Source organism: Arachis hypogaea, chromosome 8, assembly GCF_003086295.3.
Source record: "Arachis hypogaea cultivar Tifrunner chromosome 8, arahy.Tifrunner.gnm2.J5K5, whole genome shotgun sequence".
Taxonomy (NCBI): Eukaryota; Viridiplantae; Streptophyta; class Magnoliopsida; order Fabales; family Fabaceae; genus Arachis; species Arachis hypogaea.
The window spans coordinates 490,395-556,764 of record NC_092043.1 but is presented as its reverse complement, the minus strand read 5'-3'; the positions used below and the strand labels follow the sequence as shown (position 1 = coordinate 556,764).

The 66,370-nt window shown below is 34.7% G+C and overlaps 2 protein-coding genes, 1 long non-coding RNA gene and 1 other non-coding gene across 5 annotated transcripts; 2 read left to right on the top strand and 2 right to left on the bottom strand.

Moving 5' to 3' along the window:
• Nucleotides 1–13,264: 13,264 nt before the first annotated feature.
• Nucleotides 13,265–17,608, top strand: LOC112705539 (DUF21 domain-containing protein At1g47330). Its single transcript, XM_025756379.3, has 12 exons — nt 13,265–13,755; nt 14,089–14,165; nt 14,283–14,366; nt 14,493–14,606; nt 14,691–14,777; nt 14,971–15,110; nt 15,196–15,283; nt 15,851–15,924; nt 16,054–16,238; nt 16,662–16,855; nt 16,996–17,042; nt 17,195–17,608. Exons 1-12 carry the CDS (start codon nt 13,581–13,583, stop codon nt 17,379–17,381), a joined length of 1,452 nt encoding a protein of 483 aa, XP_025612164.1. The 5' UTR covers nt 13,265–13,580; the 3' UTR covers nt 17,382–17,608.
• Nucleotides 17,609–18,048: 440 nt separating this feature from the next.
• LOC140174769 (uncharacterized) lies at nt 18,049–21,349 on the bottom strand. The gene is made up of 2 exons (XR_011864379.1): nt 20,444–21,349; nt 18,049–18,141 (listed from the first exon to the last, which is right to left on the bottom strand). It is a non-coding gene; the product is annotated as an uncharacterized lncRNA (long non-coding RNA).
• Nucleotides 21,350–42,525: 21,176 nt separating this feature from the next.
• On the bottom strand, nt 42,526–44,675 carry LOC112708295 (uncharacterized). 2 transcript variants are annotated; one of them, XR_011864378.1, is made up of 4 exons: nt 44,322–44,668; nt 43,926–44,138; nt 43,673–43,824; nt 42,526–42,544 (listed from the first exon to the last, which is right to left on the bottom strand). XR_011864378.1 is itself a non-coding variant. In XM_025760482.3 (3 exons), exons 1-3 carry the CDS (start codon nt 44,514–44,516, stop codon nt 43,750–43,752), a joined length of 483 nt encoding a protein of 160 aa, XP_025616267.1. In that variant the 5' UTR covers nt 44,517–44,675; the 3' UTR covers nt 43,546–43,749. The 2 variants fall into 2 exon arrangements, 1 of the variants encoding a protein (XP_025616267.1); XM_025760482.3 differs by lacking the exon at nt 42,526–42,544 and having other exon boundaries at nt 43,546–43,824; nt 44,322–44,675.
• Nucleotides 44,676–66,027: 21,352 nt separating this feature from the next.
• LOC112708637 (small nucleolar RNA R71) lies at nt 66,028–66,135 on the top strand. The gene has a single exon (XR_003156482.1). It is a non-coding gene; the product is annotated as a small nucleolar RNA R71 (small nucleolar RNA).
• The last annotated feature ends 235 nt before the right edge of the window (nt 66,136–66,370 follow it).

Below are 66,370 nucleotides of genomic sequence, written 5' to 3'. Positions count from 1 at the left end.
ATTTTTCATCAGTAGTCATGGATTAAATTTTATACTACCAGGTTTTCTAGGTAAAAATATAAAATTAAATCCCTAATACATCAAATGTATATAAATAAAACTCCTGGTTGTCAGGCCGCTCTTTATAATCAAGAACATTAGAAAAGCTAATGTCTAAAATTGTAGTGTTCAAAACACATCAATCAAATCAAAATTTGATTTTTCATGCACTAAAGTTTAGCATTAAAAATTATCAAATCAAATTTGACCTTTATATATACACTTATATATATAAAAAATGAACAAAAGATATTTTGCATCTTATTCCTTTTATTGTGATCAAAATCACAATAAAATTTAATATATAAATAAAATCAAACAAAATATTTGATTATAAATATAACTTTTATATTAAAAAATAATAATTTAATCACAATTAAATAATTAAAATAAATTAACTATTAAGTTATTAGAAAACCATCTCAATTGAAATAAATACATCACATGCTTAAAAACTATTTGAATCAAACCTATTAATTCACAAACTTTATGAAAATAGGAATAAAATTTAAACACAAAAAGCCAAAGCTCTGATACGACTGAAGGATTACCATGTGTTCATAACACGCAGCGGAAGAAAACAAAGTAATCCTAAAGATCTATTTTTGTGTTTAAACTTTATTCCAATAATAATATATAGATCAGATCTAAATACCTTTAGACGCTTTAGTAAAAATCACTTTCTCCTTCGATGGTACGAAGGCGCTATGCGTATCTACACCGAGACCAATCTTTGCTGTCATTTCCTTGACCATTGGACATCTGATCTAAATTGAGAAACCTCTTGCAACTCTTTGCACGCCATAAAATTCTTCTCTAAGAATTAGGCTCACATACATTTATGTGTATAGAGGTAAAAGAATAAACTCTTCTGTTTTATTCTCGTCACTTTTTTGTACTCTTGACGTACATATATATACTATGATTGTTATTAATTTTAAATTTGAATCTCAATTCAAATTTAAATCATATATTGAAATTCTAAATATGAATCCTTCAAATTTATGAATCATATCATAATTCAATTTGAAAACAGAATCAGTTAGGATCACATCCAAATTTAGAAATAGAATAACTAATTATTCTCAAATCTCATTTAATATTCTCAATTATCATACTATTATTATATTCTTGGTGCTAGCAAAGAATATAATAATATTCCATTTGAATTAATATAATTATTTATTTGATCAAATCAAAATAATAATTAAATAATTCTATAGCAAAGATTAGAACACTCGTTAGTGTGTGACTCCATAGGTTCAATACTAAGCGGGTAGTAAATTAGTCGTACTAAATTTACTAATCAAGGTTGGCATCTAGCAACACTTCTCAACGACCCAATAGTATGAAGTAACATATTTTTACTAAGAACCTTAGAAGAACAAAGTATAATTCCTTCCATCTTTCCAACTGTTGGTTAACCCTTAAAGTATGGTTTAATTGTCAAACTCTAACTTGTTACCATTATTATAATGAACTGTGAATGACTTAAGAAACTCATTTCTTCGTTCATTCAATCCCCTTGGCCAAAGTTTTATTCATCTCATTTATTATAATCATAGAGCTCACTCTTTACCGAGAGTTGACAGATTCCTTATTGACTAATCATTAATTTTACAAGCATTTAAATCATACCCAATATCCATTCAACTAGCACCCTAGGGTATTAGGTGTCCGGAATCAAAGTATAATAAATACATTGTTAATTACTATGACAGTCGCAGGTCAAAGGAAACTCTATTACTATGTTCATCTTGAGAATATCTTATTGACAAATATACGGTAATTATAACCATTAGGAATTCTCAAAGTGAGTCAGTTCAATGATTATATCTCTATATGCACCATCTATATATATAATTTAATAAATGAGATCTATTAATCTTCATCCAATGAAGACCATTATATATATATTGATCTTTTCGGATTATTAATGTCTTTTTTAATAATCCTATGATCAAAAACAATTTAGATTAAATTATAAAAGATTTATCTCTCAATATTATGATCACGGTCGCAATGATAAATCTCCAAATTTAACCAAAAACTTTATTATATTAACATTTTAATATAATAACATAACAAATTATTTGACACATAATTAGTTGGATTGTGGTCATACTACTTATTCTCAATATATAATAAGAGATATTTTAAGAAAGAAAATTTTATACTAATTCTTTTTTATATTTCCATTATATGTATAGTATATGATTAAAATTGTAATTAACGATTAAAACTGTAATTTACGAGACAACAAAAGCATATTTACGGACAAAAATATTATATTCCAATGAATGGGGGAAGCATTTCAGAAGTATAATTAAGAGGATCAAGAGATAATATTCTCTGCAAAATGGACCCGATCTATGCATACATATATATATATTTCTTGGCTTTTGCGTTACTTTGCTTTATGCTGCATTTACAACGCAACAAATTTTGGATTTAGATTCATTTGGATGGCGGTTTTCACATTGTTTGTCGATTTGTGTAATCCGCGGTGTTTAAATATTAATATTAGATTAGGTATAGAGATCATGCTAACCCATTTGATTTGTGCGTGACAAAATATAAATATAAAATATTATTTGGTATATAGTTTTAGGCTGTTTCCCTTTGTTTCTTTTCATTCTTAAAAAAATTACATATTTAGATAGTGGACACTAAAGTCTCTTTTCTAAGTATAACTTGATTCGTATTTTTGTATAACAGAGATTTGCTTAGTCACATAGTATTAATTTTAGTAGGTTAGCTATTAAAAAAAAGATAAGTGAATAGCTTATATCCGTCAAAAAAAAATAAAATAATAAGTGAATAGCTTATAGCAATAGATATTTTAAAGTCGAAATTTGGATGAGTGAATAAACACTACAATCGAAGTGACGCTTTTTTTTTTTAAGGGTAAAGTATATTTTTTGTTCTTGAAGTTTAACAAAAATTTTAAAAATATTTTTAAATTTTATTTTGTTTCAATTTTGTCTCCAAAGTTTTCGATTTACATCAAATATACCCTCGACAGCTAAATTTTCAAAAAATTTAAGACCAATCTAACAATAATACATGAAAATTATGCTTCATTTGCTTATGTTGAGGGTTGTTCTTATGAAATTATTGTTAAATTAGTCTTAAATTTTTTGAAAAATTAGCCGTCAGGGGTATATTTGATGCAAATCGAAAACTTTTGGGATAAAATTGAAATAAAATAAAACTTAGGGTTATTTTTAAAACTTTTATCAAACTTCAGAGATAAAAAGTATACTTTACCCTTTTTAAAAAAATAAAAAATTTCATTATTTACGTAAATAAATCCGACTACAAGAATTTATCAATTTACATTCAATTACATTTTCATAGGCTAAAATTATAAAAATCAAAATTATATCATTTTTGTTGGTATTCATTATAAAAGAGTGAAAAGATAAGATTCTAAATCTTTATTCATAATAGAATTAAAGAAATAGTAGAGAAGTAGTTAATGTGGTTTTATTTGGTGGCATATATATAAGCTACTGTTGTAATTTTAGATATGTCAGTGTATTCGTTCTCTCTCTATTGTTTTTCAATTTTAGCTTCTGCTTTCTATTTTTCTTTTCTCTGTCTTTCTTTCTTTCTTTGGTGTTCTGCTCTCTCTCTAGTTCAAAATTCACAATTCTAAAACTCCTGTATAGTATCTAGAGTCTAGTTTTTCTTTCTTTTTGAAGATCCATGGCCTCACCTTTCGATAATTTTGCTATCTCTAGCAACAAAGATCCAAATGCCGTCAATACAATTTTTAATCAGATTCCATTTCAGATTTTCAATCAAAGGCCCTTTCATCTAATTCAAGATAAGTTGGGAGAAAATAACTACAAGACATGGGAGCAACAAACCCTAACAGCTATTAGAGGACTTGCATTGGAAAGATCATCTGCACCAAGAAAAGATTCTTGCACGTTTTGATAACTCAGAAAATCAACTTGCTAGGATTGAATCTTCTTAATACACACAATAGATCCAAGATGACCAAAAGCTAACGTCCTAGTTATTGGCTTCTATGGACTCAGTTTTCAAGCCAAAAATGGTTGGATGTGTCTATAGCTATCAAATTTGGCATAAGCTTGAGGCTTATTTTGAGGAGTCAACAAAATTTAGGATCAAGCAATTGAAGGCACAACTCAAGATTATCAAGAAGTACAATCACACACCATCAGAGTACATTTCCAAAATCAAAACCATTGCAGATTCTCTCACAGCCTTGAGAATGCCTGTCAAACTAGAAAAACAGGTTAAAGCTATTCTTGAAGGACTTAATGAGGATTATAAAATGATTACAACTATTGTCAATTCAAAACTAAAAATGTTTAGTCTTTGTGAGGTTTAAACTATGCTGCTAACTCATGATGAAATGCTTGATAAGTATCGAAAGCCAGAGAATCTGGTGAAGCAAGCGAACCTCACAGTCCTTTCCATCCATTCCAAATTTCAATCGTGGAGCTGGAGGAAGACGAGGAAGAGGAAGACAAACCACAGGGAGAAGGTCCTTCTATACTTTTCCCAGACCTCAGTGTCAAGTATGTGGCCGTGTTGGTCACATTGCTTGGCACTGCTTCCATCGATTTAACCAAGAACTTCGACCCCCTTCTCAGTCTCAATCATTCAGGCCACACACTTATGGTTTTTACTCTGTATCCCCCTCTTCATCACAAAGCAATTCCACAACTTCCACTCCTCCACCATTAACTCCATCTTTCCATAATCCACAAGCCTTTCTTATTGTACCATCCACCATATCTAATCCAGCATGGTATCCAATTACAGGAGCTTTACATCATGTGACTCCAAATCAATCTAACATGCTTTCTTGCTCATAGTATACTGGCCCTGATAAGGTTCAAGTTGGCAATGATACATGTATCTCTATATCTCATATTGGTAGTTCATTTTTGTATTTTTTTGAATTCTAAACGATGGTTTTCATTACAACAGCTCATACACACACCATACATCACTAAGAATCTAATAAGTGTATCTGAATTTGCTCAAGATAATTTTGTTTATTTTGAATTTCATACAACTTATTGTGTTGTTTGTTGTCAGTTCACCAAGAAAGTTTTTCTACAAGATTTTAGAAGAGGAGGTCTTTATCAGTTTGTGAATGTTGTTGTGCCTCAATCTTCATCAGCCCCTAATACTCCTTATATTTTTTCTATTTTCTATTCTAATTTTGATATGTGGCACAAATGTTTAGGTCATTCTGCCACCAAAACAGTTCAATTAGTTCTCAATCAATGTAATATAGCTTATAATAATTTCAGTTCTGATTCAATTTCTAAGATCTGTAAAAATTGTGCTCAAGCTAAAATGCATAAATTGCCTTTTTCTGATTCTAATACATCTTATGATGCACCTTTACAACTTGTTTATAGTGATGTTTGGGGACCTGCCCCTGTTGTCTCTCATCTTGGTTATCGATACTGTGTGACTTTTATAAATGCATTTAGTAGGTATACTTGTACTTATTTGCTTGTTAACAAATCCCAGGTGTTATATGCTTTTAAGCAATATAAAAATCTCATGGAGAACCTTACTAGTTGTAAAATTAAGGAACTCCAATCTGATAATGGAGGTGAATACAAATCTCTTGCTTTTGCTAATTTCATGGCACACGAAGGCATTTTATATCGTTTTTCATGTCCTTATATTCCTTAACAAAATGGCTATGCAGAGAGGAAGCATAGACATCTCATTGAAATGAGTTTGTCTATGCTATCCACTACGTCTATGCCTTTAATTGATTGGGACGAAGCTATTATTTATTGGCAAATAAATCACCATATGAAGTTTTATTGCATCAGAAACCAGATTATATTTTTTAAAAAATTTTGGTTGTTTTTGTTATCCATTGCTACAGCCTTATTCTAGCAATAAACTTGAATCTAGATCCCACAAATGTTTATTTTTAGGCTATGCCACAAATTATAAAGACTACAAATGTCTAGATTCTACTGGGAGGATTTATGTCTTTAGGCATGTGAAGTTTAGTAAATTTGACTTTTCATATATTGAATTATTTCACAAATCTTTTTCTGAGAATTCTTCACAGGTTCCTAACAGTAATGATCAGGTTTTAAGTACTATTTGTCCTTCAATGGTTCCTGCTTCATTATTACGAGGATTGCTTTAGAATCATGTATGACCCTTAAGCATAGCACACGAAACGTTAGTTTCTTTAGAATACTGTTCATGAACGTGGAAAGGTGAAGTTTTTAAATGTACAGTATCACAGAAAGTTGTAGAGTTTTAGTCTTCACGCGAAAGAGTTTTGCGCATGTTGGATTTGAGATCGGTAGTAAGCGTACGAAGGGAGTGGAGATGTCGAGAACTCTCGAATGAGTTGTTTAATATAGTATGACTAGTAATGGCAGAAATGTGTCTGGATAGAGTGGAATTTGAAGTTCTGAAGTGGGTACATTATATGGGTGCGAACGTTACACCCATCATTTTATGACCAGCCTGCCTTGTACCTTCTACTTGCAGCCACACTTATACCCTTACATCATTATGACATATGAAATTCTTGGTATTTGAAAATTTTATACATATATATTGAGATCTGTTTGATATTTCCTTAAATGTGTTCAAAGATAAGGTGATATGAAATCTCTTTAGTTTTGTATTAATTTTCGAGAACGAAAATTTTTATAAGGTGGGTAGGATGTAAAACCCAAAATTTTTAGAAAAATCCTATTATGAGCTAACTCAATTTATTTATTCATTAAAGATTTTAATCTCAGAACTTATTTTATTAAAGGTAATTAAGAAAAATTTTGGTAAATTGAGCTTAAATTATACTTTATAAAAATGTGATTAATATGCTTATTTTATAATTTAAATTAAAAATAATTAATTTAACTTAGCAATATGTTGATAAATAATGTTCTTAAATATTTTTAAAAGAGTATATTTGATTTTAAAATTCCTCTATCCTCCAATTGTATCAAAATGTCTATTCATATCTATCCATATTCATTTATAAAATCCTAATTTCTAACCCTAAATCCCAAAATTCCCAAATTCATTCAGAAAACCTAATTTCCCTAATTTACAAACCCTAAACCCTTACCACCCCCTTTCTCCCAAAACGCAAACACACACACACACACACAGAGGAGAGGAGAGTTTCTAAGGTAGCGTTTGTTTTCAGGTACTGAGACAGAGACTGAGAGACTGAGACTCAGTATTGTGTTTGTTAGTTCAGAGACTGGTACTAAAATTTCTGTCTCTGTCTCCAAAATTTCAGTATTTCAGTACCTCCAAAAAGTAGGGACACAGAGGACTGAAATTTTTAGAGATGGAGACTGAAACTTTAATAACATTTTATACCTTAAATACTTTCATTTCAATTAATTAATTCCAATTTTATCCTTTGTGCAAATTAAATTAGAGTTTCATTCTTGTTTTAATTTCTGTCTCCCATTTTGCACCAAACAGAATACTGAGATTTGTTTCAATTCCTGTCTCTCAGTCTCAGTCTTTCTGTCTTTGTCTCTCCACCAAACGCTACCTAAGAGAGCTGAGGAAGAAGAGAGAGCTCAGAATCGGAGGGGAAGGAGCCGCACCCTATGCCGTCCAGTTGCGCCGCCACCGCGCCAGCGTCGCACCCAACTCGCCACCGTCCTCCACGCGTTGCCGCCACTGTTTTTAGAGAGGAGAGAAGTCGTGCGTTGAGAGCCATCGCGTCTTGCCGCCAGGGGTTTCATCGCAGCCAACCCATCGCCGCCGTCGGGAACAGAACCACGACGAGGAGAGGAAGAACGATGTTGGGAGGAAACTGAGCTACAAGCTGCTGATCGAGAAGAAGTTCTGTCTTCATCACTGCGTTGGAGTCGTCCCCGCCAACGCCGCGCACCGCCGTCAGCGCTGCCGTCGAAGGGAGCTCGCTGTCACAGTTCAATCACCATCGGGCTTGAAGGGAAGCGCCACTGATATTGCCCGACAGCAGCTTCCCCTGCGTTCCCAATTCCATTCTTGAAACTGTAACACTCTTGCTCGTACTCTGCTTCCCGATTTTATTTCCCTATATTTTGATTCTGGATAAAATAGTGTATGTTCCTGTTTAGTGCTGCCGTCGTCGTCGTCGATCTGGATCCTAGCTCGTTGCTGTTGATGATGGTAAGCCAAATTGTCATCCTTGATGCTGGAGAAGGACACCAAAGTTTCTATTCTAGTTCTGATGCAATTCGTCCCTATCCTGGATCATCGTTGTCTTTTATTTTGCTTTTGCTTCTAGTTGTGCCGGTACTGATGCAGTTGCCGCTCCATCGTTCTATTTTTCCGTAACTGTAGTAAATTCCTAACTAAAATCCTTATTGTTATTGTTGTTATATGCTTGTTTAGGTTTTTGGGTATTCACATTTCAGGGTTGAACCATTGTAACTATAGAGTCGTGTTTGATGGTGTTGTTGCGGAGAGTTTTCAATGTAGCTAATGCCACTGCCGTTGTTTCATTCTCTTAGTACAGTAAGTGTTTCTGTCTCGAAACCCTTGCATCAGTACTCAATTATATGTTTCTGAGTTTTACGCGACTTTAATGTCTCAGGGTCGAGTTTTGTTGTGAATGGTGCTTTTTGGGCTATACGGCTGCGGGAAATAGTCGGAGTCAATGCCGTTCGATTTCAGAATGAGGAAAAAGAAATTCTCCGACACGTTTGGTTAGTGGTTTCGCGAGGTAGGGGCGTTTTTTTTAAAACTCATTTTTATTCTTAAGAGTTGTTATAAATTGATATTTAGGCAAGTAAATATTTTTGGTGATTATGGAGTCTTATGAGTTGAACTGAACTGCCTTGAATGAATGTGATTGTTTACTTGTCTGTGGCTAGTTCTAAATATTGAGTTGATATTGAGATAGTGAATGAAAGATTAATTTGAAAATATGATTCGAATGTTTATCAAGTATAATTTGAGAATTGGAAAATGATTTGATGTTAGAATTAGTTTGACTTCGGAAAATGATTTGAGATTTGTGAATGACTTGGATTTGAAAATGTTGGAAAGTGTTTGAGAAAATGTTAGTTGACTTTGTTGGAAATGAATTGGAATTTGGAAAGGGTTATAATGTTGAAAATGAGCTTGATTTGTAGAAAAATGAATTTAAATTGAAAATGGTTTGAGATATTGAAATTGTTCTGATTTTGAAATTGAATTGAAAGGAGTTCAAGAAATGGTTTTGTTGGGACCCAGAAAGGGTGACAGAGTCCGAGTTTTAGAGGAGATGCTGCCAAAATTTTATAAAAATGGAAGTTTCATTTGAAGTAATTGTTTAAAAAGATTTGTTTTTTTTTAAACATTTTATGTTTTGAGATTGGTTTATAATGAACGGAATGGAAAGAAGGATGATGAGGATTTTCTTTGAAATATGGTTTTTGAATGAATTTGGAAATGACATTTGGATTGATGATTGATTATGATGTTGAGAATGTTGAGATATGGATTGAGAATCTTGAGACATGATTTTTGAATTATTCATGTGGCTTATGAATTTGAATTATCTGAGATACGAGGTTCCCTGGATTAAGTGCCGTGGCTTGCCACCACGTGTACCAGGTTGAAAACTCGATACTCTGTTGACCATACGACGTAAGTGTGACCGGATACTATATAAATTCCCGGGAATATTACCCCCATTGAGTAATATTGATTATTTGAGAAAAATCTATGCATAGACTCTTGGGGATGCACGTCGGGGGACAGTCTAAGGACAATTCAGACTTGTCGGGTTGGCTGGATAATTGACAGATGAGCTTCATCAGCCATAGGACAGGCATGCATCATATGCATTTGTATGCTTTGCTTGGGTTTGAACTTGTTTTGGTTTGCCTAATTACTAAACTGTTCTTAACTGCTACTTAAACTATTTGCTATAACTGCTACTTAAACATGTGCCTTCCTTGTCTGTCTTGCCTGTGTTTGTCCTGGCGTGCTACATTTGAGAATGAACTTTGGTGCTGAATTAATGATTGTGTTGTTTGATTGCGTAGTTGATTTCTGATTTCTTATAAGAAAGGAAAGGTTTCGAATTTCTGAAAGATTAAACATTGTTTCTTCGAAAAGGTTTTGAACGATTACCTAGTGATTTTTAAAAGATTCATAAGGCAATGATAATCACTGAGCTTGAAAACAGTTTTCTTATTAGATATCTTCTTATGACAACTTTGAAACTCCATGATGAGACCATGTGGTTAGGTTCTCACCCCCTACAGCTTTACCTTTTCAGGAACCAGATGAAGAGGCATTAAGAAGAGTTATACTGCGTTTGGTTTATATGCTGTTGTGTTAATTAGTTTATTTTCTTCCCTCGTCTTTGTTATTATAAGTTTGTAAGAAGGATAGGAGTTGTATGTTTTATATGTATATTATATTATGAGATATTATATAAGGAGTCTTGTATATGAATTTATGCCTGCTTGTATTTTTCTTAAGATAAAGTATTTATTTCCAATTTTCAAAAAAACGCAGCGAAACAGAGTCAAGTCACATGCTCCTATTTTAATATTTAGTATGTAAAGTAGTCATAATACTTCTTGCTATTAGAGTAGCACAGCCGGAAACGTGACTTCTGATAGTGAGGGTGTTACAGAAGGTCCTGAATCCCTAGAGCTCCCCAAGCAGCGCTCTTTGTGGGAGCAAGACACTGATGCCAAGCTGTGAAGTCAGTCCCTCTAGGGTTAATCTTTGGATTATTTCTGAAAGGTTTTTTATTGATGAGGAAAGAAATGTCCAGGTTTTGGTTGATCAACAAATCCTCACCTTGAGCGTTGGGAAAGAAAGGCAATTTTTTGTTTGCTTTCTCCAGGGTTTTGATAGACCCAATGAAACAATGAACATCTCTACCTACTGTAAAAGGGATCAGGATTTTGGTATCATTGATTTGAAGTTGTGGGTCGTCAATGACTTCATCAAAGACTTGATTCAATACATGAAGAGCTGGTGGAGCCGGTGGTTCTACTACGGGACCTTTACCTTTGTCTTGAGCGGTGGCGTGAGATGATGAAGCAGCCATTGCAGAACAAAGAAGAGTGAAGTTTGATGAGTGAAAGTGGTAAGAGAAGGATGAATGCAAGAGAAATCGAGAGAATAAAGGTTCGAGAAAACTTGACAAAGATAAAAGTGTCGAATTTAAAGGAAATTTCACTATAGCCGTTATCACAGATGGAATTCAAAAGGAAAGGAGGTAACTTCGCAAAGAAGGCAGAGTGGTGGAGAGAGAAAGCGCAAGTCACGAAAAACGTGTCGAACGGGTCAGTATCAATGGGAAAGTTAAATGGTAATTATTACTGGTTCAAGAGACTGAAATTTGAATTTGGATTAAGTGTTTCATCTTCCAAAATTGATTTTGAAGACAAACACATTAATCCAAAGGGGCAATTTGTTAGTCGAAAAATATTTTCGACTAGGATGAACTAATTCGAAGTATTAAAGAGGCTATTGGGATAGAAGCAGATGTCAAAAAGGTGCATGTGTAAGTATTAATTGGGAGTTACTTTATATAGATTCGATTTTGGACACCTCGTTAATCGAGTGGGCTTAGTCGAATGGACATTCGAATGAGAAATCGATTTGGTTGCTAGAAACATTGAATCGAACAGTTACATAAGTGGGGAACATTAGCAAAAGAGTGGGAACGGTTACCAGGGAGTGCGCGTACAAGACAGCACTGTGTAATTAATAATCGGTTATAGAAGTAGACTATAAGTATTAGAAAGTTTTAGGGGATAAGGGTTGGAACTTTAGTTCAGAAATTACTCATGCACATGCACATTCGAGTTAATTATCTGTAGGATTTCTTCCATGTCTTTATCTTTTCAATTTATCTTTCTGTAAACTTTACTTTTCAAGCAAATTTATGTTTCAAGTAATGATTTAATTTTCGAATGCAATTTACATTCCAGTACCGTTAATGTTTCATGTCAAAAATCCTTTGACCCGGTTGAAGGCACATTTACTGCTTTTTTTTAAATTTTAACGCACTTTTTTCGATTTCAACCAATTTCCTTTTTGAATTCGTTGTTTTTAACTTCTTTTATTCTTTTACAAATTTTCATTTACTTCTTATTTTAATATTGGTCTAATCGAAGACGCTTTGATGCACTTATAGAAAAATGGTACCTGCAAAGAGAAGTAGATTTCGCTCTCATACTATTAGATATCAAACCACCATCGATTTGCAAAAAATCGACAAAACAATATGTGACCTATAAAAAAATATTTTATTAAATTAATTTCAGAATTTAAATTCATAACTTTTTGTTTTAATGTAATATACTCACTATTTTAAGTAAGATCAAATTTGTTTATTATAATTGATATTCTATTAATACTCCAATGATTAAATAAAACAAATCAATCCATGAGCACGTGCTTTACCTGCATGAGCTGTATGTAACCGATCAAGGCCGATAACTGATGATTACAACTGTCTATTCTTATGTTGTTGTTAGTGTGGTTGTTTATAAATTTAATTATTTTCTTAGTTTATATAATTTTATTAAATTTATAATTAAATTTTTATATTTTTTTAGTTTAATTTTTTTATTATTTTTAATTTTATAATTAAATTTTTATTAATATAAAAATATTAAAATTACAGAATATTTTTTAATAAATTAAAAATACTAACAATTAAAGATTTAATTAAATTTTTAATTATATATTTTATAAAAAAATATTTTATTAATTTTAATATTTTTAACATAAAAATAAATTAATTATAAAATAAAAAAAACAAAAATTTAATTAAAAAATATAAAAAATTTAATTATAAATTTAATAAAATTATAGAAACAGAATTATATCATTTTCTAACTAAATTTTTAAATGAGTTGACTGGATAAAATAATTTTATATTAACGACACCTAAGAATTAAATTAATCTTCTAAGTAAAAAAGATTAAAAAAGAAAGAATTACTGAATTAGTTTTGTTCCTCACTTTTCTTAATATATATGTGGCACTAAGTACCTCCTCTACTTGTTTTAATTTGGTGTCAACATATATATAACGTGTAAATTATACCAATCTAATGTCAAATTAGGTGATTCTATAAGTTATTAAAAATTAACATTTCATAAATCATAGTACTAAATAATATTATCCGGAATATTCCTACAATCTCTAAATAGTAAATCTAGATGACAATAAAATAATATTTCGGTATAAAAGAGTTAATCTGGGGCATGTTTCTTAATCTGATGACAATCAGATGTAATTATAATTATAATATATACTGAGTTTAAAAATTTGTTAAATCTCGATTAGGAAAAGAAGATGTCAGAAAGGTGTAGTTTAGTAATAGTGAAGCAAATTAAACCGAGTTGGGGGAAGAAATGTTCGCAATTGAATTGCAAGTTGCCATTTCACACCGTAACTAACAAACACATTGAAATTTAACAAAGCAAAAGCCCCGTCAGTCCGTCACTCCCCACCCGAAACAGAGAAAGAAAAGAGAGTGTGTGTGTGTGTGTGTCGGGGAAAGAGAAAGAAACAAAGAAAGAAAAAAAAATGGCGGAGGTGGCGTGCTGTGGAACAAAGTTCTCGCTTTACGTGCTTGTAATCATAGGTTTGGTTTGCTTCGCGGGTCTTATGGCGGGTCTCACTTTGGGACTCATGTCTTTGGGAATCGTCGACCTCGAAGTTCTCATCAAGTCTGGTCGCCCTCAGGACCGCATCCATGCCTGTAACTAACTTCTATTACTGCCTCAATTCTCAATTTTTTTTCTGTTACTATTTATATTTAATTATAGCTTTCACTATTCATATTCGGTTTTCGAAAGTTAGTAATATTGTTTTGCTATGATCGATTTGTCACGTTGGGATGCTGGGCCTCAATTAAATTTTGAATCTCTTTTGTTTGCTAAATTATTTCCTTTTTTCTTTTCTTTTTTAATAATCAGTGATTATGTCTGTGTGTACCTCTAGCTTGAGACTAGTGAATTATTTATGCTATATGATCTTTTTTCTTTCTGTTTCTGTTTTTCTGAGTTCTGGCTCGTTGTGTTGTGTTTGGCAGCTAAAATTTTCCCGGTGGTTAAGAATCAGCATCTTTTGCTTTGCACGCTTTTGATTGGGAACTCTTTAGCTATGGAGGTGCTATCACTTAGTTGTGATATCTTTTTTGTTCTTTGTTTCCTGAATCATTCATGTTTTCCTTGCTTAATCATCACAAGTTCACAGCACTCACTTCCTTCCCATTTTTCCTTTCAGACTCTTCCCATTTTTCTTGATGCACTTGTGCCTTCCTGGGCAGCAATCGTTATTTCGGTCACACTCATCCTTATGTTTGGAGAGGTAAATGAAATATTGATTGATCATTGATATGATAAGGAACAAACTCAAACTGATGCTGTAGTGTATTCTGTGTGGTTCTTTCACCCGTGAGTGCTATTTTTTGACCAATTGGATGTGACACTGCAGATATTGCCACAAGCAGTGTGTACTCGATATGGATTGACAGTTGGTGCAACATTGGCCCCGCTTGTTCGGGTTCTCCTTCTAGTGTTCTTCCCAATCTCGTATCCAATCAGCAAGGTGTGCTTAGAGTGTGACTATATGTATGATTAACATGATACTGGCAAAACTACTATATATAATGTTAGATTGTAATGTGTCCAGGTTCTTGATTGGATGTTGGGTAAAGGACATGCTGCCCTTTTGAAGAGGGCAGAGCTCAAAACTTTTGTGAATTTTCATGGGAATGAGGTACATAAAGTTCCAAGTTTGAGTTGAATTTGTAATGCATTCTGTTTGAATGTTTTAAGATGGAGTTCAATGGTTTGGTGTTGTTGGTCTATAACTCTATATTATTACATGCTCATGCTCTAATTTTTTTTCAATATCTCTCTGTTTAGTGCAATACTAATTACCATGGCTACTCGATTATGCTTTTATCTAGGCTGGTAAAGGAGGAGATTTAACACATGATGAGACAACCATCATTACTGGTGCACTTGACTTGACTGAAAAGACTGCAAAAGATGCTATGACTCCCATATCAAAGGCATTTTCCCTTGATCTGGATGCAACTCTAAATTTGTGGGTTTGTGAATTCTTTATCATTTTCTCTAACTTGTCTATATCTTATTTTGTTCTGACCATCTTCATTGTGTCCATACTGAAGGGAGACACTGAATGCGATAATGTCCATGGGTCATAGTAGAGTTCCAGTTTATTCAGGAGAGAAAACAAATATTATTGGACTTGTTCTGGTAACTTTTCTTCCTTCTGTTATTTTGTAAGTAGATATATGGGATTGCAGATACCTAATGTTGTTAATTCCTGCAATCAAATTGGATATGACTTAAAAGTTGATACTGCTGTGAAAATAGTTGTTAGTTTTTCAAAATTTGTGTATCCTTTTTTGTTCCTTGATGTGTTTGGCTATGTCGAACTATCATATGATTGTTTATCCATGCTTTTGCCTCCTCTCCTATCATCATTTCACTCTTGCTTCTAATGATAAACTTTGAAATACAACAGTTGAATTGATCCACTGTTAGTGTAAAAAAGTTTACAAGGACCGGTGTAGGTTGACAACTTCATTCTTATCCTGATTATTGTTTGATTACAATATACCTAATGATTGATTATGGATATGGAATTATGGGAAGGTTAAACCCATCTGGTGGTAGAATGTGCGTAGACACTTAGAACTAAAAATATCTTTTCCCCTTATTTTTTATGTGTGATACTGATACATAGTACATGGTAAGTAGTGAAATTGGAACTCCACTTTCTATTCTCTAATATATCTGCTATCTATTGCATACATGCAGGTAAAGAATCTTTTTATGGTTGATTCAAAGGCTGCAGTTCCTTTAAGAAAAATGATCATCAGAAAAATTCCACGGTAAGTTACTTTTATATCCTTCTCTATGAACTTGATGTTCTATATATTTGTATTTTTCTCAATTTCAGTGGCGTTCATATCCTGTGATTATTGCTAGATAGTGATGATTTCCTCTTCATTTTCCTTCAGTGTTTCAGAGAATATGCCTCTGTATGATATATTGAACGAGTTTCAAAAGGGTCACAGTCATATTGCAGTTGTGTATAGGGATCTAAATAATACAACAGAAGCACTCAGAAAAGTCAAAGGTGGCGATCAACATGAGGTCAAAGACAGCTGCAGGAAGAAGGGAGAAAAGGCATCCTCGGATAAAGGTAAAGAACTATAGTCTTAAGTTAAAAAAAAAATGGATTAACTTTATTTATTCAAGAGTATGTTTTTGTAATACCATTTACTGTCCGGATTTGTTAAAATTGATCAATAAAGTTAATTATTTTCTTAAAAACAATTGTTCTCTTTAGTTCTTTCTAAGGGTATCTTTGATTATTCCTGTTTTGCTGGCTGTGCCGGTATTTTCTGGAGCTTCTGTAAAACGAAATCGTCAGGTGCATTTGTTTTTCCTTTTTAATTTTACTTTTTGCATTACATGGTTTCTACTTCACTTGTTTGTGGTTTTCTTCCTGTATCATAGAGACATGCATCACTTCCTTCGTTTGGGCTCATGAAATTTCTTGGTTTATCAACTCAATGAAACTTTGTGCATTATCTTATGGACCTGAATGTTGCCATAAATATAGGTGGATCGGAGTCAAATGATGGGTCACCACAGGTGAAGAAAAGTCCACCAGCAACTCCTGCTTTTAAAAAGCGACATAGAGGTTGTTCGTATTGCATCATGGACATTGATAATTCCCCGCTGCCGGTGTTTCCACCAAATGAAGTAGTTGTTGGTGTTATTACAATGGAGGATGTCATTGAAGAGCTTCTTCAGGTCAGTGTAATAGCATGCTTTTTTCGCTTTTTTCGCTTTTAGCTTCCATATATTTCGATTGTTGTGGAAGCAACTAAAGGTTGCTTTTAATTCAGCTGTACATGCTGATCCATCTTCATTATCCTCTTTGTGCATTTCAGGAGGAGATTTTAGATGAAACTGATGAATATGTCAATATCCATAACAAGTAAGTTGAAAACTCTTCCCTCTTAATTTAAGTAGATCATTCTTGGGAAGTTGGTGACACGTTTCGCCACGGTTGATTTGTTTTGTATGGTTTGGCAATCAGTTAAACCCCATTAGTTTTTTAATTCGAAGCATGAAAAATTGATCTTGCAGGATAAAAATTAACATGAATGCATCTAACTCTAAGGACAAGGCTCCTGATGCAAATATGGAGCAACCTTCTTCTGTAGCTGTTCAAGGGCACACACCAACGAACTCACTTTCGACAGCTACATCTGTAACGGGCTCACCAACCACCATTGATCAAATCTCTGAAAGTGAGTCACTCAGGAATCAATGATGTATCAATGAAGATGAACAGGATAATAACATAGGTATGTGTTGAAAAGGCAGAGTAGCAGTATAGTTCCTTGTAAAAACTGTAAGGCATTATGTTAGTATACATATAAAGAAAGGAACACCACCACCAACTATATATATGATGTACCTGAATACTAAACATTTATGAATGCTTTGTTAAAATTTGTACCAGATTCAGCAATAAAATACTTGTTTGAATTTGAGCAACTTCTATGAATTTTTTTGTTCTTTCCTAATGTTTGATTTTGATCATAAGCTATTTGGATTGGAAAAGAAGCTAATGCAAGCTCGAGATAAGAGTAAATGGTCAAATTCGTTTTTGGAAGACCACATGCTTTTTAAATTGGTTGCCAAAAGATTCTTTTAACCAAAATTGTCCTTCAAATTTTTTAAGTTAGTTACATTAGTCCTTCTGTCATTTGTGTTGTCCTTCTGTCATTTGTGTTACCAATGACGTCAAAATTTGTTAATGTGACATGCTAGATGATACCACACTAAGCAAAGCACACACTTTAAATGCTATCATGATAAATTTATAAAGAGTAGTGCTACACATACAAGTCATTTTGACTTACAAGTCTTATAAGTTGGGCCAAATCTAACACGCGCGTCACTGAACCATCTTCGCGTGTTTCATCTTCGTTTCCTTTTTCGAGTTTATTGTCAAATTTGTTCGATTTCCTTCGTGCGTTCTCTCTTTGCCTTCGATCTCCTTCTGTTTTTTTCGATTTTCATGGTTTCTGAAATCAAGTTTTGAAATTGTTTTGAAGATGATGGAACTTTAGAAATACACCCGAACGATTACAAGAATACACCCAAACGATTACAGAAATACATCCAAAGGATTACAGAAATACACCCAAAGAATTACAGAAATATACCCAATATAGGAGGGAGACAGTATATTTCTCCTTGAAATCTTTTAATGTTTTGTTTGTTAAGGATGAGGCACATGGCAGAGATAATCTAGAAAAAAAATCTAGAAGAACAGTAAAACAGTATCTTGAATAATGCTTCTTTGTTTTTTCTAGTGATTTGATGAAGGGGAAAGAGAACGAAAAGAGGAGAAGAAATTTCAATAAAAAAAGGAGGAAAAGGTGGTGTTGATGACGACGATAACGAGAGAGAAAAATTACGAAAAAAAGAAGAGAAACGGAGAAAGAAGAAGAAGAAGAAGAAGAAGAAGAAGAAGAAGAAGAGGAGGAAGAGGAAGAGGAAGCACGAAAAAAGAAGAAGAAAAAGAGGAAAAAAAAAACGTGAAAATGACGTGAGTATAAATGACTTGTATAACTTGTATGGAAAAATGTTTGTATGTAGAAAATAATTCATTTATAAAATTATATCAAATTAACTTCAAATTAAAGGACTTTAAGGTATTAAAAATTCTTTTAATTTAGAGTTGATTTAATCTAATTTTATAAATTTATCCTGTTAGAAGTAAATTAGGACTACTAAATGTGTTGAATTGTCACTTAACATATTATATCACAAAATTTTGCCGCCATCAATAATCGAAGTGACAAAAAGGTTAATATGATTAATTTAAAATTTAATTTAAAATTTTTAAAGATGAATTTGTCGGAGGCAACCCTTATTTTGCAGCAAGTACAGTCCTTTTTCTTCTGAAACACGCTTTAACATAGCTGCAACTATGTCTTGCTATTGCTGTCGAATTTTCAATTATCATCCATTGCCAGCTTCCTTTAACCCATGAAAGAACCGCCATGGATAGATTGCAGACTAGTCTTAACTTCCATTTACTTTTGTAACTTTTAATATATTAACGTTGTAGGACAAAGCATATAAGAATAACTAATTCGTTATTCCGACGTTAACCAAAACACTAGAACCTGAAACAGCATGATAGCAGAATTGAATAATAATTAATATTAACTATTGATTCCTTTATCAGAAGCGTTGTTTCCTTTCCTTCTGGGATGCATGTTGACGTTTATAAACCGGTTTAGATTTCCATTTTTTCTATCGCATAATTAAAAATCAAAGCTTCTCTAGTGTCTATTCCCTTTTTTTAATTCATACCAGGATAGCTAATTTTCCCCCTTAAGAACTTTTTCTAAAAAGATCGAATAATATTGTAACTAAAAAGATAAAAAAAAAAAAATCCACAAACCTAGTAGCTAACAGTGAGTAACTGAGTATGGGGTGTTATTGAGTATTGAAACGGAGAATAATTATTTTAATTTTAAATAATAAAAATAATTTATATTACTATTAAATATTAATTATATCAGAACATAGAGCAAAATAAAAAGCATCATAGAGACGATCATAATTACTAAAAAAATGCTAAAAAAATTTTTTATTATTATTTTTAATCATCGATTTAATTTTTTTAATCTAATAATTTAATAACATATTTTATTCTATATTTTTAAATATTAATTAACTAAAATCCAAAATTAATAAATTTTTAAAGTCCTCCCACATTTTTCATTACTAAAAGCAGAAGACCTGGAGCCACGAAAGTCGCACGCAAGGAAAGGGGTACAGGTGCCACGTCATCAGTCGCAACGTGGCACCTTCCCTATCAACCATTGGTTCTATGAGGCGGCTATTACATTCTTCACCTTTTTTTTCCTCTTTGTCTAAATCCGGCTCTCTTTTTCTGTTCTTATTTCTAACACAATCACACCCCGCAAACAGATCGATGAATCGCTCAGCTTCCATGCAAGTTGCGTCAATCACTACTACGTACTAACAATATTCGGTCATCATGATATTGTTTATCGAAAACATGAATAACATTTGTGAGAATTAATGAATTATAAGTACCTTGTATCCCACTAAGAATTGTTCGGATCATTATTATTTAGAAGATAACTAATCGAACTAATCTAATATAATTTGTTCATCATGCCCACCAGTAACTAGCTAGTCGTTAGTAAATCCATAATATATAATTATATGGACCACACATATATAATAAGCACTATTCATTAATTAACAGAGGAACAATTAGATAAACAAATACTTAATTAAGAACCTGAAAAGATCATATATCAAACTTGTTTGAATACTTACGGCCTTTGATGTTTGATATCAATCATATCCTTTGGAGGAAAAAATATTGCCAAACCAAGGAATCCAATCATTTCTATTTCTTTTGTGTTCTGGAGAAGAAAAGGAAAGAGATAAGTGTTATATATGATGCAGAAGAAGATAAATAAATAAATAAAAATTAAAAAAAAAAGTAGAGTAATAGTGATTAATTAATATAAATATTCAAGCGCTTTTTCTGGGTTTGCTTTTACGCCTAGCCCTGCTTCTTGCTTTCGGGGGTGGAAGAGCATCCTCATCTCCCTCTTGTTGCAGCTGAAAAGGTTGTAGTTGTTTTTCACCTTCATCTTTCTTGGCTGTGGCTTGCGTTGCTGTAGAAGCTTCTAGTAATTCTTGTTGTATGGATTCGTGTACGTTTTGCTCTTGGATGATGATTTTGTTTTCCACAATAATCTTACGAGGTCTGCCTCGTTTTCTTCGAGGCTGAATAATTTGTTCATGTTGCCCCCCTTTCTCGCTTGATGCTGATGCTGAAGCCTCGGCTATTGCTACCGAAAGTTCCTTCGTTTTTTGTCGCTTCTTCTTCTTATTTCCCATAAATACACACATACAACTTCTTCTTATCACAATACTCAATAATAAGAAGCTCCGCTACTCCAAGTCTCCAACTAATCTATATATATATATATCTATATATCACCAAATCAATATATATTATATTATCAACTTTCTTTAAATTAAATAATCTCTATAGTGAAGACTTCTTTCAGTTGCTCTCTCTGTGTTAAAAGCAAGCAACGAGTAGAGTAGACTAGAGTGAACCAATATATCTTTGACCAGAATCCAGAATCTGGAAACGCTCTATAAAAGCAAGCAGAGTACAGTACAACCCTCTTCTTCTGAGCTTTACACCTCTTTGAATATTGGGGTATCAGTCCAATACAGTAATAGAATATATACAAATAATCATAAAATCTCAAAAGAGTTTTTAAATAATTATATTTTTTTCTTTTATTTTTGTCTATTCTCTCCGTATATGGTGCACTTCAACCCACGCCATATCATTTTTTTTTAAGAAAAAGTTTAAGGAATCAATTAGAAAATAAGCTAATTCAAATTAATTTTTTATATTTTTAATTTTAAAATTTTAAAAATTAAAAAAAGTGGAGGACTTTTTTTTATAATATATCTTCTGTATTTTAACTAATTGACTCTATTCTAAATTGATTCTCAGCTAGTAAAATCGTTTTTTTAATTAGAGTAGTCACTTCTTTAATTATTTTTGTTCATACATATCAAATTGACGAAGCTATTTTTAACATAATTAATACTACATATTCAGTAAATATTATTATTTTTTTATTATTTGATAAGTAATAATTTATTTTTATATTTATAAAAATTGTATATAAAAAATATATAATTTACACTTATATTTATAAAAATTTTACGTACATGAATTAATATAATTTATATTTATATTTTTTTAAAATTTATATATATAAATTAATAAAATTTGTTTGTTAAAAATAATTTATTTATATTAGTTAAATAATAATTAAAAATACTAAAAATTATTAGTCTATGAGAATTTCTCTTTTAATATTTAGCTAAAGAAATATTTTAACTAGTTTAAAAATATTTTTTAATATATTAAATAAAAAATCCTTAAAAAATAACTTCTTTAGTGACTTAGTTGTCTATTAATTATCTAATTATAATCGCCTTACTTATATTATTAGTACTTAATGTGGGTTTATTTTGGTGAGCTTTTAAGAAAAAAAATTTTTTGAGTTATCTTTTTTTAAAAGATCTTATAGAGAAGTAAAAATAATTTTATATTTGAATATTTTATGTAAAAAAAATTTTTTATTTATTAATTATGTTTGGATATAATAATATAAAAATATTTTTTTATTTATTTATTACATAAAAAATATTTTTTTAAAAAAATTTTTTTAAAAATAGATGTAAATTACAGTTTAGTTGATAGATGAGAGAGAGACATGAGGGTGAAGTAGTCCGAAGTGTAAAAGTAGGAAGGAGTAACCATGGTTAGAAGGGCGTGGACCAAAGTCTAAATAGAAGTGAAAAGGAAAAGAAAAGGGCATGTGGAAGTGGGTTAGTCTGAAGAAGCAGCCATGTTTGGTGTATGGTACTAATCACACTCTGTTACAGTCTGACCATTTCTGTCGCCTCCCCCATCTACTTTTTCATTCTTCTTCTCTTGACTGTGAGTCTCAATCGCCAATTTTTGTATAGTTTTTTTCTAAACAAATTTAATGTGTTCTAAGAATATAATGTCTCTGCTGATTGATTTCTATTTCATCACTTATTTTGGATCGAATTAAGTAGATTTTATTAATTTTATTTATATTTATCCATATAATTTGTATATTTTTAAATTTTTTTTGAATTTTGTGATATAATTAAAAACATGTTTTTAGGATTTTAAATTACTAATTTTTAATCATCTCGTATTATTATTCGATGCAATAACACGTTTATTAAGTTATTACAGTAGAAATGGCATAGAAAATGAAAAAGAAGCATGTTAAAGTGTAAGGAACACAAAAAATTAAAGATTTGATAAACTAAAACCGATGCGTGCGCGTGACTGAAGCGTACGCGTGATCACGCCATCTTCCTACCGACGCATACGCATGACTGATGCGTACACGTGGCAGATGTGTACGCGTGACAAGCGGCATGTGCCTCAGTAAAGGAAATACACTAGGGCCGATTTCTGTGATGCTTTTAACCCAGTTTCAAACCCGAAAAAGAAGACAGTAGGTTGCGGAGTGGAGCTAGAGGGGTGATTCATCCATTCATACACACTTTAGTTTTAGATAGATGTAGAATTCTAGAGAGAGAGTATCTCTCCTCTCTCTAGGTTTTAGGATTTCTTCTTTTATTTTCAATTTCATCTAGGTTTAGGTTCTACTTCTTATCTTGATTCAAGTTCTTCTTTTAATTTCTCGTTATTACCTCTTTACTTTCTTAGTTTAATATATTGTTTCCTTTACCTTATTGCTTTATTGTTCATGACTCTTTGTTGATCCCAATTTCTTTTTAATGTACTTTGAGGCATTTTATGTTTATTGTCGCTTTCTTTAATTTGTTGTTATTGTTCTCTTGCAATTGTTAGTCTTAGATTTTACTATTTCTTGTTAATTTTCTATATTTTTATTTTGTACCTTCCAAGTGTTTGATAAAATGCTTGGTTGGATTTTAAAATAGATTTTTGTGTTCTTGGCTTGGATTGAGTAATTTTGAGACTCTTGAATTGTCAAAGTCTCTTGTTGATTGGTGATTGAAAGTTACTAGTTGGCTTGAGCTTCACTAAATCTAGTCTTTGATTAAGATTTGTGAACTTAAGTTAATTTTGCTCACTTGACTTTCCTTCAATTGTTAGAGGTTAACTAAGTGAGAGAAAAATGCAATTACCATCACAATTGACGATAATAATGAGGATAGAAATTCTAGTTCTCAACCCTTGCTAGGACTTTTCTTAGTTAGTTTATTTTCTTGTCATTTACATTCCCTATTCATTATTCAAAAATCCCAAAAATACTTTTCTACAACTAATAATAAGTACACTTTCCTGCAATTCTTTTGAGAGATGACCTGAGGTTTAAATACTTCGGTTATTTTTATTAGTTTGCATTGTGACAAACAAATTAAACGTTGACCGAGGATTGTTTGTCAGTTTAGAACTATACTTACAATGAAATTTTATTAAGAAATTCTAAACCAACATTTATCATCCGTCAAGTTTTTGGCGCCGTTGCCGGAGAATTGCAAATGTGTGCCATATTATTGGTTATTGTATATATTGTGAATATGTTCGTCTTTTGCTTCCTTGTTAGTTTTTGTTAGTTTTAGGACTTTGTCTGCTTACTTTTGTCAGCTTTTCTTTTTATTTTTTATTGCTATTATGAATTCTCATCCTTTTAACTATGAGTTTGGTTATAACTATGTTGCAGAAAATACAAGCTTTAATGATGATATGTGCTATGGGATTCGAAGCCAATCAAGGGAGGAATCACATGCTCATGAACAAATTTTTTGGTATCCATACCAATTTCCTTCGGCTCATAATGATCATACTCCATCCTATAATGCATACTCCTATGAACCAAGTTCACAACATAGTTCTCAACCTACCTGACAAGCCATCTACCAAGCACCATCCTATGATCCATACTCCCATACAACCAATTACCCATACCTCACCCTTGTGACCACTATGAAAGAAAACCTATAGAACCACCCACATTCCAATACAATTACTCCAAAGAACTACCATTCTCACATATACCACCTCAATATCCCTATCAAGATGAACCACCTTCCTATTATGAATCTTTTCTCCCACATAATGAACTCTCCTATCCACCCCAAGCCCCAATGGATGATTCTCTCACTTCATTACTTCAAGAGCAATGTGAAGCTCAAGGGAGGTGATGAGCGGATAATTTATACGCTTTTTGGCATTGTTTTTAGGTAGTTTTTAGTAAGTTCAAGCTACTTTTAGGGATGTTTTCATTAGTTTTTATGTTAAATTCACATTTCTGGACTTTACTATGAGTTTGTGTGTTTTTCTGTGATTTCAGGTAATTTCTGGCTGAAATTGAGGGACTTGAGCAAAACTCTGAAAAAGGCTGACAAAAGGACTGCTGATGCTGTTGGAATCTGACCTCCCTGCACTCGAAATGGATTTTCTGGAGCTATAGAACTCCAAATGGCGCGCTCTCAACGGCGTTGAAAAGTAGACATCCAGAGATTTCCAGCAATATATAATAGTCCATACTTTATTTAGAAATTGACGACGTAACTTGGCGTTGAACGCCAAGTACATGCTGTTGTCTGGAGTTAAACGCCAGAAACACGTCATGATCCGGAGTTGAACGCCCAAAACACGTTATAACTTGGAGTTCAACTCCAAGAAAAGCCTCAGCTCGTGGATAGATCAAGCTCAGCCCAAGCATACACCAAGTGGGCCCCGGAAGTGGATTTATGCATCAATTACTTACTCATGTAAACCCTAGTAGTTAGTCTAGTATAAATAGGATAAGTTACTATTGTATTAGACATCTTTTGATAGTTTAATCTTTTGACTTTGTAGTCTTTGATCATTCGGTCTCTTGATCATTCAGGGGGCTGGCCATTCGGCCATACCTGAACCTTTCACTTATGTATTTTCAACAGTGGAGTTTCTACACACCATAGATTAAGGGTGTGGAGCTCTGCTGTACCTCAAGTTTCAATACAATTCCTATTACTTTCTATTCAATTCTCTTTTATTCTTATTCCAAGATATACGTTGCACTTCAACTTGATGAATGTGATGATCCGTGACACTCATCATCATTCTCACCTATGAACGCGCGTGACTGACAACCACTTCCGTTCTACTCTAGGCCGGGCGCATATCTCTTAGATTCCCCAACAGAATCTTCGTGGTATAAGCTAGATAGATGGCGGCATTCATGAGGGTCCGGAAAGTCTAAACCTTGTCTATGGTATTCCGAGTAGGATTCTGGGATTGAATGACTGTGACGAGCTTCAAACTCCTGAAGGCTGGGCGTGATGACAAACGCAAAAGAATCAAGGGATTCTATTCCAACCTGATTGAGAACCGATAGATGATTAGCCGTGCTGTGACAGAGCATAGGACCATTTTCACTGAGAGGATGGGATGTAGCCATTGACAACGGTAATGCCCTACATACAGCTTGCCATGGAAAGGAATAAGAAGGATTGGATGAATGTAAGAAGAAAGTAGAGATTCGAGAGGAGTACAGCATCTCCATACGCCTATCTGAAATTCCCACTATTGATTTACATAAGTATTTCTATCCCTTTTTATTTTCTATTTATTATTAATTTTCGAACTCATCATAAACCAATTTAATCTGCCTAACTGAGATTTACAAGGTGACCATAGCTTGCTTCATACCAACAATCTCTGTGGGATCGACCCTTACTCACGTAAGGTATTACTTGGATGACCCAGTACACTTGCTGGTTAAGTTGAACGGAGTTATGATCACACCAGGGATTACTAAGATCCCAATTTATCACACCATGATCTCTTTGGGGTATTTTTGATTTCATACAAATACAAAGAGACCAACTTTGAGGATCACAATTTCGTCCACCAGGAGGACACTAGAACTCATGGCTACCTTGACCGAGGTAGTAAATAATTTAGCCTCCCTACGCTGGGACACTCAAAGTACCCCCATGGCCGCATGTGGAGAATCTAATAAGGAGTGTAGCATGAAGGAGAGATTAGAAACTCCGGTGAAAAATGAGAAATGTGACTTTGTATTAGAACAATTGGAGGAAGCCGTAATTGTTGAAGAAGAAGAAGTGGTTGAAGACTTAGGAGATGTTGAAACTCCATGGGAATCTAAAGTTGTAGAGTATTCCTCCAAGAAGCTCGAAATTGATGTTAAGGAGGATAGTGCACAACCTCCAAGGCATGTTCCCTATGAAGAATTGAAAAGAATAGAGCAAGAAGTGAGCTCCCTTGGTGATGATGATCATGAATCAAGTCCTCCTAGTGATGAATTTGCATCCGTAAGTGAACTCCTTGAGTTTGAAGAACCTTCTCCCGATGAAATTGAAAGTGAAGTTGAGATAGAATTCTCTCAACCTCTGGTTTATGATTTGAGTGACGGAGAAGAGTTGGGGGAACTTAGTGAGAAAATGATTGAAATCGAAGCATTATGTCAAGAGGTGGAAATCCTTCAAAAAGTATGGACGGGAGTGGAATTTGCTTTGTCAAGATCATTGGAGACTTCTCTACCTAGGTCACCTTCTACTCCTCCATTTGAGTGGGTAAACTTGTTTTTCTTAGCTTTATTGTCCCACTTGAGTATGGTGTACTTAAAACAGATGGTCAACTTATGAGACTTTGTGGAATGAAGCGTAAGAGAAGGATGTTTAGTGGTTGGCGTTGCAAATCAAAACTCATCAATGTTGAGATTTCAAGAGCTAGAGCTAGATGCAAGGATTGGTTTAGTGCTTATTTGGATGGGTCTAAGAAAAGAGTTTGGTCCTTCATTGAGAATTCGACTTGCTTACCACCCGAATGAAATTACACGAATCAATTTGAAGACGGGTGTGAAAATAAGATATGGGATTATGGATTACAATATGAATGCCAACTTTGAGAGCTCATATCTTATGGAGAACCTCACCAAGGCTTAGTGAAATCGGTTGGAAATTTTGACAACCACTTGAAGATCAAGTACTCTTGGGAGTTCAAGGATGAATATAAGCGCAAGCTACCATGACATGGAGCTCACCAAATGTCCAACTTAAGGACAATAAATAAAAGTGCTAGGTGGGAGACACCCCACCATGGTATGATCTTCCTAGTTTGCATCTTCTTTCACTTCATTTTCATCTTTTTGAGTAGAAATGTTTGATTAGATATAGTAGGAGTTTCTTGAATTTGATTAGATATGTTGGCAATCTTGTGGTTGCCTTGAATTTTTAAGTGTTTTTGTAGTATTTTACTTATGTAGGTGCCTAAATTGTGCTTGATTGTTTTTTCCCTGTTTTCATGTAAAAAAAAAAGGCTGTCACGCGTAGGCGTGACCGACGCGTGCACATCGACGCCCAAATTTTGATGCTGCTCCTGTATGGTACAAAAAACAGAGAGTTGTGATGGAACCATACGGGCGTTGTGCGAAGAGCACGAAAAGTCTCCACACGTACCCGGGATTGACGCGTACACGTCGCCTCGTCCTTCTGCTTTCCACGCGTACGCGTGGACGACGCGTGCGCGTCGCTTCCCTTCCCCCATTTCTTTCTTCTTTCTTCTTTCCTTCTTTCTCCCTTCTCCTTCCTTCTTTTCTCCTCTCAATCTCTTCCACCCCTCTTCTAAAATTTTTACTTTTCCCTTCCCCCTCTTTCTACTTTCTTTTGCTTGTTACATATGTTTACGTTTTTGTTATTCATTGCTATTTAGTTTGTTATTTGTAGTTAGTTCCTCTTCTTTATCTTCTTGGCTTGTTATTTTTTTTACATGGGTGTTGGTTATTTCATCCTTAATTTTTGTGAATCTAAAGGATTATTTTGGTGCCTCTTATTGCTTGGTGATGCATTCCTTGTGCATTCTAACCTTGCCATTTTTGTAACATCATGCATGAAGTGGTGGTTTATTCCTCTCTAAATCTGTATTCGTTTATCTTTGTGCTTCATTCCTTTGGAGTTAGAATGGTCTGTGCTTTTTCTCATGTCTTCACTATTCTTGCATATGTTTATCTTTATTAATTTCGATGCTTGAGTTGCTCTTTTCTTGGTCTATACTTGTGTACCTCTTGACTCGTGCATCTAGTGTTAGTGATATGCCTTAATGCTTTTATTACTTTCTCCCTTACATGTTGTAGCTACCATGTAATGGAAACACCCTATTCTTGTTTGGCTTTACTCTTTTCTAGCACTTTCTTAATATTTTGTCCTTCTCTCTAAGCTTCCTGTTTCCCCCCTTTTCCTCCTTTTCAGGACAATCACCGAGAGAGGACGCACCTTAGTCGTCTATCCCCCCGTTGGAGGAGTCCGACACTTCGGAGTCCACTTCGATTTATGGCACAGAAAAGCATCAAGAGGTGGACATGGAGGCGCCCCTGTCACACCATCCTTAGACCATTGAGAGTGGCGATTCCGTACCCATTTTGCTCATCTTTGAATGCACCGAAGACGGTGCAATCTTTAAGTGTGGGGAGGTTGAAGACTGACTTCTATGGGTAACTACTTCCCTTTTCAACACCAATCTTTAATTTTTTTTGTTAGTTAGTATAATTTAACTTTTTTTAGTTAGTAATTTGCATGATAGATTTCATGATAGTTAGAGTTTGTAAATATTATACCCATTTTTATGTTAGGACTACTTGGTTGAAGTAATGATTTCCTTTCCAAGAAACTGTTTTAAGGCATTTTACTAATTTGAATAAAAAATTTTGTTGAACTTGCTAGAAGAAATTTATTTTAGAACATGGTTTTAGAGCTAGAACACATAAGCCTAGTGAGATTTTTGAGCCTATTTGATTGGTTGCATCTTATCAACCGATATTTTGATTCGGTGTGTGCTGTTCTCTCTAAGATTGTGATCTTTATCTTGCTTGATTCTATATTTTCATTGTTTGATGTATGAATGCATTTATGTGATTGAGCCCTTTGTTTCACTAAGCTCACATACCCAAATGACCTTAACCTTTCATCATCCTTTGTAAACCAATGTTGAGCCTATTTTATCCCATTTGTTCTTTATTTTAGCACATCACTAACACTAAGTGGAAAACAATGAATATCCTTAATTTAAATCCTTGGTTAGCTTAGACTAGTGAGGGTGTACATGATTAAGTGTGAAAAAATTAGGTTGGGAACATTTGGTTTGAGAATTAGGTATTGTATATTTTTCTGAAAATATAAAAAAGATAGTTAAGCACATTTCTTGCATTCAATACCTTAATCATATGCATTGATCTCTCGTATATGTGTTATCCACCACATATATAAAAAGAATAAAAAAAGAAAAAGAAAAAAACCAAGAAAATCAAAGAAAAATAAAAAGAAGAAAAAGAGAAAAAGAAAACAATAAAAGGGGACAAAATGCCTCAAAGTAAATGGTGGTAGCAATGCATATGTATTGTACTCGAATTTAGGATGCATGAATATGTGGAAAACATAGTTAATGGGTAGTTAGGTTTTGTATTTTGATTACATGGATTGTCTTAGGTTAGGTGGGAAGTTTAGGTTAATTAAGGATTCAGATTTTAGTCCACTTAACCAAATATATTCCTACCTTGGTCTCAACCCCATTACAACCCATGAAACGACCTCTTGATATTTGTATCTATGCATTGAATATCTGTTGATTGGTAGAAGAGAAGCAAGCCTTGGAGAGCAAGATTAGTAGAGAATTAAGAGAATCGATCGTCAAACACTAGAGAGATTAGAGCGGATACACATCCGGTGAGGGTTCAATGCTCAATCCCTTGTTCCCAGCTTTCATGAGCTTTCTTCTTGCAAGTCTATTTGTATTTCATTTTGATATTTGAATTGGTGGAATTCATGAATCATCATACTATGTTAGCCCTACTTGTTCATATATTCTTGGAGGTTGATTTACTTTTAACTAAGTAGGTAGAAGCATTTAGCATGTAGTTGCATTCATATAGATAGGTTGCATTGCATAGCCCTACCATTTTTTCTTCACTCTTTTGGTTCCCTTGAGTTTAGCATGAGAACATGCTAACGTTTAAGTGTGGAGAGATTTGATGAACCACTATTTTATGACTTATTTTGGATCGAATCGAGTAGATTTTATCAACTTTACTCACACTTATCCATATAATTTGCATGTTTTTAAGTTTTCTTCCGAATTTTGTGTTATAATAAAATATGCTTTTTAGGCCTTTAAATTACTAATTTTTAATCCTCTCGTATTATCATTCAATGCTGTGATACGTTTGTTAAGTGATTACAGGGTTTATAGAGCAAGAATGGCATAGAGGATGGAAAGGAAGAATGTTAAAGTGGAAGGAATACAAGAAATTGAAGATTTGAGAGACTGGAACCGACGCATGCGCATGGCTGAAGCGTACGCGTGATCACGCCATCTTCCCACCGACGCGTACGCGTGACTGATGCGTATGTGTGGCCAGTGCAGGGTTCAAACGATGCGTATACATGGCCAGATGCATACGCGTACGCGTGGCTGATGCGTACGCATGACAAGCGGCACGTGCCTCAGTAAAGGGAATATGCTGGGGGCAATTTCTGTGCTGCTTTTGACCCAATTTCAAGTCCGAAAAGGAAGACAAGAGGCTACAGAGTGTAGCCGGAGGGAAGGCGATTCATCCATTCATACACACTTTAGTTTTAGATAGATGTAGAATTCTAGAGAGAGTCTCTCTCTTCTCTCTAGGTTTTAGGGTTTCTTCTTTTATTTTCAATTTCATCTAGGTTTAGGTTCTACTTCTTATCTTGATTCAAGTTCCTCTTTTAATTTCTTGTTATTACCTCTTTGCTTTCTTAGTTTCATATGTTGTTTCCTTTACCTTGTTGCTTTATTGTTCATGACTCCTTGTTGATCCCAATTTCTTTTTAATGCACTTTGAGGTATTTTATGTTTATTTTCGCTTTCTTTAATTTGTTGTTATTGTTCTCTTGCAATTGTTAGTCTTAGATTTTACTATATCTTGTTAATTTTCTATGTTTTTATTTTGTACCTTCCAAGTGTTTGATAAAATATTTTTTGGTTGGATTTTAAAATAGATTTTTGTGTTCTTGCCTTGGATTGAGTAATTTGGAGACTCTTGAATTGTCAAAGTCTCTTGTTGATTGGTGATTAAAAGTTGCTAGTTGGCCTGAGCTTCACTAAATCTAGTCTTCAATTAGGATTTATGAACTTAAGTTGATTTTGCTTACTTGACTTTCCTTCAATTGTTAGAGGTTAACTAAGTGAGAGCAAAAGGCAATTACCATCACAATTGACGATGATAATGAGGATAGGAATTCCAATTCTCAACCCTTGCTAGGACTTTTCTTAGTTGTTAGTTTATTTTCTTGTCATTTACATTCATTGTTCATCATTCAAAAACCCTAAAAATACTTTTCTACAACCAATAATAAGTACACTTTCCTACAATTCTTTTGAGAGACGACTTGAAATTTAAATACTTGGGTTATTTTATTAGTTTACATTATGACAAACAAATTAAACGTTGATCAAAAATTGTTTATCAGTTTAAAACTATACTTACAATAAAATTTTATTGAAAAATTTTAAACTGACATTTATCCCCTGTCACTAACAAGGGATTAAGAAAAAAAGAAACATACTTGTGTAGCCCATGATTTTTTTAATAAAAATTGTTTGCTAATCTACATTTTATTTTCCTAACTTTTTCTATCGATTGAAAAATTTAAGTTGTTGAAATTTTTAGATTTCTTACTCCAGAGTTACTCGTATTAAAGCTATATAAGAGCTGAAATATGATTTTTTTATTTAAATAAAATAAAAAAATCAATATTATCAGAATTTTTTAAACAAAATTTTAAAATGTGATATTTTTTAACTCTATTAATATACATATCGTTTTACAGTTGTGTGTATTAGATATTATATTAAATATCACATCTTAAGACGATTTACATATAAAATTTTATTACAAAATCTACATAAATTATTACCCTTGTATAGATTACACCTTTTCTAGCACGATTTACGTACAAAAAGCAACCCAAATTAGGGATATGTCTAAAATGAGCTCAACAATTAATGTGTTTATTCAATGAGCCACACTTATATAGACCATTAAATTTTATTAGATGAAAATCAAAGACTAATATAAAAGAAGAGCATTGATGGATTCTAATAAATATAAAATATCTCAATACATAAATAAATACTTTAAATGACAATACTTTAATACACAATACTTTAAAACGGTAACAGAATCTTTTAATCTTAAATAATTAAATATAAAATATGTGAGTATTTTTTATTTATTAAAATTAATTATTATACAATTTTTTTATAATATTAAAAAATTATATTAAAATAATATTTTAAACTGTAATATAAAAATATAAAATCATTAAAATTTTATTTTATATTAATCGATAAATAATTCGATTATTATATTCAAAATTTATTAACTAACTACTTTTATTAAAGATATTATTATATAATATAATTTTTCATAAAAATATTTTAAAAATATAATTTATTTAAAATATTATATATAATACATAAAAATATTAATTTTTTTATTTTTTAATTAAAAAAACAGAATAAATAATATAATTTTAAATACATACCTAAATAAAAAAGTTAATATTTTCATGTATTATCTATAACGTTTTAAATAAATTTTATTTTTACAAATATTTTGATAAAAAATTATATTATATAATAATATATTTAATAAAGTAATTAGTTAATAAATTTTAAATATAACAAATTATTTGTCAAGTAATATAAAATAAATGTTAATTATTTTATATTTTTATGTTGTAGTTTAAAATATCATTCTAATATTATAAAAAAATTGTATAATAATTAATCTTAATGAATAAAAAAACTTACATTTCTTGTATTTATTTATTTTATATTTTTCAGAACAAAAAATCTCTACCTTTATATAATAAAATATGTGATAATCTTCTTATTAACATATATATATTAGGGGTGGTAAAACGGGTCGAATCCGTTACGTCGACCTGTTGAACCCGCTAAAAAAAGTGGGTCGGACTAGGATTGAAACCATCAAATTAAAAAAGTTCGCCAAATTATATATATATGTTCCAATTATGTGACTTTATTTATTTTATTTTACAATTTCATATATATGTTCAAATTATGTGACTTGTTTTTTAAAATAAAGATGGTTCTATTGACAAATATTATTTTGAACAATTTTATTGAAGTTAAAAATTTAAAAAAAGATAGTAAAAAAATTATATTATAATTTGACTATTTTTTATTGTATTTAATTTTTTAATTATTATTTTTTAGTTAATTTTAATTAATTTTATTTTTCAAAAAAAAATCAAACGGACTAGCATTTTATATCCACTTTAGTTGGCGGGGCGGGCCAGCCCATTCCGTTTATGGTGCGGGCCTAGGCGGGACGGGGCAAGTCGGCCCGAATTGCCACCCCTGATATATATACTATCTAGTAATTTTTTTATATATTAAATAATTATAATCATATAATAACATTGAAATCAGAAAACATATTACATCTGTTATAGTATAACAATTTAAAATATTATTTTAATATGATTTTTTAATATTATAAAAAAACTTTGCATAAAAATTTTGCGAATTTTTTTAATTTGACAGGTTTTAAATCTTAGCCGGACCCACTTTTTTTAGAGGGTTCGACGGGTCGATCCGACAGACTCGACCCATTTTGTCACTCCTAATATATATATTAAGAAGATTATCACATATTTTACTATATAAAGGTAAAAAAATTTTTGTTCTAAAAAATATAAAATAAATAAATACAAAAAATATATTTTTTTATTCATAAAGATTAATTATTATGTAAATTTTTTTTATAATATTAAAATAATATTTTAAACTACAATATAAAAATATAAAATAATTAAAATTTATTTTATATTACTTGAAAAATAATTAGATTATTATATTTAAAATTTATTAACTAATTACTTTGTTAAATATATTATTATATCATATATTTTTTATAAAAAGATTTGTAAAAGTAAAATTTAAAAAATTTATATATAATACATGAAAATATTAACTTTTTTATTTAGGTATGTATTTAAAATTATATTATTTATTCTATTTTTTTTAAAATTGAAAAAAATAAAAAGTTAATATTTTCATGTGTTATATATAACATTTTAAAGAAATTATATTTTTAAAATATTTTTATAAAAAAATTATATTATATAATAATATCAATAAAAGTGGTTAGTTAATAAATTTTAAATATAATAATTTAATTATTTGTCAAGTAATATAAAATAAAATTTTAATTATTTTATATTTTTATGTTACAGTTTAAAATATTATTTTAATATAATTTTTTAATATTATAAAAAAAGTTGTATAATAATTAATTTTAATAAATAAAAAATACTCATATATTTTATATTTATATATTTTATATTTAATTATTTAAGAATAAAATATTCTATTGCCATTTAAAGTATTGTGTATTAAAGTATTGTCATTTAAAATATTTATTTATGTACTAGGATATTCTATATTTATTAGAGTTCATCAATGCTCTTCTTTTATATTAGCCTTTAATTTTTATGTAATAAAATTTAATAATTTATATAAGTGTGGCTTATTCAATAATCACATAATTGTTGAGCTCATTTTAGATATACCCAAAATTAGGATAACACGATTAATAAAAAAATAAACACAATCAACTAGGACTAGGATAACACGATTAATAAAAAAAATAAACACAATCAGCTAGGACAGTTTATATAGACAATAGGCCTATGAATAAATGAATATAATGTACACTTACAAACGTATTTGTATTATATCAATTTATTGTAACAAACTATATTGATTTATTAGCTAGTAAAACTTGAGATATTTTTACCAATAAATTGCGATGAATATGAATTATTTATGAAAACTATACTATTGAAATATTTTATTATGAAGATCAAATTAAATAAAAAAATACTAAAAAAGAATATTAAAAAATTATAAACTAAATATACAATTTAAATTTATGTGTTAAAATTTAGTACTTCTTTAATTGAGTACTCCTTTTTACAAACTTTTTTTTAATTTGGTCTTTCTAATAGAATCAATAAAAATTTTAAAAATTAATTAAAAATTACTTCTTTAGTTGAGTATTCTTTTTTCGAAACTTTTTTTATTTAATTTGGTTTTTTTAATATAATCAATAAAAATTATAAAAAATAATTAAAAATTATACAAAGTCAAATAAAAAAAATAACAAAAAAATTATATAAATCTACCAGTGCTTATCCGCGACAAGGAAGGAAGGTAAGTGATGGCGACCGAAGAGAAATAAAGTTGAAAAAGAGAACTCGAGAGCTCGAAAAGGGAAGAGAGAGAAAGAGAGAGAGAGAGTGAGTGTGTGTGTGTAAATAGACATTTACTGACAAAACTTACAAAAAAATTGAAACTAAAATTATAACCATATAAGATAAGTTTCGCTTGACAAAAATGACCAATTATTAAATTTACGTAAATACCCCCCTCATTTCCTCTTCCTTTCATAACTACTACTATCTCTACTGCAAAATCTACCATCTCACTGTATCTACTCATTTACTCCCACTAGATATGAATAAAAAGATTTGAGCTAAAAAAGATGAAAAAATAAACCAAATCTATACATTAAAAAAAATTCTAATTTTTTTCTTCTAGAGTCAAATCTATCTATAATTACACTGCCATTTAGGTACCCAAAAGAAACAAAAAAAAGCAAACCTAATTTCATTTAATTTTGGATAATGTTTAAAAACAAAAGTATGACAAAAAAAAAAAGAAAAGGTGACTCACACGTTGTGCAAAGGCAAGACAGAGATGCCTAGGCGGAAGCAACAACACTATCGACTGTCTCTCCCCACATTTCTTGCACATGTTGACTGCGGCAGCGCTGGAGTCTCCTTTGTCGTCGGCGTCGTCCTTGATGCGGCAGTGGTTGTTGCTAGCCCAATTCGATTCCGCCTCATAAGACCATAACCGTTATTGTGTTGTGGTGTTGGCGGTGGTCGTCGGTGACGACGTGAGTGAGGACTTGTTCTAGATTTGATCGGAGGAAGTTAGCAGTGGCTCTATCGGTCCGAGCGAGATCCCTCCATAGCTGATTCTCGAGGTAGAGCAATTTGACGCATTCTTGTAAGACAAAATTGAGCTTTTTCCATCCTTTGATTCTCGTCATCCCTCTCTTTTAGCTTCGTCGTAAACAATTTTGGAGTCTTTTTTTTATTCATTTTATGAATGTAACTGGTTTTAATATTTTTAGGAATTTTGACTCAATTTTATTGTTGACTTGTGAAAATTTTACACTAATATGTATTTTTTTTCTATGATTGTTAGTTGAATATAGTTAATGATGGATGATGTTAAACCTATGATTGGGGTGGTGCTAGTAGAGGATAATGATGAATATGAAAAACAGTTGCGATGATGGACGACAATGGTGGAAGATGACTATGAAAATGTGATGACAGGTGTAGTGGTAGTGGTAATGGAAGAGGAAGTGATGGTAAAGTTGATAAAAAAAAGTAGAAGTAAAGGAGTAAATCTGGTGGGATGGTAGATTTTATTGTGAAGATGGTAGTGATTATGGAAGAAAGATGAAGAAGGAAGAGGAAAGGAGTGGGGTACTTACGAAATTGTTAACAAAAATTTAATAATGAGTCATTTTTGTCTGAACAAAACTTATTTTGTATGGGTATAATTTTAGTTTGAATCTTTTATGGTCAGTTTTGTCAGCGTAATCTTTCATAATCAGAAATGACTATTTATTCATAGAAAATATATTATAGTATACTTTTTTTTTACGTAATACATTTAATGAAAAGAATCATGTATAGAAAATAATATTTTTTAGTTTAACCAGATTTAACTAAGTTTGACCAGGTCATTTTAAATCGGTTTTAAATAGGTTTAAACGCTTCGAAATTTTGATCATATACTCTATTTAGGTCACCATTTTGTAAAATCATTACTATAGACCCTTTTAGGTCATTCTTTAACACTGCGACCTATAGGTCACTCTCCAAAACTGTGACCATAGACTCCTATCAGGTCACTCTTTAAAACTCTAACTATAGATCTTTTAGGTCACCCACCAAACTTGTGATCATAGATGATTCATGAGAATCTTTAGTTATTTTCTTTATTATTTTTTTGAATAAAGTTAATGATCTCCTTATTACAATTGAGATTTTTGTACTTTAATCAATATTTTTTGGAATTGCTTTGAGGTTTGATATGTTTAGAAAGTAGTTGAAAAATTTTAAGTAAGAACAAAAGAGGAGAATGATAACCAAAGATGCCCTTGGAAGAACCAAGGAATGTAGCATGCAAAAGGAAACAACCTTCGAAGGGACCAAGAATTGAAGACAAGCCCAAGAAAAGTGCAAAGAGAATTTGTAGATGTTGTCAAGCCTTACCTCTTCACACTTTAGCGAGTATAACTTGAGTTATAAAGGTCCAAATGAGGTAGTTTTAGCGGTGTTAGAAAGCTAACATTCAGAGTTCCAAAGCAATATGCATATGTTTATAGTGGATGTTTCGTTTGGACAAAAAACGACCCTCACCTTTCAGTTTGTAAAAACAGTGCCCATACACGCCTATGCATGCCATGCACACGTCCACATCCATCTTCTTGGGCTAACTTTCAATGACCACTAAAATACCTTGAAGTACCATGCAAATTATCCAAGTGTCAAGTCACTTCACTCAATTCCCAGAATAAGTTGCAAGTCCATGATTCTAATAAAATAACACACCAAGCTTTAAATCTTAATCATAAGGAGAAAATTAATTTTAGTTTTAGATTAATTAGAAAAGATTTGATTTAATTCTATTTTAAATTTGAAAATCAGGTTTAGGTTAGAATATAAAAGGTCTAAGAAAATAATCATAGGATCTTAGACATTTTACCACATTAGACAATCCTAGTTTTTTATTTTTTTTTGCACCATGAGCAACTAATTTCCTTTATTAAAATTAGGAGCTCTGTTCATCTTTTTATAGATTATTAATTTAAATATTTTATTTTATTTGAGATTTATGCTTTGATCTATTTCATGATTAAATTTTCGTTCTTCATCCCTAAGAGTTTGAATTGTTGAAAAACATTCTAACTCTATTTTGTATTCTAGTATTACTTTGGAAAATTTAATATTTGAATTAGCTTGAAAGCTCTTTCTCATAATTTTTTAATCTAACTAGGAATAGAGCGTTAAAAGTGTACGACTTTATAATTCTCATTATTTTCAATTGGATTAGAACTAGTTTGAATAAGTGACATATAATTCAACTTAGGATCACTCTTGAACTTTGTGTGAATATAAATCGAAATTGTGTTTAACTTCTTTTCTTAATTAATTGACTAAAAATTTAACGATTAAGTAATTAAAGAGAAATTAAATTGCCAAGAAATCGAAATATACTTATTTATGATTTGTCATGAATTGATCTCTGCATACGTCAAATAAATGAACATAAAGATCATTTATATTTCCTACAGAATGAACATCTCCAAAATCTTACCACTCACATTCATATTACTTTCTCTAGTCATTTATATTTACTTTTCTTTAAGTTTCTATTTTTGACACTGGAATTCTCTCAAACACAGGTTTTCAATTATCTAATTAGAATAACCAATTAACCATTGCTTGCTTAGTCCATTAATTCTCGTAGGAATAATATCCACTCATCGTGGTATTACTTGATACGATTTGGTGCACCTGCCGAGTTTTGGAAAATCTTTATCAATAGACCCTTTTTAGTTCACCTTTTTTTAAAACAGTGACCATAGTCCCTTTTAGGTCACTCTTCAAAACCGTGACCATAAACCCCTTTTAGGTCACCTTCTAAAATTGTGATCATAGACTTTTTTAGGTCATTTTTCAAAACCGTAATTATAGATCCCTTTAGGTCATCCTAAAAAATTGCAACCATAGACCCCTTTTTAGGTCACTCTTTTGCAAAACCGTGACCATAAACCTTTTTAGGTCACTCTTCAAAAACTGTAACTATAGATCATTTTACATCACCTTCCAAAATCGTGACCATAGACCCCTTTTAGGTTACCCTTTTATAAAACCATGACTATAAACCATTTTAGGTCACTCTCAAAAGTCGTGACCATAGATCCCTTTAGGTAACTCGATTTTAAAAAACCGTAACCATAGACTCTTTTAGGTCACTCTTCAAAATCGTGACCATAGATTCCTTTAGGTCACCCCCCAAAAACTGTGACCATAGACATCACTCTTTTTTGAAAAATTGTGACCGTAGACTTTTTAGGTCACTCTTTAAAATTGTGACCATAGATCCCTTTAGGTCATGTTCAAAATCGTGACCATAAACCCTTTTAGGTCACCCTTTTTTGAAAAATTGTGACCATAGGTAGTTTTTGGTCATGATTTTCTTAAAATCCATGACCAAAAGTTATTTTTTTAGGTCACGGTAAAAAATTGTGACCATAGATAGTCTATAGTTCTGTAGTCACAGTTTTTGGCCGTGACAAAAAAAGCATGCTCATAGAGCAAAAATGTTGTAGTAGAACCGACCAAAGAAGATGCACATGACACCCTCCGTATAATCGCGCGTTTGAATCCAACCTCAATCATCTTCCATGGAGCATCGTTGCTGAGTTCAGCGAGCAACGAAGAACAAGGATTTTTTTTACTAAGAGCGAAGGAAAGTGTGGTTGAAGTGTGAGAAATTGACGTTTTGTCTTCGTTGCTAGTAGATACGATGTTCGTTTCGATTTTATCTCTCAAACACTTAAAATGATGTCGTTTTATATAGTGAGGTGTACTCCTAATCTGCCAAGTCAGCTTCCGTTAACGATGTTAGCGAAAAAAGTGGCACAAGTACTAACATGACTAACTCAAACTTTTCAGCGATGAATTTAATTAAAAAAATTTTTGAATACTAAAATAAAGATTGCGTGATCTTTCGAAGATCGAATTTGACCATTTACTCTAAAAAATATACTTTTTTCTGTATATAGTCTTCAAAAGAAAGACAATTTTATTATAGCTCATGGGCTTACCTCTATTGGTTGGGGTTATGGCTTCAGATTTGTGTTTTGCTTTTGTTTACCTCAATTCCATTAACTTCTTAAACGAAAAAAAATTCCTCTATTAAATTTTTTATTAATAAAACACATGAACCTGTCCCATATCAATAAAAAATAGAAATTAATTTATTTATAGAAACTAAAATGATGATGTGCAACTATATTGTGTCATGGTGTGTAATCCACAAATGTGGAACTGCTAAAGTCAGTAACCTGCAAAACGTAGACTACGTTTTGACTGAGTTGAAATTAAAAAAGCTGCATGCAGCTGCAAAACACAGCTTGTGTTTGGCAAGAGAGGAGAAGGAAGCCTCGAAACGTATTCCTGCCCCTGCATGCCAACATGTCTTGCAACTTTGACCATCCTCGAAACTCCAAAACGCAACATGCGTTTGGCAGGGTGCACAGACAAAACGCAACATGCGATTGGCAGCCTCCCCACCTGCATATGTGACACGTATAAAGGAGAGTGGTGGAGCTGGCCTTAAAAGCAAAACGCAGATCAGGAGTGTTTCACCGTTTTCCTTTCATTTTACTTGCTGTGAGTGAGAGTTTTGAGAGTGAAAGGGTTGGGGTTAAGGGTAAAAGAGAGTAAGTTTGTAAGGAGGAAGAATCAATGAAGGTTTGGGGTTTCATTTAGTGAAGAAGAAAAAATAGTTCGTAATTTTACTTTACCTAAAGAATACATTATTGAATATTTGAATCATCCTCAATGAGTAAGTGATTTTTCTTTTAATTTTATGATGAATAAATATGTTTATTTTTATGTTTTTTATTTATATATTTTAACTAATAAATTTATTATTATTATTATTATTATTATTATTATTATTATTATTATTATTATTATTATTATTATTATTATTATTATTACATGTTTATAATAATGATGTCTATGTTATCAATAATAATTTTTTTATCATACTGTTAGTCATGAACTATTATTATTATTATTATTATTATTATTATTATTATTATTATTATTATTATTAGTAGTGACATTATTATTATTATTGTTATTTATTATTATGCTCAAGTCTTGGAGAAAAAAATTGTTATCATGATTACTATAATAGAATACTGTTTAGGATGATAATAATAAATGATTATCATTATTTTGTAATAAAAAATAAATAGTACTGTTTAATAAATAAATGTTTAATACTTTTTAATAATTTATTAATACTTTCTAATAATACATGATACTGTTTAATAATAGAATATCGTTTAGGATAATAATAATAATAAATAATATTGTTTAATAATTTTTTATTATTTTTTAAAAATTGTTTAATAAATAAATAAATAAATTATTTTTAATAATAATAAATAAATAAATATTGTTGTTAATATTTTATGAATAATAATAAATAAATACTGTTTAATAATATTGCTGTTATTATTTTTTAAATAAACTATTAACTGATATTATTCAGAATTTAAATAATTATCATTTTTCTTTTTGAAGGCTATCAGGAATTTGTTGCTCAGGAAATTCGATCCGTCAGATATTCACTGGCGTTTACTGAGTTTCAACACGTTTCATGAGTAGGCGAAATGAGAGGTCATTCTGCACTGCTGAGTCTCCGCCATCGTTTTCGTCATCGACTTCACAATTGGCTTCGAACTCCTCTTCACTGTCATTATTATCTTCTTCCCAATCTATATCCCCGAGCTCATCAACATTGACCTCCTTGCCAACCGCGCCCAACGCCGACTGCTGTTCGAACTCAACGTACAGCTCTATCATCGGTATGTGAAATCGTGTTTGTTGATAAATACATAACATCTGTTGCATACTGCCATCGTCAGTGATGGGCATCATTTGAAACTGTATCAACCACCAAATACTTGTATAGAATTTCTGTATAAAATGTTACTTATCCTTTTCGAAATGTGGTTTTGAATGTTATTACAAAACCTATTTTGCAACTCTATAAAACTCATGGTACATGGAATAGCAAATGACAACGGACATTCACAAACAAAAGTCACTCCTTCATGTGTGTTTGGTATAACCTCACTATTATAATACACTCGTAAATTCGTAATATTTTTCATAATTTCAACCTCATATAATCCGACTTCTTCGACACACCTAACTGTAAAAAAAAACTAAGAATTACGAAAAATGTGCAAGAAAGAAGAATGGAATGAGTAGAAGTGAAGTGAGACAAGTTGAATGAGTCTTGATTCGTATTTTATTTGCGGGACTCTTGATTAAAATATTTTTTTTTACAAAAAACGCAACCTGCATTTTTAGGTTTTCAAAAAAAAAAAACTGACAGCTATAAAACGCAATCTGCATTTTGTATCTTTCAAAAAAAGACTACCAAAAAAAAGCAAAACGCACCATGCATTTTGTTATATTTCAAAAAAAAAAATTTTTACTGCCTATAGCTAAATGCAGGCTGCGTTTGGACTTAAATGGAATAAAAAAAAATTCGAAAACCTTAGAAAAAACAAAATACGGGTTAGGTTTGTTTATTTCCCTTTGTTTATTTTCCCGAAAAAAAAATAAAAAAAGGAGTAAAACATAACTTACTTTTTGGACTCACACAGTAGCAATACAAATTTTATCCATACTTCCATTTCATTGCACAACACCAACACCTTTTCCATAACCAAAAAAATCAACCAATAAAAAACAGAACCTATAAAAGCGCACTGTAGAATTTTCTTAATGTCGACCAATAATTCAATATTCTTTTTTCGAAACAAAAACAAAAATCAATATTCTTTTTGTTTAACTTATTTGTTTATTGGAAGATATTTGATATCTGCGCAGAGTTTGTTCATCAATAATGTTCAGTTTCAATTTGTGCAAGTCAGAATTTTTGTATAGTAATGATTGGAAGTACAATTGCCCTGAGTAACGATATTCAAAGTTGGAACAACCAATTAGGAGATACTATACTTTGATATTCAAGCCCTTGGAAATGGAACGGCTTCACAGTTCACTCTGTTGATACCAATACACCAAGTTGATCACACTCAACTTTCATTATGCATCTTATCACTCCCTTCTGCTTCCTTAATTTTTCTTGATCCCTCGGGGCTCTGCACATGCTGATCATGAAAAGTGAAACCGTAATTACTATATGAATAAAACTAATTAAGCAAGTTTGTATCTGAAGAATTGAGATTTAAATGTTTAAGTTTGATTTTACCGAGTGAGATTGAAGTTGAATACGAAGTTGTTTTAAGGACATCTTTGCAATTTCTGAAACTGCAGCATCTCGAATGGCGGGAATATCACTCATCAAATGCTCGTAACCAGCCTGAAAAGCCTCCGACCAAAACCGAGGTAACTTCCTCGTACTGTGCCTGCGACTGTACACGTCCCACATCTGCCTCACCACCTTCTCTCTCTCCTCCACTTCCTATTCCAAAAAACCACGACATCAAACAAATCATAACAAGTCAAAACTGTTACATCTAAGTTCCAACTTCCAACCCAATTTCTCTCTATTTAAAACGGAAAAACATATTAGCGAGCGCAACAATAATGTTATGGTTGCAATTTTACTAATGCAACTTAAAACCACTGGGTATAGCATACATACCAGCACATCGAGATCGTCGAAATTTGCAGGATCGAAGTCATTATAGCTAGAAGAAGACCATCTGAGGGTGAGGGAGCCAGTGAACATGAACCAAACAGCTACAAGGACAATTGCAGATAATATCCACAACTTGTAGTGCTTCTTGCCAGCAGCACCAGCTGAAGCTTCAGCTTCAGAGCTTTTTCTGTTCTTCATAGTTTTGTTCTTGCTAAAGCTATACGGGAATACTCTGGTTTTTATGTATATTTGGGGATTGGTATCTTTAGCAGGGGAGATGGATGATGAAGCATGAAAAACGTAGTTAATAATATTTGTTAGTACTGAGTAGGGTGTTTAAGAATAATAATAATGATGACATTGCATGTCTTTGTCAACTGAGTCCAAATTAATAGTAGCTTTCGTACATAGTTGTTGCTGGTTTTAGGGGCTTAGTGGGGTTGGGAGTTTGGCACCCCTAAGTGCTATTGGCAACTCACAACAATCTCTAATTTGACTTTTACCTATTAGAAAAGTATAAAGAACTAAGTGGGTAATCAGCCAAGAATTAAGCAATTGAAAAATTAATTATAATTATTAATAATTAATTTTAAATTTTTTAAATTTAAAATTTAAATAATTAAAAACTAATTAATTAAACTTAATTAAAAACTATAAAAACATTCTCTTTTTTTTCTATAGTAACTTGCACATTTCTGACAATAATACACACGAATTTTCTCTCAAAAAGTTCGCCGTCAAAGCAAAACTTAAAAGCTGATAAACCTGAAAGCTGAAAAAGAGGAGAAAACTTTTTTACATCTAGAAAAGTGGGTTGGGGTGTGTGCGTCTTCTTTTTTCCGTGATTATGACTGTTGCTGAAAACAAGGCTCAGGTGGGTCAGATTCGAAATGGGTTTGATGAAAACAGTGTCCAAAATCAACAGATGGTGGTCAACAATGATGGGTATGTTGGGATTAATGCAGTAAAAAATGGGGGAGAACTGTGGTGAGAGTTATAAGAGGGAGATGAGGGATTTGGAGGAGCTTTTGTCAAAGTTGAACCCCATGGCTGAGGAGTTTATGCCACTTTCGCTCGCCAACAGTCACGGTTACTTGGCTGGTCCTAGTGGTGTTGCTGATTTTGGATTCGCCAACAATTTTGCGATGCCGATGGAAGTGGTGCCGTTTTACTAAAAGTACAATCTGGTTCAGTTTCAGGAGTTGTTTAAGGAAGAAGGAGTAGTGGAGCACGGGCTGTTTTTGAACAATCGCAAAAATATATAAAAAAATATCTATTTAATATTAAAAAAAGCATCCTAATGTTTAACAAGAGAAATGTCCAGCTATAGGATTTAAAAAAAAATCATATAATTCTTAAAAAATAGAAATATCCACATCATTAATACAAAAAATTCAAAAAATATATTAAAAAATATCTATTTAGTATGAAAAAAAAAAATCTTAATATTTAGCAGAAGAAACATCTATATATATCAACTTATCTTTGTTAAGATGGGTTGTAAAATCTGATCTATTAAAAAGTTGGCAGAAGTTGACTGGATCCTAGTTAGTTCCTAGCAGAAATTTTTACTATTTATGTTACAAGTTGATGAATTTATTAATGTTGGTTCCAAGGCTTTAAGAAAAATATAAGTCAATCAATATTGTCCCTTTCTTCTTGTCGAGAGGAATAAGACATTTTTTAATCTAATCTTCATACTAGCTAGCCATTCTCTTGACATCAATTAAATTAGAAACTGCATACAATAACCTCAGCTCCTCGAGTATGAACAAGTAATATGGAAAGAGGAAACTTCCATTTCTCTTTTTTTATAAATAATAATATCTCTGAGGTAGGAATCTCTTTGTACCAAATTGTTCATGATGATAACCATGAGTACTTAAGTAATAATAAGATTGTAGAGTAATATAGATTTGCATCTACACTTGTGTATGTCACATGTCAACGGTCCAAAGTCGTGATATCCCTAATCCTCCACATGAATATAACCGAATAACAATAGTTTTCTGCGAGTAATTGAAGTCAAAGCACCTTGTAGAGGTTGATATTTTGAGTTCGATATAGCTTTGCGGGGAAAAAAAAAATTTTAAGTGGTTCTTAAATTTGTAGTTGAACTTTAATGTTATTTCTAAACTTTAAAGTGGTTCCTTATATTTTATTTGGGTACCAAAAATAAAATAATAATGTTTGCTAGTCCAATGTGAATTTTAATATGATTTCCATCCAATCACGGTATCATTTCGTTGGCGAAAAATATTTTAGAAACGATTGTTATTAAATTTGATACAGTCGTTACGCCTATAAAGCTCGGCATCACACGTCACACCTCGTCGTCATAACTCGGCAATATACGTTATAAATACTGTCTTCATGAGTAATAACTCGGCAAAACCGACGTTATGAACCAAAACTGCCGAGTAAAAGGCAACATAATGATCAGATACGTTATTGATCCTCACCAAGACAGATATTGAGAAAAAATCGTTATTGATAGGAACCGATCTTATAAAAACAAGGTAAAAATATCTTTTTCACACACTTCTTACTTAAATCTCATACTGACTTAAGCATTGGAGTGCCTTTACAGGTACACTCCTCCGCTCTCCTCCTTCATTGTCTACACTTTCATGAGTTAAAAGGAAAAGCTCGAAATTGACGAGCTAAGTAGTACAGCCTCCTGAAGAGATAATCCGGCAGATGTTCCATACGAGGAGTCAACCTATTTTACAGGCAAGAACAAAATTAAAAGATAAAAATTTTAAATTTAAAAATAACATTAAAATTCGATTATAAATTTATGACCACTTTAAATATTAACTCCCAAAAAAAAAATTTCTCAACAACAAAAGCATCCACTTACCCTCGAAATGCACAAAGGAAAGAATATTAGAAATAAGATAATCAGATTACTACGACCTATATCGAGTGGTTGGGTGGCTGATGGGGGGTATAGTCATGAATTCTGATCATGATATTCCAACTCGTGAATATACATTATTTAATAAAAGGTGCACATACATATCAAGATTCAAGAAACTAATTTTATTTGCATGATTACTCTATATATTGAATAAAATATTCGGAAAGCAGAAATCTAATGTTGTCCAAGCAGACTAGTAAGGTTTGACTTTATCCTTAAGTTTGGATGAAAAACGATATTCACCAGCTACCAGAATAGAACTGAACCGATAATCGATCGATCATAATATTAAGTTAACGAGCCATTAGTTAAACCGTTAGGTAATTGGTTAAAACTCGTTTATAATTAAATTATATATATTTCATACTAAGTTATTTTTATATTAAATTAATTATTATTTTTTATTTTAATAATTTAATTATTTTATATCTATTATATTATGTTATTTAAATATGTATAAATAACTATGAGATTTATTTATCTAAATTTATTAGTCCAATTGAAATAAATAAAAAATATTGTTTTTGGTCTCTAAAAAATAAAAATAGAATTATTTTATTTTATTTTTTAAAAAAATAAATCGATTAAACAGGATCTGTAGACAATTAAAAAAAAAAATTAAACAAGCCCAGTAAATCTAATGATAAAAGCTACGTTTGTTGCGAGACCTAAGGGCTAAATTTGATCATAGATATTTCTTACGTAATATATTATAAACAAAGTACTCTATAAAGTAAGAAGTTTTTAGTCCGATTTTTTTTATGGACCTGCTACATATACAAGTAAAAAAGGCTTACAAGCTTTACAAGTTAACTCAGCTTAATAACTTGTCCACGCGCACTCACTCCCTTTGAATGGAGCGTCAACCCACGCGCGTCACTCAAACGGTTACTCTTTGAAATAAGCGCTCGTCATGGCTAACTCTTCCTCTTCTCCTTCAAACAAAACACAAACCACAAAGTTTCGAGCAACATTCGAAACTGAAGAGACATTATTCAAGGTCGAACTCGTCGCAAAGATAGAACTCTCCATCAACAATCTCTAGAAAAAACGAAGAAATATTATTCAAGGTATGTTACTATTTTACTCATCTTGTACATTTTTCTCATTTCTGTTTCTGATTTCGAAATCGAAGAACTAGGTTTTACTGTTCTTCTATGTTCTTCTAGGTTTTACTGATCTTCTTGTTCTAAATCTCATATCACTGTTTTTACTGTTCTTCTTATTCTAGGTTTTACTCTTCTTGTAAGTTCCTCTAGGTTTTACTGTTCTTCAAAGTGGTTCTAGGTTTTACTGTTCTTCTTGTTCTAGTTCTTCTCGTAACTGATTTTTCGCTGTATATTGCTTAATTTGTTAGTGTATATGGAGTAATTTATATGGGTGTATATGGTTGATTGTTGGGTGTATATGGCGTAATGTGTTGGATGTATATGGTTGATTGTTGGGTGTATATTCCTGAACCCATATCATGTAATATAATCAACTGTTGCAACTGTCCTAATATTGCTTGTTCTTGGGTGTATATTGCTTGATATTGTAATATTGCTTGAGCTTGTATAGTTATCCATGTTTCAGTGAATTGAACATAATTTTGAACTGATCTAATTAAATACTTATGAAATTCGTTTGGGTGTATGTGCCTGATCTAAGTTTTTATCGTTCATCTTGTTCTAGCTTTTACAGTTCTTCTTGTTCTAGTTCTTCTCCTAACTGATTTTTGTGTGTATATTGCGTAATTTGTTGGGTGTATATGGCGTAATGTGTTGGGTGTATATGGTTGATTGTTGGGTGTATATGGCGTAATTTGTTGGGTGTATATTTCTGAACTCATATAATTTAATATAGTCAACTGTTGCAAATGTTCTAATACTGCTTGTCCTTGGCTGTATATTGCTTGACATTGTAATATTGCTTGAGCTTGTATATTTATCGATGTTTGAGTTAATTGAACATCATTTTGAACTGATCTCATCAAATACTTATGAAATCGGTTTGTGTGTATCTGGTTGATCTATGAGTATATCTAACTGATATCTATGGGTGTATTTTTTATTGCAGTAAAAATGGAAGGCAAAAAACAAGCTGTAAAAAATGTAAGAATAAATATATGTCTTCTATTCCATGAAATGAATCAAGACAAAGCTAAAGCCATTAGCGGAAGTCATGCAATAAGACTGTCTAGACCATCCTCATTGTTATTGAGTCTATTTTGTCAGATAGATTCTAATGATATTGACACTGATTAATGTAACTGTTATATACTCTTGTAAGAAATTGAACACATGCTGTAAATATATTTGATCCAATTATAAGTAAAAAAATTTTCCATAATTAAACTCTCTCTGGTGTATTGAAAATGTCTGATTTACAGGTACTATAATATGAAGGTATGAATTATCCCATGCCTCTTTAGTAAACCTGTTAGTCTCCTGTTACAAAAGTGAGTGCCTTGATCACTCACGATTGCTCATGGTGATCCAAAGCGACAAATAATATGGTTTCTAAAACAACGGTGTTAGCATCATCAGTACGGGTAGGAATTGCTTCCACCCTGTTCATACCATGGGTCGAGCTCTCCGACCCAGGATGTTCTACAGACAAAGCGACCGACCTCTTTAGGTCAGGACGACCCGACCTCTTCTCAAAGAGCTCGGCCAAGTCACAGGAAAAGCCTAATAAAGGGCCCAAATAGAGGAACACGTCCCGAATCCAAGGGCAGCCCAAGCCCGTAGAGATAAAGGCGGTTCCCTTGAAGATAAGATGACCTCACTCAAAAGATAAAAGATAAAGATAAGATAACTAACTTATCTTATCTAAGGAGGTCACCCTACGCCATTATAAATACATTGGAGCACCCAGGTATAACTCATACTCTGATTCTACTCAATACCTGCTTAATACCCTTACTAACTTAAGCATCGGAGTCCCTTGCAGGTACCCCCACCCTCCGGGGACGAAGGATCAGCATCATCACCAAGTCCAACGAGTCAGACACAGCGACTCCGACCACCATCATCAAGATCGGACTCCGCTCCGACCAGCATAGAAGATCTCGTCCGAGATCGACCTCTAGTTTCAGGTAACCCTCGGAACATTGGCGCCGTTGCCGGGGAACTGTAAGTCATCCCATTACCATGGCGGACGACCATGACAACGATCACACCTCAGATCTAGAAGAAGGAACGCCGCATAAAAACGCGGACACAACACCAAAAGATACTCCCCAAATCAACAATAAGGACTCCCCAAACGAGGGAGCCCTGTAGGCATTTCAAGATCGGTTAAAACAACTTGAGGAAGACGCTCTACGTCAACGAGAGGCCGAGAAGGATCTACAAAGAGAAATAAGGCGACGCCAGGAATTGGAGAACAAACTCCTAAAACTTGAAGCCGATGTCAAGACTAAAGCCAGCCGATCCACTCCCGAAGATAGCACCCGCAAGGACCAAGATCCATTCACCAAAGAGATCATGAAGACAAGAATCCCAAAAAACTTTAAACTCCCAAACATGACCTTGTACGACGGCACTACGGATCTCAGCCATCATCTCAGTAACTTCAGAAGCAGAATGTACGCCACCGATGCCTCAGATGCAATTCGTTGCAAAGCCTTTCGAACTACTTTAACAAAAATAGCAATTAGATGGTTCGACAATCTCCCTCCTAGGTCCATCTCAAGTTTCGACGACATGGCTAAAAAATTCCTGGCCAGATTCTCCATCCAAAAGGACAAAGCTAAACACGCTCTGAGCTTACTAGGAATCAGACAAGGAGAGCGGGAAACCCTACGTAACTACATGGAGAGATTCAACAAAACATGCATGGATATACAAAACCTTCCAACAGAAGCTGTCATCATGGGTCTCATTAATGGCCTACGAGAAGGGCCTTTTAGTCAATCCATATCAAAGAAGTACCCCACATCTCTGAACGAGGTGCAGGAGCAAGCGGAAAAGTACATCAACATGGAGGAAAACTCCCGATTAGGAGAGACCTCAAAAGCAGGGTTCACCCCTCGGGATAAAGACAAAGATTCCAGAAAAAAGAAAGATCGACATGGAGAGAAAATAAAAAATACCACAATTACACCCCTCTTCGGGTGTCTCTTGTGGATGTCTACAGAGAGGTTTGCAACACAGAAAAAATACCACCAGCTCAACCACTCAAAGGCAAAAAAGGAAGTGGAAACCGGGCTGAATATTGTGAATATCATCGGATCTGCGGACACTCCACCAATGAGTGTTTTGACTTAAAAAACTTCATAAAAAAGCTCGTACAAGAAGGAAAGCTAGATCGATACCTGGCCACCCATGAGGATGAACAAAGGAAAAAAAGAAGAGCAGAAGATGTCGGACCAACTGCGCGATCATCCCAGACGCCAGAAAGACACGTCCACATGATACACGGCGGATTTGTCGGGGGAGGAATCTCCAAATCATCCCGCAAAAGATATCTCAAAGACGTATATCATGTCGCAGAAAGGAAGGAAGCACCCGACATCCCGGCAATCACTTTTACCAAGGAAGACGCATCCAGCATCGCGACAGGGCATGACGATCCCATGGTCATCACTATTATACTGGCAAACACAAATCTTCATCGCACACTGATAGACCAGGGGAGCTCTGCCGATATCTTATTCAAAACCGCCTTTGACAAACACGGCTTGGAAGAAAAAAAACTCAGAGCATATCCGGACAGCCTGTTCGGGTTAGGAGATACCCCGATTCAACCAATGGGATACATCCTACTCCATACAACTTTTGGAAAGGGAAGTCAGTCAAGAACACTCAAAATAGATTATATCGTCGTTGACGTAAGCTCAGCCTACAATGCCCTAATAGGTCGGGCAACGTTAAATCAACTCGGCGCAATAGTCTCGACTCCGCATCTATGCATGAAATTCCCAACCGTAGAAGGAATAGCCACAATAAAGGAAGATCAGAAAATGGCGTGCCATTGTTACAACGAAAGTCTAAACCTCAGAGGCAGAGGAGAAGAATTCCACACAATCGAGCTCGGTGGAGTTCGGAGGCGGGAGGAGCTTCGCCCACAACCTGAAGGAGAAATAGAGAAAATCCAGATCGGGAATACCCCGGACCAAACAACCAACATCGGCACACTCCTAAAAGGGGACATAAAAGAATCACTCATACAGTTCCTACGCGACAACGCCGACCTCTTTGCGTGGAAGGCCGCAGACATGCCAGGCATAGATCCCAAACTAATGTGCCACAAGCTAGCAGTCTACCCAGGATCTCAGCCAATACAACAAAGGCGCAGAAAGCTAGGACCAGAATGCTCTCAAGCAGTGGAAGAATAGGAACGAGCTCTACTAGAGGCAGGCTTCATAAGAGAAGTCAAATACCCGCTATGGCTTGCTAATGTCGTTTTGGTAAAAAAGTCAAATGGGAAGTGGAGAATGTGCACCGACTATACCGATCTCAACAAAGCTTGCCCGAAAGATCCTTATCCACTCCCAAAAATCGACGCACTGGTAGATACCTCCTCCGGATACAAATACCTCTCATTTATGGATGCATACTCGGGATATAACCAAATCCCAATGTACCCGCCCGACCAAGAAAAAACCTCTTTCTTAACCCCAAAGGCAAACTACTGCTACATTGTTATGCCCTTCGGTCTCAAAAATGCGGGAGCCACTTACCAAAGATTAATGAACAAAACTTTTTCGGATCACATCGGAAAGATCATGGAGGTTTACGTAGACGACATGCTAGTGAAGACGCAAAACGAAGAGATGTTATTATCCGACCTGACACAAGTATTCAACACCATAAGACGACACGACATGCGACTCAATCCCACAAAATGTACCTTCACAGTAGAAGCTGGTAAATTCTTGGGTTTTATGATCACACAGAGAGGAATCAAGGCAAACCCGGACAAGTGCAGGGCCGTACTCGACATGAAAAGCCCGACTTGTATCAAAGAGGTACAACAACTCAACGGGCGGTTGGCAGCCTTGTCCAGATTCCTGGCAGGATCCGCAATAAGATCTCTCCCCTTCTACGCCACTCTAAGGAAGGGAAAGGAGTTTGAATGGACAGTTGAATGCGAGCAAGCCTTCTGATGAGCGGATAATTTATACGCTTTTGGCATTGTTTTTAGTATGTTTTTAGTATGTTTTAGTTAGTTTTTATTATATTTTTATTATTTTTTAGTTAAAATTCACTTTTCAGGACTCTACTATGAGTTTGTGTGTTTTTCTGTGATTTCAGGTATTTTCTGGCTGAAATTGAGGGACCTGAGCAAAAATCTGATTCAGAGGCTGAAAAGGACTGCAGATGCTGTTGGATTCTGACCTCCTTGCACTCGAAGTGGATTTTCTGGAGCTACAAAAGTCCAATTGGTGCGCTCTTAACTGCATTGGAAAGTAGACATTTTGGAATTTCCAGAAATGTATAATAGTTCATACTTTGCCCGAGATTTGATGGCCCAAACAGGCGTTCCAAGTCAGCTCAAGAATTCTGGCGTAAAACGCCGGAACTGGCACAAGAATGGGAGTTAAACGCCTAAACTGGCACAAAAGCTGGCGTTTAACTCCAAGAAGAGTCTCTACACAAAAATGCTTCAATGCTCAGCCCAAGCACACACCAAGTAGGCCCGGAAGTGGATTTTTATGTCATTTACTCATATTTGTAAACCCTAAGCTACTAGTTCTCTATAAGTAGGACCTTTTGCTATTGTATTTTCGTCTTTTGATCACTTGAATCTTTTGATCATGTTTTTATGATTGAACCCTCTTTGGGAGGCTGGCCTCTCGGCCATGTCTAGACCTTGTTCTTATGTATTTTCAACGGTGGAGTTTCTACACACCATAGATTAAGGTGTGGAGCTCTGCTGTACCTCGAGTATTAATGCAATTACTATTGTTCTTCTATTCAATTCAGCTTATTCTTGTTCTAAGATATCACTTGTTCCTCAACTTGATGAATGTGATGATTCGTGACACTCATCATCATTCTCACCTATGAATGTGTGCCTGACAACCACCTCCGTTCTACCTTAGATTGAGTGGATATCTCTTGGATCCTTTAATCGGAATCTTTGTGGTATAAGCTAGAATTGATGGCGGCATTCAAGAGAATCCGGAAGGTCTAAACCTTGTCTGTGGTATTCTGAGTAGGATTCAAGGATTGAATGACTGTGACGAGCTTCAAACTCGCGATTGTGGGGCGTTAGTGACAGACGCAAAAGAATCACTGGATTCTATTCCGACATGATCGAGAACCGACAGCTGAATAGCCGTGCTGTGACAGAGCGCGTTGAACATTTTCACTGAGAGGATGGGAGGTAGCCATTGACAACGGTGAAACCCTACATACAGCTTGCCATGGAAAGGAGTAAGAAGGATTGGATGAAGACAGTAGGAAAGCAGAGAGACGTAAGGGAAAAAGCATCTCCATACGCTTATCTGAAATTCTCACCAATGAATTACATAAGTATCTCTATCTTTATTTTATGCTTTATTCATAAATCATTCATAACCATTTGAATCTGCCTGACTGAGATTTACAAGATGACCATAGCTTGCTTCATACCAACAATCTCCATGGGATCGACCCTTACTCGCGTAAGGTTTATTACTTGGACGACCTAGTGCACTTGCTGGTCAGTTGTGCGAAGTTGTGATAAAGAGTTGAGATTGCAATTGAGCGTACCATGTTGATGGCGCCATTGATGATCACAATTTTGTGCACCACCTTCCAAGACTTCAAAAAATTTCTGGGACAGCCACCTATATTAAGTCGGCCACGGGAAGGAGACCCACTCATCTTGTACCTCGCAGTGGGAAATCGGGCAATAGCCTCAGCACTGGTCCGAGAAGACAACAGTAGGCAACAACCCATATACTTCATCAGCAAAGCATTACAAGGGCCCGAGCAGAACTACCAGAAAATAGAAAAGTTCGCTTATGCTCTCATAATAACATCTCGACGACTTTGCCCATATTTCCAGTCTCACACCATTAAAATTCGGACCAACCAGCCCATAAAAGGAATCTTACAGAAAACAGACTTGGCAGGCAGAATCTTGCAATGGGCAGTCGAGTTGTCTGAATTTGACCTTCAATACGAAGCTCGGACGGCCATAAAATCTCAATATCTGGCCGACTTCATTGCGGAATTTACGGACACACCGGAAATCCCCACAGAATGGAATCTATACGTGGACGGCTCCTCAAATAAAACGGAAAGTGGCGCAGGCGTAATAATTGAAAGCGACCAGGGGACCCAGATTGAACTCTCCCTCAAATTTGGGTTCCCTGCCTCAAACAATCAAGCGGAATATAAGGCACTACTAGCTGGTTTGAAGCTGGCTAGGGAGGTTGGAGCTCAAAAACTTATCATCTTCAGCGACTCACAGGTAGTCACTTCACAAATAACAGGCAGCTACCAAGCTAAAAATCCCACTATGAAAAAATATCTGGACAAAACCAGGGAACAGCTCGGACAACTCGGAGTGTTTGAGATTCGACACATATCCCGAGAACAGAATGCCCGGGCCGATGCACTCTCAAAACTAGCCAGCACCAAATCATGAGGCAATAATAGAAGCCTTATCCAAGAAATTCTACAAAAGCCATCAATCTCAGAAGAAGAAAAGGTCCTAGCCATAATAGATCACGATTAGGGATGGATGACCACCATAATTAATTACCTCACAACAGAGGCCCTCCCTACAGATGAGAAAGAGGCAAAGAGGTTAAAACGGGAAGCACAATACTATACCGTCATAAATAATACTTTATACAAAAGAGGATTTTCAACACCATTGCTAAAATGTGTGCCGACTTCCAACACTAAGGATATCTTAGAAGAAGTACACAGTGGCATTTGTGGCAATCACCTCGGAGTGCAAGCACTCGCCAAAAAAGTACTACGGGTAGGATTCTATTGGCCAACCCTACAAAAAGAAGCCACAGTATTTGTAAAGACATGTTCGCCATGTCAAAAGCATGCTAACTTCCACACCGCTCTGCCAGAGGAACTCATCAGCATAACCTCACATTGGCCATTCGCAAAATGGGGACTCGATCTCCTCGGACCTTTTCCTCAAGGATCAGGACAAGTCAAATTTCTCATAGTAGGAATATACTACTTCACAAAATGGATCGAGGCAGAACCCCTAGCCAATGCCACAGCTCAAAGAAGTCGGAAATTCCTGTATAGAAACATCGTCACAAGGTTCGGAGTTCCATACTCCATCACTACAGACAATGGTACCCAGTTCACAGACGCAGGATTCAGAAAACTAGCGGCCGACCTGAATATAAAACAACAATTCACCTCTGTTGAGCACCCCCAAGCCAATGGGCAAGCCGAAGCTGCTAACAAAGTTATATTAGCAGGGATAAAATGGAGATTATAGGATGCAAAGGGAGCCTGGGCTGAGGAGCTCCCACAAGTCCTATGGGCATACCGAACGACTCCACATTCCACGACGAAGGAGTCACCCTTCCGATTAGCTTACGGAATGGAGGCCATGATTCCAGTAGAGGTCGAAGAAGGATCACCCAGAGTAATCCATTTTAGCGAAAAAGTCAATTCCCAACTTCAAAGGGAAGAGCTCGACTTACTTCCAGAAATCCGAGAGAAAGCTCGGATAAGGGAAGAGGCGCTGAAAAGACGAATGGCCTCCAGATACAACCGAAAAGTAATACAGTGGGCCTTTGTTGAAACGACCTTATCCTAATCTGAAACGATATAGGAACAACTCGACCTAGAGAAGGAAAGCTGGCAGCAAACTGGAAAGCACCCTTCGGAGTCATAGAAGTATTGGGAAAGGGCTACTACAAACTTTCCGAACTCGACGGGCGAGAGCTTCCTAGATCATGGCACGCTTGCAACCTAAGAAGGTACTATAGCTAGGGATGATAAAAGATCTTGGACAAGGCGCACTCTTTTTCCTGAAAAAGGTTTTTTAACGAGGCGCCCCGCCAAGACCTACAAATCACCCGACTTAGGAAAATAACTCCTCATGTATATTTGCATTTTCCTTTAATAAAATTTGTTCAGATTCTCTACAAAACACTCAAGTCGTATTATTTTGAAAACATTCATCGCCCGATTATAAAGCTACAGATCGACAAAAAGTGAAAATCAAATTCACTACGCGATCACGATAAAAACGAGGGCTAAAAACCCAAATTCTACAAAATCGGCAAAGATGAAAACAAAATAATGTAAGAAGTTATAGAAAGTGATCCATAGAAAGGACCTGACGAGGACCTAATAAAATGGATTGCTATAAAATAACTTAAAGACTGGCCAGCACAAAAAGTCGGACCAGCCACAACAACCCAAGTTATAAGTAAAGCCCTGGAAAAAGGTCTGGCTAACCCTATAAAAGAGGATTACTATAACTTCGAAGAGCCCAACATGAGGAAGTCGGACTCCTACAAAAAGTTACAAAAAAATAATCCCTAAAAGAGACCTGAACAAGGTCCAAGAAAGAGGATTATCAAGTAACTCGACAGGGCCCGACGTGACAAAGTCGGCCCAGAAAGATAAAGTTACAAAAAGATACTCCCTGAAAGAGACCTAAAACAAGGTCCAAAAAAGAGGATTATCAAGTAACTCGACAAGGGCTCGACGTGACAAAGTCGGTCCGGAAAGAAAAAGTTACAAAAGATAATCCCTGAAAGAGGCCTAAAACAAGGTCCAAAAAAGAGGATTATCAAGTAACTCGACAAGGGCTCAACGTGACAAAGTCGGTCCGGAAAGAAAAAGTTACAAAAGATAATCCTTGAAAGAGACCTAACACGAGGTCCAAAAAAGAGGATCATCAAGTAACTCGACAGGGCCCGACGTGACAAAGTCGGCCCGGAAAGATAAAGCTACGAAAGGTAATCCCTAAAAGATACCTGAACAAAGTCCAAGAAGGAGGATTACCAAGAAAACTCGACAGGATCTGACATGATGAAGTCAGGCCCAGGACACAGAAATTACAAACGAAATCCCCAAAAGAGATCTAAACGAGGTCCAAAAAGGAGGATTACAAACAAAACCAAACCAAATAATCAAGATGATCATGTTGGACAAAATCCCAGCCTACTAAGGTACCAAGATAAGTGCAAGCAGACATGATATAAAAGCTACTAAGTTATGATAATAAACTCTAGATGCCATCAAAGACCAGCCCCGGAAGCTCGAGAACTACTTTGTTTTTCAAAATAAAGTTGCTAAACGAGCAACCAAAGGAAGTATCAAACAGTCACCAAAACACCAGTTACAAAGATAAAGAGTTCAAAAGCCCACAAAACGGGCTATACACAAACATGACAAAGAAGTCATAGAGGATCCAAAGGTTTTCCAGTAGCAGTATCAACATGAGGTGAAGGAGGACGAGTCTGGAGAGGCACCGCATCTACCGTCCCGTCGCCTCGATTCAAGATCTGGCTCAACTACGGTCGAGGGGGCTGTAGAAACCGGCATAGCAGAAGCTTTAAGAGAAGGCGCAGGAGGAGGTTCAATGTCATCATCGGGATCATCCGGGACAATCTTGCCATCCTTTACTACATTATCAAGACTAACGAGAGTCAAATCGGCATCAGGGGCAACAATCTGGAACTGCTCCATCAGGTTCTGATAAGCGGCAGTCACGCTGCCCACAAGGTGACCCTGGAGTTCGGCATAATTAACCCGAGAAGTTTCCAAGTCATCTCGGAGATGCACCAACTCCCTATAAGCTGAGATATAGCTATCCTTGTACTTCAATGCCATGTCCTCAGCCAACTTCAAGGAAGCCGCCAAGGCAATAGAGCTAGCTTTCTCACCCTCCAGTTCCTTTTCTACCTTTGCCAACTTCACCTCCAATTCCTCCTTCAGACCCTTGATCCGAGCAAACTCCGATTTAGCCTCTTCCATGAAAGACTTCGTAGCATGAATCGGGATACCCTGAACAGTTCAAAAAATAGCCGCACCCATATGTGCCATCTTCACACTGTTTCTGGTGATGAAATCCAGGTGCTGAAGAGGGACACATCATCCATGGAAAGCCCACCATAAGGGGCAATTTGCTGGTCGACAAACTCGACAGCATCAAAATCCGGGGCATCCAGGTTAAAGGGCTCAGATGTTTTCTGCTTTTTCGAGGGAGGAGCACCAGAGGCAGCAGCAGAAGTTTGTTGAGGATCTGCTAGGCGAACCCGAGGAGTAGGGATCACCCTTTTCGGCCCAGGGGAACTCGGCACGGGCGGCTTCATGATGGTTTGAGAAGACCCCTCCCCAGCCGCCTTGACCGAGATATTTTGTGCAGCGACTGCCTTCCTGGCCTTTTTGAAAGCCTTCATGGAGTCGTTGTTTTTTGACATCTCTAAAAAATAGAAAAAACAGAATCAGCAAATAGAAGTCATGGATCACAGGGATAAAATAGAATAAAATAGCATGTCAGTCAATACCCAACACTTTTCGGACCAAAGAGGGGTCCCCCAGAAATTTCTTAGTATCCAGATGCGGAGGCTCCCCCCAAATATCCTCCAATACACTTACAAAGGCCTGTTCGACCCGGTCCAACATCTCCCAAGTATACCAAGACACTATGACATTATTTTGCCACTCAAGAGGAAAAGCAGGTTCATCATTTTCATCAAGAAAAAAGGGGCGAACCCCCTCGACAGCTCGTACTTTAAAGAAATAGTTTTAAAATCCTTAAAGGACTCATCATACATGGCAAAGACCTTGTGCCCTTGGGCAGATCTAAAGGAAACCCAAGAAGCTTTCTTTTTTGAAGAGGCCCTAGGCTTGGCCGAAACAAACAAATAGAGGAAAAGAGTTAGAGAAGGCTTGATGCATAACTCTTGACACAGCAGCTGGAAAATTTTTATAAAACCCCATGAATTGGGATGAAGCTGGGATGGAGCAATGTTACAAGACCACAACAGGTTGGTCTCAAAAGCCAAAAAAGGAAAAGTAATGTCCAACAGACTAAAGAAGTATTCATAAGCATAAAAGTAGGGACGCTCCCCCTCAACAGAAGTAGAAAAACAAACTCTCTCATTGGAATCAGGCGCTACCAGCTCATAATTCCCTTCCTGGGCACCACTACCATAGACCCTATGATGTTTTCGTAGCTCTCTACAGAAGTCGGAATCCACCACTAAAAGACATAGAAGAACCATGGAATCTACCCAATCGGCCATACCCTCAGGGACTCGGGAAGACGTCTCAACAATATTCTTGCGAGAAGCCATAAGACCAACTAGTCCTACAATAAAGAAAAGAAGATTGGATTACTCAAAAAATACCTCAGACACTAATTGAACAACTCGGACAAAAACGGAGGCAACAAACGGAGGCAACTCACAAAACTAAAACATATAGGTGTCAGAGAAACCAGGAAAAACAAGAAAAGGAAACCCCAAGACCCAATCCAAAAGGTTCCAGGGGCATCCTTTAGAGGCAGAAAGAAGATTCAGGGAAGCCTACAAACCTACATCTTTTCACATCCCAACAAAAGCAAATAAAGTCATCAAAATAAGTGCTGACAGAAACTACAATCTCAGTCAACCCAACAGCAAGAACACGCCAAACGGCCAAACGGAAAAACAAATAAAGGCGCAATCTTTTTCAAAAATTAAATGAATTAGACAACAACATGCAAAAGCCTCAGGAAGCTTCAAACTGCTAAGGGAACATCAGAGAAGAAAAAGCCAGAAAATGCAGCAACAAAATACAGAAACACGAAAAGGTTCAAACTTTCTCAAATATACACAAACAAAAACCCTACTGCACCAGGAAGTAGAACAATGCGAGCAAAAGAGAAGACGAACCAACCTGAAAAAGGAGAAGCGCGCAGAGATCCAAGACGAAGAGACCAAAAGTAGTTGTCGAAAGCAAGAAGAGCACCCACGATCGCCAAGCAAACGTCACAGAAGGAAATGAGAAAATCACAGAGAAAAACGGAAACAGCGAAAAGGAAGGGAAGTTACACATAAAGGAAAATCGTCTTTGGAATACAAAATTTGAATAAAAGAAATAAAGAGAAATGGGGCATTAAAACCAATTAATGAGGGCATTAAAACCCTCGCACATTCCAAGACTAGGACGCTAATACAAAAGCGCTCGCTCTCAGAGGAAGCGAAAATGTTCCGTATTCAAAAGGAACTCTACAAAGATAAAGTCGACAAAATGCTCGAGTTCGGTTTCATCCGAGAAGGTTCGAAGTCCTAAAAACTAAGACTCTACCTCCAAATAAAGAACGAGCTCGAGCAGGGGCACTGTTCATACCCTGGGTCGAGCTCTTCGACCCAGGATGTTCTACAGACAAAGCGACCGACCTCTTTAGGTCAGGACGACCCGACCTCTTCTCAAAGAGCTCGGCCAAGTCACAGGAAAGGCCCAATAAAGGGCCCAAACAGAGGAACACGTCCCGAATCCAAGGGCAGCCCAAGCCCGTAGAGATAAAGGCGGTTCCCTTGAAGATAAGATGACCTCACTCAAAAGATAAAAGATAAAGATAAGATAACTAACTTATCTTATCTAAGGAGGTCACCCTACGCCATTATAAATACACTGAAGCACCCACGTATAACTCATACTCTGATTCTACTCAATACCTGCTTAATACCCTTGCTAACTTAAGCATCGGAGTCCCTTGTAGGTACCCTCCACCCTCCAGGGACAAAGGATCAGCATCATCACCAAGTCCAACGAGTCGGACACAGCGACTCCGACCACCATCATCAAGATCGGACTCCGCAGCTCCGACCAGCATAGAAGATCTCGTCCGAGATCGACCTCTAGTTTTAGGTAACCCTCGGAACACACCCATTTAGAAACATAATCTACAGCTAACAGTATAAAAAGGTGGCCATTAGAATTTGGAAATGGACCCATGAAGTCAATACCCCAAACATCAAAAATTTCACAGAAAAGCATAATTTGTTGAGGCATTACATCCCTCTGGGATATATTACCAAACCTTTGGCATGGAGGGCAAGATTTACAAAGGTTAGCAGCATCTTTAAAAAGAGTAAGCCACCAGAATCCGTATTCTAAAACTTTTCTAGCAGTTCGTTGAGGGCCAAAATGTCCTCCACTCTCAGATGAGTGGCAGGCCTCTAAAATGGACTGGAATTCTGATTGAGATACACACCGTCTAATTACCTGGTCAGCACCACACCTCCATAGATATAGGTCATCCCATACATAGTATTTGGACTCACTTTTTAACTTGTCTCTCTGATGCTTAGTGAAATCAGGAGGAAAAGTATAGCTAACTAGATAATTAGCTACAGGTGCATACCAAAGGGCTACATCAGATACTGCCTGTAAGCTATCAAATGGGAAATTATCATTGATAGGAATGGAGTCATCTTTAATGTGCTCAAGGTGACTCAAGTCGTCAGCCACTAAATTTTGGTTACCACTCCTATCTTTAATTTCCAGATCAAATTCTTGCAGCAATAGCATCCAACGTATTAGCCTTGGTTTAAACTCCTTTTTAGCTAATAAATACTTTAGAGCTGCTACCTTAGTACCAAGTAAATAGGCTCGGAATTTATCCAGAGCAAAAACAATAGCTAGAAGCTCCTTTTCAGTAGTAGTGTAATTAGATTGAGCAGCATCTAAAGTCTTAGATGCATAAGTAATTACAAAAGGGTCGTTACCTTCATGTTGAGCCAGTGCTGCTCCTACTGCATGATTGGAAGTGTCACACATGATTTCAAATGGTTGACTCCAATCTGGTCCCCTCACAATCGGAGCTTGAGTCAAGGCGGTCTTTAGCTTATCAAACGCTTGTTTGCAATCCTCACTGAACTCGAACTCAATGTCTTTCTACAGTAGTCTGGATAAGGGTAGTGCTACCTTACTGAAGTCCTTAATGAATCTCCTGTTAAAACCTGCATGGCCAAGGAACGAACGGACTTCCCTCACAGAGGAGGGGTAAGGTAAACTAGAAATAACATCCACCTTTACTGGGTCTACAGAGATACCAGTATCAGAAACAACATGTCCTAGAATAATACATTGTTTTACCATAAAATGACACTTTTCAAAATTTAAAACAAGGTTTGAACTAACACACATGTCCAATACTTTAGACAAACTATCCAAGCAAAGGTTAAATGAATCACCATAAACGCTAAAGTCATCCATAAAAACTTCCATACAAGTCTCAATGAGATCAGAGAAAAGACTCATCATACACCTTTGGAAAGTAGCTGGTGCATTACACAAGCCAAAGGGCATTCTCTTATAAGCATAAGTCCCAAAAGCACATGTAAAAGTAGTCTTTTCCTGATCTTCAGGAGCTATATGGATTTGAAAATAACATGTATAGCCATCTAAAAAGTAGTAGTGAGATTTATCCGACAGGCGATCAAGCATCTGATCAATGAATGGCAAGGGATAATGATCCTTGCGAGTGGCTTGGTTGAGACGCCTGTAATCAATGCAAACTCTCCAGGCGTTCTGCACTCTGGTTATCAGAAGTTCTCCTTGCTCATTCCGTATTGTTGTGACTCCCGACTTCTTGGGCACCACTTGTACTGGGTTGACCCATTCGCTATCTGAAATGGGGTAAATGATATCTGCTTCAAGTAGTCTGGTTACTTCCTTCTTGACAACTTCTAAGATGGTGGGGTTCAATCTTCTCTGAGGTTGATGGACAGGCTTTGCTCCTTCTTCTAAGAATATTCTATGCTCACAAACTTGAGGGCTGATGCCTACTATATCTGCCAAGCTCCATCCAATTACTTTCTTATGCGTCCTCAATACACTAAGCAGTTGTTCTTCTTGTTGGGAAGTGAGCTCCCTTGCAATGATAACTGGAAACTTCTACTTGTCCTCAAGGTATGCATATTTAAGGTGTGGAGGAAGGGGCTTTAATTCCATTTTCCGCTCATGGTTTGGTTCTGGATTCTCTGGGGCTGGTGAAAATGGTAATGAATCTTCAGTATGTTCAGAGGGTGTCCCCACACTTGGATCTTGCTCCATGTGACTCTCTTCCATTTCTTCCTGGTGAGTTGCAGCTATAATCTCATCAATGATGTCATATTGGAATATGGAGTGATCTTCTGGGGGATGCTTCATAGCTTCATCTAGATTGAAACTCACTGTTCTACCATCTACCTCAAAGGAATAGGTACCCGAAAATGCATCCAGCTTGAATTTTGAAGTCTTCAAAAACGGTATACCAAGCAGGATTGACGAAGGTCTCCCTGAGTCATTTTGGGGCATCTCCAGGATATAGAAGTCAATGGGAAACGTGAGCCCCTTAATACTCACTAATACATCTTCAGCAATTCTAACCACTGTGATAATGCTTTTATCTGCTAACACAAAATGAGCTGCCGACCTTTTTAAGGGAAGGAGCCTTAAAGCATTATATATAGACAAGGGTATAATACTCACGCATGCTCCTAAATCACACATACAGTCAGAAAATATCACACCTCCAATGGTACAGTTAACGATGCATGGGCTTGGGTCACTACATTTTTCAGGTATATTTCCCATTAAAGCAGATATAGAACTACCTAAAGGAATAGTTTCTAATTCATTAATTTTATCTTTATGTATGCACAATTCTTTTAGAAACTTTGCGTATTTAGGAACTTGCTGAATAACATCAAAAAGGGGAACAGTTACCTCAACCTTTTTGAAGATCTCTACCATTTTGGGGATCAAGTTTCATCTGCTTTCTGGGCTTCTTAGCAAGGTGTGGAAATGGAATAGGAGTGGTGTCTTTTATAGCTTCAGCTTGCTGGGGTTCTGCCTTCCTTGGCTGGGCTGCTTCTGCTTCAGCCATGCCTTGTACTTCATCTTCTTCTTCAACATCCTCTACCTCAGCCGTATTCGCAGCTAGGGCGTGTTCTGGCGGGATTGGTTCCTCTGGATTCCTCTCTTGCAGTATGGTTCCAGATCTTAGGGTAATGGCGTTGATGCCACCCTTGAGGTTGGGTAATGGTTGAGAGGGGAGTCCACCAGAGCTTGAAGACTGGTTGGTAGAGTTATTCAGTGATCCAATTTGTAAGACAAGGGCTTGCAAGGTAGAGTTCAGACCATTTAGAGTAGAAGTAAGGTTGTTTTCCATGGCCTGCTGTCTCCGATCAATAGATTGTAGTAACTCATCATTAGGAGATAAAGATGGGTAAGTGATCTGAGGGGTCTGCTGAGATGCTTGAGGCTGTCTTAGATGAGGTGCTCTGTAGGCCTGATTCTGATTCTGCTGTCTGAAGTTGTTATTGTTATTCCACCTCTGATTTCCATTGTTATCTCTGCCTCTTCTGTTATGATTGTCCCTCCAACCTTGATTGGGGTTATCCTGCCATCCATGGTTGTAGCTACCACCTTGATTGTACCCTTGATTGGGGCGGTCATAAAAGTTATGAGTGGCTGCCACAGTGTGGTCTTCCTATTGGAGTTGCGGACACTCATCAGTATAATGACTGTAATCGGCACAGATCCTGCATACTTTTTGTGGAACCAACTGTTAGCTGTGCTGTGGTGGAGAAGGCTGAACTTGCTGAGCTTATTGTTGACTTAGTTGCATCTGCTTCAGTAAGTTGGTCATTTCACATAAGCTCTGAGTTATAGCAGCAGTCTCTTTGCTAGAGGATACCTCTGCAACAGCTCTTGACCGACTTTGTTTTTGCCTGTGATTCCTAGTAGATTTAACTAATTCACTAATCAATTACCATGCCTCATCCGTAGTCTTGTACTTTTTCATAGACCCATTGCTAGCACCTTCCAATGTGGTCTTATCTTGAGATTTCATGCCCTGTGTAAAGTAGCCGAGCAACACTATCTTGTCAATCATATGGTGGGGACATACTTTCAGAAGATTATTGAAGCGCTCCCAATATTCGTAGAGAGTCTCAGATTCATCCTGAACGATCATGGAAATGTCTTTTCTTAGTTTATCAGTAACCTCAGCTGGAAAGAATTTCTCCAAAAATTCTCTTCTAAGCGTATCCCAGTTAGAAACAGTTGCTCCGGGTTGAGTGTAGTACCACTCTCTTGCCTTCCCCTCAAGAGAGAACGGGAAAGCTTTTAACAGAATAGAAGTTTCGTCAGTACCATCACGCTTAACAGTAGAACAAGCTGTCTGAAAATCCCTAAGGTGCTTGATAGGCTCTTGAGCAGGTAAGCCGTGA

Bases quoted from the DNA above. Each gene is read 5' to 3' on its own strand.
- LOC112708295 (XM_025760482.3), bottom strand. From the start codon at position 44,516: ATGAAGAACAGAAAAAGCTCTGAAGCTGAAGCTTCAGCTGGTGCTGCT. The intron at 44,139-44,321 runs GTATGTATGCTA...TTTTTGGAATAG, and splicing joins TCGACGATCTCGATGTGCTG to GAAGTGGAGGAGAGAGAGAA. The intron at 43,825-43,925 runs GTAAAATCAAAC...TTTCATGATCAG, and splicing joins TTCAACTTCAATCTCACTCG to CATGTGCAGAGCCCCGAGGG.
- LOC112705539 (XM_025756379.3), top strand. From the start codon at position 13,581: ATGGCGGAGGTGGCGTGCTGTGGAACAAAGTTCTCGCTTTACGTGCTT. The intron at 16,239-16,661 runs GTAAAGAACTAT...CCATAAATATAG, and splicing joins AAAGGCATCCTCGGATAAAG to GTGGATCGGAGTCAAATGAT. The intron at 16,856-16,995 runs GTCAGTGTAATA...TGTGCATTTCAG, and splicing joins TCATTGAAGAGCTTCTTCAG to GAGGAGATTTTAGATGAAAC.